The sequence below is a fragment of the Neolamprologus brichardi genome, chromosome 7 (genome assembly GCF_056152115.1).
Source record: "Neolamprologus brichardi isolate AB-2024 chromosome 7, ASM5615211v1, whole genome shotgun sequence".
NCBI classification, from domain to species: Eukaryota; Metazoa; Chordata; class Actinopteri; order Cichliformes; family Cichlidae; genus Neolamprologus; species Neolamprologus brichardi.
This window is the reverse complement of record NC_142110.1, coordinates 64539939-64591437: the sequence shown is the minus strand read 5'-3', so window position 1 is coordinate 64591437 and position 51499 is coordinate 64539939. Positions and strand designations below refer to the sequence as shown.

At 40.3% G+C, this 51499-nt stretch overlaps 2 protein-coding genes and 1 pseudogene across 2 annotated transcripts; 2 read left to right on the top strand and 1 right to left on the bottom strand.

Moving 5' to 3' along the window:
- The first annotated feature begins 736 nt into the window (after positions 1-736).
- chst6 (carbohydrate sulfotransferase 6) lies at positions 737-26336 on the top strand. Its single transcript, XM_035916062.2, has 3 exons — positions 737-813; positions 10960-11156; positions 23131-26336. The coding sequence occupies exon 3, from the start codon at positions 23210-23212 to the stop codon at positions 24404-24406; it is 1197 nt and encodes a 398-aa protein (XP_035771955.2). The 5' UTR covers positions 737-813; positions 10960-11156; positions 23131-23209; the 3' UTR covers positions 24407-26336.
- LOC148102299 (uncharacterized) lies at positions 7303-10507 on the bottom strand (annotated as a pseudogene).
- A 7859-nt stretch (positions 26337-34195) lies between the features above and the next one.
- Positions 34196-35449, top strand: LOC102799197 (carbohydrate sulfotransferase 6-like). The gene has a single exon (XM_006809094.3). It carries the CDS (start codon positions 34196-34198, stop codon positions 35432-35434), a length of 1239 nt encoding a protein of 412 aa, XP_006809157.2. The 3' UTR covers positions 35435-35449.
- The last annotated feature ends 16050 nt before the right edge of the window (positions 35450-51499 follow it).

The window sequence follows — 51499 nt, the reverse complement described above, 5'->3', positions numbered from 1 at the left end:
TGAATAATCATCTCAAGTTCAAGCTTTGATACCATTAGTCTGAGTTTAGAGATATTCCGTAAATGATAAAAACAGTTTCGGACCAGCTGCTTAGAGTGCTGCTCGAGCGACATCGAGCTGTCAAATATGACACCGAGATTTCTAAGGCTTGATTTTACATAAGGGTCTAAGAAGCTGATATGCTGTCTAATTTCTGGGACCATGTGGTCTGGAGCAATAATTAGAGTTTCTTTTTTATTAGAGTTTAGTTGGAGAAAATTGTCATTTAACCATTTGTTGATTTCTGTCAGGCAATTACTTAAATTAGACAATAATGTACTAACAAGTGAAGAGAGTGTGCTGAGAAGATGGAAGGAGTACTCTGAGGAGCTAATGAATGATGAAAATGAGAAAGAGAGGAGGATGGATGGAGGAAAGTGAGTCAGGAAGTGCAGATTTCACATATTGGTGGTTCAGATGGCATGTCTGTGAAATATGAAGATCTTTAGGAGAGATGGCTTCTTTTAAACAGATTGATTAACGTAATTTTGGTCAGAGGATTCCTGAAGAATAGAGAAATCCAATTTCAAGTTCAAGGGTGACGTGCAGAGCTGCAGTAACTACGGAGAGATAGGGGTAGAGTCCCAAGAGAGGAACTGCGGTGCTGCATGAGGAAGTCAAGACTGACAGAGAAGTCTGTAAGGACGGACCTGTAGGAAGAAAACGCACAAGTGTTGAGGCATGCAGTATGTGACAGCTGGATTAAAGGTCGGGGTGGAAGTACATCAGGGATCGGCTGTGAGCATCTTCTTGTTTGGAGTGGTGATGGACAAGGTAAATTTAAAATACCTGGGATCGACCAGCCAAAGCAGCAGACAGTGCACGCAAGCGGCGATGAAGAGTGTTGGGTGATTTGTAACAGAAGAGGTGGTAGTGAGAGCTGGTATGAGGTAGGGTTTGGAGACAGTGGTACTAACACAAAGACAGGAGTGGAGCTGAAGATGTTAAGATGGGAGTGATCAGGAGGGACAAGATTAGAAATGAGCACATCAGAAAGAGCACATGTGCAGGAGAGGAATAGCTGATTGGGCAAATGATGTTAAGTATGGAGCTGCCAGGTCAGAAAAAAAGCAGGAAATTCCAAAGCAGGTTAATGGATGTAATGAAGGCGGATGTGTAAGGGTTGGTATGAGAGAGGAGGATCGCAGCGCTAGATTGAGATAGAGGCAGATGGTCCAGAATGGCGACCCCTAAAGGGAGAAGCTGAAATTAAGAAGTTTTGTTTCTGCCTTAACTTTAATTTAATCTGTAATTTCTGGCTTTGTGCTTCAATATTGCAATCGTGTTATTTTGCTTTTTATAAAGAGTCAACATAAATAAAGTTATTATTGTGATCTTATTAGTAACTGTTTATACAACCCTGTTAAATGCAATCTGTTTCCATGGGCGTATATGCAGCATCTTGTGGAAATCTCACCAATAGATGTTGAAATTATTAAGGATGGGCCAACAGGTCCATTCACAAAACAGGGTCTTAGACCATTGTTTTTTGGGGAATGCAGTGACAAAGTAACAAAGAGCCATATAACCAATAACAGTGCTGGCTCACTTCAAACTGGAAGTCTCCTATTTGAATGAAAGAGCACTCTTTTTAACACCTTATTGCAACTTTTACAACTAATTCCACATCATTGCCCAAAGTCCCTCCTCCGCCTCCATCCAGCTCTTACTGGTCACCAAAAAGCTCTTCTTTCAGCTGCAGAGAGAAGGAAAACAGGATATGAGTCTGGGTCTTACAGGAAACAGGTGCATCCCTTGTTTGCATCTCTTTTTTCAGTGTTTCATTGCATTTCCCCAAGTTCCACTTTATTTTGCTCTAGAGACAGAGCATCAACGTACAGATTTCTAATTCTTCATCCCAATGAAAACAATCCCAAAATAATCTCAAAGTTTTATGAAAACACTTTCAGCTATTAAAGTTTTATTATAATCAAGAAGAGAACATGTGGCAAATTTTGCTTATTTTTCACATTTTTGCTTATTTTTTAAAAATTATTTTTATTTTATTACCATTTTTGTCGGAGCAGCAAAGTAAGAACTTCTGCTTCACTAAATGCCACAAGAAAGGAAGACACTGTGACAGCTGGCATAGCATGAGAGGCCTATGACCGGTTGCCAGTGTGCTGCAGGGCTTGCAAAGAGAGACAGACAACCATTCACTCCTAAGGCCAGTATAAAGCAACCAACTGACCTAACCAACACGCATGTCTCTGGGAGGAAGAATGAGAACCTGGAGAAAATGCATGCATGCACAGGGAGAATGTGCAGAGTCATAAAGGTCCCCAGCCTGGAGTCAAACCTGGAACCCTTTTTGTGCAGTACCATTAAGGTACCAAGAAAGTTATTTTCATTATCAAAAGGAGGAAGGAATTTCAAAATCATTTGAAATGTGCAAATTTGCTATGATTTTCACTTTGTGTCTTGGTGATTTTTGTCATTATTTATGCTGTTAAAGTGGTGGATGTTCATGTTAAACATAACCACCAGACTGCTTTAAACAATCAGTTTCAGACCGTTTTTGTTGAATGGGAGTAATGAGCTGAACATGTACTAAAGTGGTTAAAGTGGCACGGTGGTTAGCACTGTTGCTGCACAGCAAGAAGGTCCTGAGTTCAATTCCAACATCAGGCCGGGGTCTTTCTGTGTGGAGTTTGCATGTTCTCCCTGTGTTTGCGTGGGTTCCCTCCGGGTACTCCGGCTTCCTCCCACCGTCCAAAGACATGCAGCTTGTGGGGATAGGTTAATTGGATAATCCAAATTGCCACTAGGTATGAATGTGAGTGCGAATGGTTGTCTGTCCCTATGTGTTGGCCCTGCGACAGACTGGCGACATGTCCAGGGTGTACCCTGCCTCTCGCCCTATGACAGCTGGGATAGGCTCCCTATCCCAGCTGTCACCCTGAAAAGGATAAGCGGAAGCGAATGGATGGATGGATGGATGTACTAAAGTACCAAATCTGAGGAATCTACCTGGTTGGTTGGCAACAGGCAGGGTTTGAAGATAAGCTCAATTTAGAAAGCAAACAAACAAAAGAACAAAAATGCAGGCATGTTTGTTTTTTTAAAAAATATTGTATTTCTGTTCACACATGTGTGCAGTGTTGGTTTAGCATAACGATTATGATCGACTCAGTGCTTTTATTTGGTTGACTTCCATTTGCAAACATTTCTGTCTTCTCAGGGTTTCTGAAAGGTTATGTAAGCATGAATCTTGTTAATGGATTCTTATTGCAATGGAAATATCGCTGTATTGTATACAGCTAACTCTGTGTTGCAAAAAGGCACACCAGAGACCTGTATTTGCAAGCAGGATATGAACTTAGTGAGGTTAATTTAGGTTAAACTCTGGTTTTCAGTGTTCCAAAGGTACTTCACTCTCTGCCATGGTAACTTTAACCTAGATCTTGCCAATAATATTCTTTTCATATGAACATGCCCTTAGCTCATAGGGTGACTGGAAAATTCTACTAGTAGTTCTACACAAGCCCAGAGGAGGTCGGTTTGTGAGTCTGGAGGTGTGGGACAATCCAGATATTTGCCCGAAAAAGAAAACACAGAATTTTCCATCATTTCATAAAAACGAATAAAAAATCTGGAACATGTTACTCAAGACAATTAAAAAAAAATTAATTCCAGGAATGCATATCAAAATATAGGCTCACCAACAGTAGATTTCTTAAATATCAGCAAATGATGAACAGCATGGAGAAAAGATTGAATCCCTGGCAACTGAACTCAGAAATGCCCGCACAGGTAACAGAATTTTTAAATTGTTGAACCCCTAAATTATTAGCAACTTAAAGAAAGTCTAGTCACCTTCATTCCAAACTCCTTAGGCTATTTATAGAAACAATGATGGACGTGAATAAATAAACAGATAAAAGAAAAACACAAACAAGAGAAGCATATAGACAATTTATGGAGCTCATCTTGGAAAAACAAATATGTTTGGCACAATAATGCAAACCAGACATCACAAACTGCCAGGGTTTAAAAAAACATCCGATTCAGATTAGCTAATGACAAGTCAACTACATTGCTGTAGTAAATATTAACATAGCTCTACATGTTGAATTACTATTAAGTCCAAGTTAAGAGACATATATGTCATGTTAAGTTGTGTGTGGCAGGCAGAGTTGCAAACTTCTATGCAGACTCACAGCAAATTACTGTAAATTACAGTTACAGCAACTTTCATGTAAATGCAAGTGAGGCAGGATATTTTTTTACTGCAAATGTATTTACACGATATTATCACAATCTGGGCAATCAAAACAATATGTGAAACATAACTTGACCCCACCAAGTAGCAATGGTACAGTACACATTAAAAGTGATTCAGAAACTGTAGCTTAAGATAAAACACAGAATCAGTGACGTCTTTACTCGTCCCTGAATAGGACACGCAAAGAATTCACAAAAGCTCAGTGATCCGAACCTGTAAAATCGATGTACCTGCAAATCAAAAGGATGGTGCAACAAGCACAGATGCTGGACGAAACAGATGCTGCTTTACTGTGTCGTGGTCCTGAGTCTGCCGACTCAGTGTTTTGTGTTTCTTTATGCTTTTGTTTATCCTGAGTATGTATTCTGTCATGATTTAGTTAGTTCAGTGTCTTGTCTGGTTCTGTGTCTGAGTTTCCTGTTTTATTCTGAAGGTCCCCGTCTCGTGTGAGTGTGTTCAGTACGTTTCCCCTGTCCCGTCAGCTCTGACTTCTTCCAGGTGTGTTGCCCTCCTGTCTCTCATCCCCTGATTACTGCTGTGTGTATTTAAGCCCTGTGTGTTCTCCTGCCTGTTGCCGGTGTTGTGCCAAAGTAGGTATCCCCGACAGAATTTGTTTCCCCTGTGCTGGGAGCACGCAGCAAGTACTGATGTTTTCATTTTGTGAAAAAGTGAAAAATTAGTATCATTACATTACCATTCAGTTTGAGGGTTACAACATTATATAATTATATATTTATTGCTCACGGGTATCAGATGGGATTATTTTAACAAACCATTAACGTTTTGGCTGATAACTATTTTTATATTTTTATTCTCCTATAACTTTACTATATAAAGAGCTAAATCATCCAAAGTTTCAGGAGTAATGCGTCATAATAAGAAGTGTTTGTGAACGAAAAATCAGCAATGTGGGATACTGTTTGTCCGTGATTTACACAGGGGGAACAAATTGTGGCAGGATCAGCCTGATATTATTTGTATCCCACTATAACTTCGTTGTATAAAGAGCTAACATCTCAAAAATGTCAGGAGTAGTTAGTCATTATAAGAAGTGTTTGTAAACTAAAAATCAACAATGTGGGATACTGTTTGTCCGTGATTTGGACAGTCCAGCATGTGCTGCCGACGCAGGGGAAACAAATTTTGTCGGGGATACCTAATTTGGCACGACACCGGTTCGTCTGTGTTCCCCAGTGTCCTGTTCCTCGTCTGTGTCTCTCCGCCTCTCTCCCCGTTTCTTATGTTCTCAGGTTTGTTATTTAGTTTTCCCAGTTTAGGTTTCTTTAATTCCCTGTCATCCCTCACTGCCTGTTGGCCACTACACCACCCTGTAAATAAACATCACTCTAATCATCAGTCATTGCCTGCATTTTGGGTCCTCCTTTCCTCCAACACCACACGGCTCGCCTCGGCAGCTGTGACATACTGGCTATTAAAATTGCTTTGGTTCTCCTATTATCGACTGATTAAACCAATGACTGTAGAAAATACATTTAGACAGTCATTGGATTGAACTATATCAACGTTTACTTTAAGGCACAATGCTCAACGACACCTTGGTTAAGTCCCTTATCGAAACGAAGGATGGACACTTGAAATTGTAGCCTGCTAGAAAAGTTATGATAAGGGGCCCTTGCAGACAGTGAGACATTGTAATGAAAACTTAAAACCCCCACATTAATGCAATGCGAGCTCAGTAGTAGTATTCAGTAGTCTCCCACTGAAAATGCTACGTCCATATGAACAGAATCAATGTTTGGAGATTCAGTAGAGTTCAGCAGTTTCGTGCTTCTGCAGCCATGATGATAACCAGCACAACTGGGGAGGACACTGAGCCGATGGGCCAGTGCAGAGGAGGAGCCCTCATTTACCTTTGAAAGTAAAGAGAGGCTACCCGTCAGCTTGTGCAGCTAGTTTTAAAGCTTGACTGTACTGAAAATAACAAAACAAATAGGATGGAAATGATCTGAGGATGATGTCAACTTTCCTCACGCGTCCTCGAGTTTATTGATCCAGTGTCTCTCCTGTTTGCAAAGTTATTTTTGAATAGAAAAGTGACTTGAAAGTGTGTATTTGCCAAAAACTGGATAAATGGACATCTGTTTTTGGTCTACATCTTTTGATTTATTCAAGCTATAAGCCCTAAAGTGAGCTCAAACGGGGACATCTGTGCCTTTCCAATGATACCTCATGTCCAAATAGGCAGGACATCACAAAAAACGTTAAACTAGAAGATACTTGTTTGTTGTTTCTCAGGAGGATATGTGAAATATATGTCAAATGTATCCCTCGTGAATGATATCAAATGATCTTGAGCCACAAACAACTTTGTCATAAGGTAGAAGCAGCAACCAGTTTTTTTTGGCACGGACTTTCATATGTTCTTTATTTACTCCGTTAAAATAAATCTCGTTCACATTAAAAATGTCTTTTTAAAGAGTAACCTGGCCAAGAGGACAGCACAAATATAACAATATAAAACATAACAATAGTTCTGTAAACATGTTTTAAGTGGCCAAAAAAGATCGGATTGGTTAAAGTGTAAGTACAATAAACCCAGTTATAAAGGTAGTGGCTGCATTGCAGCTGGTAACGGAGATAAAACACTGGGACTGGACCACAGGGCAGTTAACATCTGTACACTGAAAAAAAAAGTTCTTTCAATTTACTTGATTTTATTGTGTACATCGGTCCCACATAATATGAATAAGTATGATTGACTTAATTTTCCACTTTCCCTCAAGTAATTAATGCTTGTCAAATCAAAGTATTTTATTTACATCAGATTACTTAAACAAATCATGTTTGATGTACTAATATTAATCTATTATCATAATATCAATGTATTGCATAATGTCAATATATTTTAATGTTTAACACCAACTTATTTTTATTTGCCAGTGGTACGCAATGATATTATGTAATGTAAACACATTGCAATTATGTTCCTGCAACACAACTTATGGCTTTAAATCCTACTTAATTTTTTCAATTGAAATATTAACTGATCATTATTGACAAAAAAGGCAAAGACTGAGTGCTACTGAACAATTCACCTTTATTAAACTGTAACAGCAGTGAAAGCAGCAATTCTGCCATGAACAAGTCCAAAATCACATCCATATAAACTTGTTAACACATTTTTAAAGATAGCCTGCAGAAATAACTAAAAGAAAAAGTTAGTTTGAGAATATATTTGCAAATATTTCACAAAAAACTGACCTTAGCAGCAAATAAAAGAAAGTGCTTATAGATGATCCTGTCATCTCTTACATATAACATTTGTATTAATTACACAATTGAAAATGTAAACTAAATTAAGACTACCTGAAAAAAAGCAACACGCTTTTATGAATAAACATATTTACACAAATATAACTTGTGTATTATTTGACAACAGTTTCAGCTTCTGTACAAGTATTTATCTGTACAAGATTTCAACTAAGTTGAGCCTTAAATGACATTGTTACATAACTAATACCAAACACCTACATGAATTTTAATCTTCATTTTAGACATATAAGCAGGACATTAAGGTTGACTTAGAACATATTGCTAAAAATCATCAGTAAAAATTTCTTACCAAAAGGAAAAATCATCCTTCATTGCAGTCACATGAGGGGAAAGCAATAAAAACATAAGCAGTATAACGTTACTGAACACAAAATGAAAAACTGCAAAGAATTGCAGAAGTGCAGTCTTTGACTTCTCAATGAAACAGATGGTTTTTGAAAGCAAGAACTTTAGAGAGCTTAGCTCCATCCAGTTCCATGAAAACCTTCTGGAAAACGTCAAAGTTGTAGCGAAGGTCAGCAGGGTAGGCAAGGTTTAGTGCATACATGAGTCCAAATAGCATTATCACAGCAAATGCTACATTATCCAAATTCTTCGCCACCCTGATGCCTGCGAGGACAACTCTTGTTCATCTGCTGAAGCTTGCTCTTTAAGATGATAAATTCGAACAGTGGTGTCTTCAACAGTCTCACTGATGGCACGTTCTTCCATGCCCTGTAAAAAAGAAGCCATGTTAGTCATTTCATGCCAAGTAAGTAATATGACACACTGGAAAGTCCGAAAAGGAAAAAAAAACAAAAACACAAGTACATACCACATACTCCCGGATAAGCATGCCAGGGTCTTCACACATGTAGATACACACTCCCTTGACAGACGCAGCATCAACATCTTCACACTGAAATGAAATGTATGTAATTAGCATCTTCATTCAGCCCTTGTCCTTCATTTAAGTTTTAATAGTGTACTTTACATGAATGTTTTTAAAGTAAAGGCACACAAATTAATAATAGGTTTACTGGCAATTAATAATAAGTTGACAAAGTGAAGGTTAAAAAAACAAGCAGATGTAAAAATACAATATGAGAGAATTTATCATGGGAAAACATTTGAAATTCAGGCTTTATCACTTACATTATCCATTTATGCCACAATTCTTTTCAGTATTAGTCCAAGCTCTCCTCTTCTGTTGACCAACTTCACCAGGTTGTCCAAGTGGAGAGCCAGCTGAGCCACGAACTTTGTCTGAGGGGGGATGGTGGCAATTCTCTTAAACTCAGCGTTGATCTGAAAACATGAGCACAGAGGAATGAGCTTCAAAGGTTTAATACCTGGAAGAAGGCTGCAATCACTCATGCTGAAGAAATGGGCTGTCAAATAACAACTGTGCCTTAACCATTTTAGGCTAATACCACAAGAACACCGTGTATGAGGCAAACCTTACCTCGTGGAAGTCAAATAGATCAGGCCATCTTGCCATGAAAGCCTCTACCATTGGTGCATCACGAACATCTTCATGTCTTCTGTATGAAAAAGTCTTTTCCATCTTGAGTTTCACCAACTCTGTTACTCTTTTTTATGTCCATGTGGTGGGCTTTGGCATGTCAATAGCTTTAAGAGTCCCTTTGTCTGCTATTTCTGAAACTGAGGTGAGGTTAAGAAACTTGTTCCCAAACAAGGAATCCATAAACTGAAGTCTGAAACTGCCCTGAAGACAACACTGTCTCTTGACTTCAACGATGAGATCCTCAGTTGATTCAGGCGCTCCATTAGAGAGTGAGCCTTTGACAGGTTCCCGTCAGCCAAAACAGTCTTTAGGACCAGAGGACTCTGTAGGCAAAAAATAATTACATATCAGACATTCAAAAAGAATCATTTCAGTTTAGTTTTCATAAAGCTATCCATACCCAATAGTCAAAGTTATAAAGATCAGACATAAAAAAAGAAGAATTTATCTAATGAAATACATGCGACTGAACCTATTACACTTATATGAACACCTTTTATTTCTATATGCCTTTTTAGAGTCACAATGTGGACTAATCCAATCTCATAGTCAACCAATGGATAAGTATCAAGGAGTTCAGAGTGAAACGAGAGCGAATATTCTTGTGGATACTGGGCTGAGCTCAAAAGCTCTGTCGTGCTCTCTGTACCAGCCACCAAGCTCTCTGACAATGTAGAATATGCTGTGGTACAATGCAGATATGGTTTTTCAGTATTCTGGCAATCCACCTGCTGCCCTTTGGGCCAGTACTAATTTTTGTTAGGACGATGTTGGAAAATTCACAATACATCACTTAATAAGACATACTCTGTTGAACAAACTTATCTCCTTGTAGATATCTGCTGTATTATTTGGGCTTGACCGATAGAATAGTCAAGTGACACTTCACCTAAAACAATGACTAAATGGAAAAATGATTTGGCATTTATGGGCACAGGTTCTTAAACCCACGTCTAAGGTGGCAGGATCCTTATTATAACTTGAGTGCGTGTCAGCAGCAAGAATTAAGTTATGGCACTGTGGCGCTCCCAGCTTCTTAAACTCTGACGGTTAGAGCCGGACTAATTAGCCACTGTAGCCATAACTAGCACGAGTAACACAAACACTATTGCGCTCTCTCAGTGACGTTTTAACTTGCTAAGCCATAAAAAACGTCAGTGCTCTCTGTCACATGCATAAATTCCATATCTGACCAACAACAGCTGCAATTTGATACTATTTTTCAGTTTTAGCCACAAAGCTAATACCAACTTTAGCTAGCACTGTAAAAACAACATGTAGATGCATTACAGATTACTTTTCATATAGCATGCACTACAACAATTCTGTGAAAACGTACCCAACTAAAACAAATGTATTTAAATTACTTACCTTCTCAGTATGCCTGACTCAGTGCCAAAGGTTGCATGCGGCTAAACAGTCTTCCAGAATCTGGCGGTCAATTGCGCTCTCCTTAAATTATGTTGTTGTCTTATTGGATAAGACTCTAGGTCTTATTATCCAATCATATTTAGTTGTTGTCTTTGAATATATTGCATCATTTCCGGTTGTGGTCAAACATGATTACAATGGTTTTAGTATTCTAATTTAGTCACTTTAATTCAATGCAAGAAAAATGAGTAGTCTCAGTATTGTTTATAATCAAGTAAATGGTACTTTATTTAATCATGTAAATAAGAGAAACATGAAAGGCTTGTGTAGCATTAACTAAATTCATTTGTGCAAATTCAAAAGCCTGCCAATTCCCATTTTTTCAGTGTAGCCTGCTGCACCACACACAAGAGTAAATGTTAGGAAGGATGTCTGCCATCGATGCGCCGTAAATGTCGCCTTTGTAACTGTTCCGTTACACCCATCCACCCACCTTCCACCACCCTCCTATCTCTGTGACCAGCAGCCCCCGCCCAGCCCTCTGCCAGCCCGTCAGCCCTGCACTGCCACCGGCCACGTCTCAAAACTGCGCCTTGTGCACGGCCACTACAAGAAAGTTCTCCGAGCAGCTGGTGACCGAGGGCGGCGGAGGAGAGGTGAGTTCAGAGGACTGTGGACAGGCTCCGTTGTCAGACAGCGCGACCGACAACAAAATAAAAGGTGAGACTTTTTTCTTTCTCTTTTGTGGAATAAGAGGTAAAAAAAAAAAAAAAAAGACGAATAAACTACAACCCGCTCGCTTCTCTGCGGTTACGACCCTCTTTTCTGCCCATCTTGGCGATTCTTTTACAACCACGTCAATAAATTCGTCTTTAAAACCGAGCAACGCAAAAATGTAACGAAACTCCAAAGATCAGTATCCGTGACCACCCAGGTAGGCGCAGGGGACTCCATTACCCCCCGTTTATCCCCTCAGAGTTAGTTCGGTCTGTGCCGTTACACAGTCTTCTGTAATGTGATTACAAGTGCCAGCTACAAGCCTCTTCGGCCGTTTTTATTCTGTACAATATTTACCAGATTCCATGGGGTTCATTTGAAGACAGTGAATGAATGAAGTAATTAAAAGCTGCCAATATTCATGTCACGTTTGTGCTTCACATACAGACATTAAACGGGCCACACTGAGCAGCAGTCTAAAATGTGAGACTCTATCTGTTGTACAGATGAATATATAGCTAATTTCTTTTTTCAAAAACATCAGGTGTAAAGCTATTAAACTTTAAAGCCTTTCATTTAAAAATTTTCTCTTCCCCCCAATTTTGAAATAGAATTTGACATAATGTTTATAGATATATAAAAGAAAGAATTGGGTACACCTGAGGCTCAGTGTTTGAACTAACTGTAAACTCTGACAGGGTTATAGAGGTAATATGAGGAAGCCTGCTCTGCTCAAGTGCCCGTGTCAATCATCCTTAAATGTGGGCATTCCTCTATAGCGTTTCCAGTTGATAAGGTTACTTCAGCTGATCTGCAAACACACAAATCGCTATTCAATGGAAGAGATAACAATAATAATAGTAAGTGGATTGAGAGCACTTTGTGATAGTGACAGTGGAGAAATCCACAGCAAAAATATAAAGTTACCAAATAATGTCTGAAAAAAAAGATGCATCCCAGCTGACTGGTGCATGGGTGCACTGACCATTACTAATGTGTGCTTTCGTATTAGTGTTAAACTGGTTAAATATTCAAAGGGAGTGGAGATAAAAGACAAAGCAGTATGGATTACACAAAAGGGTGAATCAGTAACGGCCAAAAACAAAGCAAACCAAGGACACTGGCTTTGTTATTACGTTGTTCGTACTCTTAAAGAAACTACAATTTAATTTTTGAGAAACACATCAAGGGACTGTGACATCTGAGGAAATACTGGATGTGTCTATGAGTGTTTCAGGTTATGAGAAGAAGTCATAATGTCAGGTGTTTCTGACGGAGGATAGCTGAGAGACTATGTTTCTATATAAACACATGCTTAAGGAACATTTACAATGTGAGGTTTGCAGAAAATAAATAAATTTTATGAGCTGATTTATTTATTTATATTACAAAATATCATTGAAACGGAGTAGGCAGAAGTATACACTTATTAGTCCCTACCCCCTCAAATTTGACCTCTCATTGATTTTATTTTCTTTTAGCCTTAAATTAAACAAACAACATATGAAGCAAAAGTAAAACAAAGACAAATCAAAACAAACAAACAAATAAACAAGCCCCACCACTGCTCATATAAATAAGGACTGAGTGGCAACGTTTGCAGATTCACAAATGACGAGGCAAACAAACTAAAACACTGTTACGAACAACATCACCGCCCTGGGTTAATCCTGTTTTCTTCATTCTTATATTTGTTAAAAATCAGTTTTTTATATTTCACTTTAAACTGGTTTATGTTGTTACTTTCTTTAGATTTAACTCCTGCTGTTGAGATAGACATTTTTAAAAGTTGTTCTAACCTTTTGTATTTTAAAATTCCATTTCCCTCTTAAGTTATACCCACCTTCTCTTTCTACAAACAATTTACAGATTTCTTTTACAAGCATTTTATTTCTTACTTTATATCTTATTTGCGCTGTTTTAAACTCCACCAAGTCTTGAAATTTAATAGCTTGCATTTTGAATTTATTGGTGGTTGCTGAATATCAGCATTTATAACAGCTGATAAATGTAAATACAAAAAGAAAGAAGAGGTGGGAAAAAACAGGTCTGCTTACAGAAGAAAACGACCAGGTCTTTACTGCACCCTGCTGTCAGAGCAGGGGAAGGAGACTGGTGTAATAGGAGGCAGGTGAAATGAGAGATTATTTTAATATTAACCAAGATTATCAACACTTTATGTTACAGTGAGTTTAGTAAAAGCCTCCCAACATGTGTTAAAGCAAACAGAGCGAGAGAGAAACCAACAAACTGTTGTTGGAGATCTTCAGTTGAGTCACCCCACTTGGCAACAGTTTGATAGCCACTGCAAATATGCAAAGCGGTTGATGCAGTTTGCTTGGAATACCTCCTGACTGCTGAACCTGTGCTGCCAGCTTCCTCCATGCTATATTAGCTGTGCTGCTGGTAACAGGAGCAACGCTTCTGCTATGTAGAGTTATAAATGCAGAGCAACAATGAACTGAACAGGACTGAACCTGTGTCCAGTATCAGATTGTGCATCCATCGAATGTGAACGCAGAGTTTCATAGGTGAAAACCCCCATAAAATATCAAAATATACATTTTTGAAAGTACAGACAGGGACAACGGGCACTTTTCACAGTTTTTAACATTTTAGCTGTTTGCACTTAAGAAGTTTACTCTTTTCCACGATTGGCTGATGGGCCAACATCAGCACAAGAGCACCCACAAACTCTCCTTCTCCTGGGAACAAACTAGGGATCTTTTGCTTGTTTGGCCAATGTGTGAACAACTACGTCAAAACTGAGCAAATGTTTATTTTTACTTTTCAGAAACGAGTACGGTTCAGGTTCACAAAGACTACAGAGTATGTGATAGGCCAGCTTGAAAGGCTCATTGATTTTGTTTATACACATATCGGCTCAAATCTTTTGTCATATTTTTAAGAAGCTTTTTAGAGTTGGATCTGTACACTTACAAGATACAGAGTGGTCTAAAGAGCACTCTGCAGCTCTTATATGCATTCCATTACCAACTACAAACATCAGAAAGTACAATTAAAGAACGGCCACCTTCAGGCAGACTTCATGAACAAAGCGAGTGATTTAGTTTAAGTGGATGGTTGAGCAGGTTTGGCTGACTCTGTGGTTTATTTATCCACTGATCAAGCAGCTGCAAGACACCCCGAAACAACCCCGAGAGCCTGTGTTCTTTCATGCATGCAGAGCTGAGCGGGACGAGCAGCGAGTGTTTTCGAGTAGCCGCTTTCTCAGAACTGATAATCACAAGGAAAGGTTGCAGCTGGTGCAGCTCGCTATGCAGGTGCAATAATGTATGCTTCTTAGCAGACGAATATCTTGATCATTTCGGTGTAGTTCACGGTGCTGCTTGCCAGCGCTGTTCTCCTCACAAAGACAGCAAAGTGTTTCCTGCACTTGGACTCACCACGTCTCAAACAGAAAGAGACGCATCTGTTCCCAGACTCAGTCTCACTGCAAACAAACAGTGCACGAGCAGCTGCACGCAAGGCGTCGCACAATGTCTGCACACAAGACGCTGCAGTCCATGTTTACACAAGGTGCGTGTGTTTAATATCACACGGTCATAAATTATATAAATCCAGATGAAGATTGGGGTATTAAAAGCATTTACCTTTTGTTTACCTCTCCATTGTTCAGTGTGCTGTCTAATCTGTTCAAGACATAAACAGGAGAGAAAGTCTTAACATGTCAGCACCTTCATGAGTGATTAAATCTAAGAGGCGGGGTAATACCTCATGTCAAGTATGTTCTTCATGCAACCTGATCGGGGCCCTGCATTCAGATCAATTTAAAGGCTGCGTGTGCAGGCTAGCCGGGATTAGTTAGTGCTAGGGAACTGTGGCAACGTTTACAGTAATGAACTGTGCTGAACTTTTGCTCAACTGTGAGGTTCACATGGTTTTCAGATATACATTTGAGACTGTCAAAACATGTCAAATGTCTGCTCAAAAGTGTTTTAGCCACTTACTTTAGGCAAGGCAAGTTTATTTGTATACCACAATTCAACAACAAGGTGATTCAAAGTGCTTTACAGAGACATTAGAAACAAAAACAAATAAAAAGCATGATTTAAAATTGATTAAAACAAGCAAACAAACTAACTAATTAACAAACAAACAAACAAAACAGTATATAAAATCAAAACAGATAAAATCAGAACAGTAGATAAAATCAGTAGTTAAAATGTAAGTTTTGAGTGCGGATTTGGTGTTTTATTCAAATGCAGCTGAGAACAGGTGAGTCTTCAACCTGGATTTAAATAAACTGAGTGTTTCAGCTGATCGGAGGCTTTCTGGGAGTTTGTTCCAGATGTATGGAGCATAAAAGCTGAATGCAGCTTCTCCGTGTCTGGTTCTGACTCTGGGAGCTGATAAAAGACCGGATCCAGATGACCTGAGGGATCTGGAAGGTTCATACTGGGTCAGGAGGTCACTGATGTATTTTGGTCCTAAACCATTCAGAGCTTTATAGACCAGCATCAGAGCTTTAAAGTCTATCCTCTGACGGACAGGCAGCCAGTGTAAAGACCTCAGAGCTGGACTGATGTGGTCCACTTTTTTGGTCTTAGTGAGGACTCGAGCAGCAGAGTTCTGAATGAGCTGTAGTTGTCTGACTGATTTTTTAGGTAGACCTGTAAAGATGCTGTTACAGTAATCAAGCCTACTAAAGATGAATGCATGGACTAGTTTTTCCAGGTCCTGTTGAGACATCAGATCTTTTATCCTTGATATATCCTTGATGTGATAGTAAGCTGATTTTGTTATTGTCTTAATGTGTTTTTCTAAGTTTAGGTCTGCATCCATCACTACACCCAAATTTCTCGCCTGGTTTGTGGTTTTTAGGTGTATAGACTGAAGTTCTCTGGTGACCTGTAATCGTTAGCACTTGTACTGAGCATGCATGTCTATTACAAAGAACCAGAAGCAGTCAACCATCAAGCTCAGACTTTTTCCACGCTCATCATTGACTTTGCCCAGATTTGGGTGAACAAAAGTGCATCTTCAGTGACATTTTGCACTCGTTAGCTGATTTGATTTTAGCAAAATTCTCTGCTCTGTGATTCCAAAGTAAATTTTGGACTAATGCTTCCCAGGCTACTGATTCACTTGGCTCCGGTTTCCTTTCAAACTCATCGTCAAGGATCAGTTCACAGATTTTAGAACCAACAAAAAGACATTCATTAACTTTAGGCTTACTTTTCTGCGCAGCACACTTACTTTCTTAAATTTTATAATGAGTCGCTGTTTCTGTCCAGTCATCCTAGTGGTCCAATACTTGGAACATAACTAAAAAAACGACGAAAACAGATTTAAAATCAGTAAATGAAATTTGTCAAAGCACAGGTGAAAGAATCCCAGCAGCAAAATGCCAGTGTCATTTAGCATCTCTTATATGGAATCATATTTATAAACTTCATTTGACTAGTCCCCTGGTCAGCTGATTCGTCTCCCTGCAAACAAAACAGTTCCACTGAAGTCACAGTACAAAAGAATTTGACAATTTTGAGATTAATCTTTTTTTCCCACTGCGCCATCACACCTGATCTGCTCCACCAACACACTTGTAGCTTCATATTAGTTTCTGTGATCCCAAACTTAAGACAGATTGCCATCACTCCTTTAATTGTGGGTTGAGAAATTCATCTCCAGTATAAATGTTCTTTATATTTCTAACAGAAATGATGTTGATCTCGGTCGGCATTCGAGACAGTTCACATTCTGCAGGCTTGTCCCTGTTTATCCACATGTGCAGACTCATGTTAGCATTTCAAATTAAAGGGCAGATTTTTGCATGTGATGGATCCATGTCACCTTATGTCTGAGTGCACAGTGCTTGCTGTTTTCAGCAGTTAAATATCATTTAACAGCATCCTTGTTGGATGATCTGATATCCTCGTGTTGGTGTTGTTTCCAGATCATCATGAAAATGTTGTTCCAGGTTCAACATTGCAAGTGACCAATCACATTATTGTGACGTTATTCTTTTGCGCACCAACCCATTCGTGCATTTATGAAATTCCAGTGTTGCAAGGACAATATCAATTCTGCTTAGCGTTTATTAAAGAGTTAGGGTCAGGGTTAGGGTCTGTTGATCGGCGGACAAAGGCGGTTTCTCGCAGCTTAAGTACAGTTTTTTGTTTTACGCCGGTTTTTCCCGAAGTCGCAAAAGTATGACATCACAACATTCTGATTGGTCACTTGCAATGTTGATCCTGGAACAACCTTTAGTATGATGATCTGGGAACAACACCAACACGAGGATATCAGATCGTGCATCTTTGTTAGTGAGGGTTGAAAGCCTATCGGGATTTTCTTTTTCTTGACGATTCAGCACTTCAGTCTTACAATGCTAAATTGTGCAGCGTCACCTCGGGGAAAGTTTCCACTTTTCCAGCTGAGCAGCCTGTTGAAATTTAAGAAAGTACAAAGTGATCTGAAACTTGACACTACCTGGCATTATTGCCTCTACATCAGATCTGCGCCCACATGCAAGTATGTGGAAGCGCATTACAGTTGTCCTGGTTTAAGCAAGACATTCATCCAGATATTTTAGTATTTAGTGATAGCTCAGTTAGAAAATAATACAATAAAAGCCTGCCTTTCAGTACAAGTGAGTAAATATGGTTTGAAAGATTTCTTTTGCCAGTTGTCACAAGTTGTTAATTTTTAAGATTATTTTTCTGCATTTATCTGAGAGTTTAAGAGGAAGGTAACTCAACAGGTAAGGGGTTCTTATAGGGAAAGGATCAGCAGCTAACAAGACTGTAACTTTCTCAGGTTTCATCCTCTGTTATTAGCTAAATGTCGAGCTTAGCGTGTGTTTTTCGGTGGATGAATAAGTGCTTGTCTGAAAATATTTGAGGATTGAATCTTTGACTGATACTTTCATGCACCAGGGGGGGCTGGAGCCTCCCCCAGCTGTCATAGGGTTGAGAGGTAGGGTTTACCCTGGAATCTGAAAGAGGGCTGACACGGAGAGACACACAGCAATTCATACCTATGGGAAATTTGGAATCACTAATTAATAATTAACTAATTAAATACTAATTCCCACTAACTTTGGACTGTGTGAGGAAGCCAGAGTAACCAGAGAAAACTCACACAAACATTGAGAAAATATGCAAACTCCACACAGAAAGGCCCCAGATAGCAGTGTTGCCAACTCCTCAGTAAGAAAAATCACTATTGGTTGTCCTAAAAGTCGCTAAATGACATTATCGCCTAATTTGCATAATTGGTCATGCTAATGTAATTGTAACCTACGTTGTTGGAGAGAGAAATAACATCGTGGACGAGACATAAAGTGAGTAAAAATTGCATTTAGAATTCATTTAGAACTACAAATTTAATTCCTTTTAGCAATTATTGTTTTTTTTATGTCACAATTCCAACCCTGCTCCTTTACCCGGGCTTGGACCGGGTGTTGTGCCAAAAAGTGATTGCCTGCCAAAAACTGATTTCCGGTATTTGCCAAAAACTGATTGCTCGTATTTAAACTGCTATAACTTGTTGGGCTATAATATGTGAAACATATGTCAAATGCATCCATTATGGATGACATAAAGTCATCTGGAGCCACAAACAACATTCGTGTAACAAGGTAGAAGCCGCAATCAGTTTTTGGCAGTGACTTTTATATAACCTTTATTTATGCAGTTAAAAAAATCTCATTAACATTAAAAATGTCTTTTGTAAGAGTAAGTTGGCCAAGAGGACAGAAGAAATGGCAGCAAATGTTACAATAGTAATATTGTAACATTTGCTGTTACATAAAGACAAAATATTTTAAGTGGGGATAAAGGACCGGATTGGTTATAATGTAAGTACAGTAACACAGAGTTGTAAAGATACTTGAAAAATTGATAATTTTTAAATTCTATATATAACCCCTTTGTAAACCCTGTTCACCGAAGTCTATTTACGAACATACATAAAGATATTACACATAAAAAATACACAGAAACATTGGAAATCAGTTTTTGGCAGACAATCACTTTTTGGCACAACACCGGCAAAAGTAACCCGAAAATGGCACTCTGGTGGAGTTACTCTGTGTGTGTGTGTTTATAAGTAGTTTTAAACCTTGTGATCCACAAAACAGCATAACAGTAAAAGAAGAACTGACTGCGTTACAGTCAGTGCGGGAGCAGCAGCTTCGCTCATGCGCGATTCATTTGCAGTTTGGACGCACAGGTGTGAACATCACCTGCCCTGATAGCAGCGGGGGAGGACTATTTTTAGAAAAAAAAGTCGCTAAGAGAGTCTGAAAACTCGCTAAATATAGCGACAAAGTCGCTAAGTTGGCAACACTGCCAGATAGACGAGTCAAACTCAGGCGCTTCTATCTGTGAGTAGCAGGTGGCTAAATGCCCTGACACCTGATAGTTTCAATAAATGAAATAGATTTTTTAAATATATCACCAAATCCCAGCAACAATCACCTCGAGGCAATTTGTATGTAAGGTAATGACTCTACATTGATACAGAGGGAAATTCCCAACAATCAGACGACCCAGAGAAACAGAGAGAGCAGGAATACAGTGGCGTGATTAATACCTGTGTAAAGTTTCAGTGGTTAATGTGTGATGTTTAGGTCTGATTTTTTCACCATGTTCAAAATCAGCCCATGTGATTCAAAATGTTTAAGAAGAGTGGTTCACATCAGTTACCAACTAACTAGGTAATTATTGCCACACTAGGATTTCACTATCACTGTTTCACTATCTCGAGGGTCTAAAGTTGATTAGCTCGTGCCCCATCTTATGGCATACTACCATGATTTGATTTATTATCAGGGATCTTGCTCTTCTTCCTGCACCAAGTGAAAGAAGAATGCTGCCAGTATTTTCAACTGTCATCAGCTTACAGCATTCCTGTCATAAGCCGCCGGCAAGGTGACATGCCTCACATGTTAGCATGTTGCGTAACATTGGAACATTAGGGGAGAGATCAGAGTTATAACTTTACTAAAACCATCTCATGTGCAATGAAGTAACAATAAAACTGGTCCCTTTATTTTCCATGAAAACACATTTAATGTAAATGAACTTTTTTTTTTTCAATCCTTAAAAATGTACACTGAACAGCTACATAAAGGCCGCTTGCTACAGTGGCATGATGCAGGAAAAATTGCGTGGCGTGATGCATAGAGTTTGCATTGATATTTTGATGTAACATTGCATAAAGAGTTTGTTCAGTGAAGCCGTGCCAGTGTTTGCAGTTTTCTCTCTGCACTAACCCGAGCTCTCTCTGCATTTCAAACCAGCATGAAGTTCTCCTGCAGCAGCGAGGGACACAAAGTCCAACAAATGTCTCAAAATCCACCAATTAAGATGCAATCATGCTTCTAACTTGTTCTCTGGATGACAGCTTTGTTTGTAAATGTCACTGAATTCTCGGCACAGTCTTTGTTTTTAACATGTTTAGTCCAGTGGAAATGCTTCAAAGATTTCAAGATAGAAAAATAGGCAGGAAAAAGCACAAAAGTCTGTCAGGTCTCTCATATATGAAAATTAATCTTGTATATGAAGATTGCCCTGCAAAATTGGTTAAAATTGGTTGGCAGCACGGTGGCACGGTGGTTAGCACTGTTGCCACACAGCAAGAAGGTCCGGGGTCTTTCTGTGTGGAGTTTGCATGTTCTCCCTGTGTTTGCGTGGGTTCCCTCCAGGTACTCCAGCTTCCTCCCACCGTCCAAAGACATGCAGCTACATGCAGCTTGTGGGCATAATCCAAATTGCCACTAGGAGTGAATGTGAGTGCGAATGGTTGTCTGTCCCTGTGTGTTGGCCCTGCGACAGACTGACGACCTGTCCAGGGTGTACCCCGCCTCTCGCCCTATGACAGCTGGGATAGGCTCCAGCACCCCCCGCGACCCTGAAAAGGATAAGCGGAAATGGATGGATGAATAAAAAGCAAGCAGAATGGGAGGTGGTTCTTTGGAGTTCATTTGATTTTGTAATGGAAACTCCGAGTCGCTTAAAATAGACTGTGATGATGCACGTATGCTCGTGCGTATGTGTAGAAAGAATGAGGTAAAAATGCACTGAGGTAATTACAAACACAGAAGTACAACAGGAAACATTTGCAAGAGCGTTTTGCAATCTTATCTGCTTATCTGTTTTATGAGAGTGAAAACATGAATGGGTAAAAATAAACCTGAATAATAATGAATGGATTCAAATACCTTTTCACAGTTTTTGCTGAGATTGTGCCGGAAGGTCCGACTGTGCTGTGTTCAGTACGTGACTTTGTCAGGTACAGTCAGTGCATGATGTGTTCCAAGTGTGAGGAGTGTATCTATCAAATAAACCTATCTTTGGTTTATTAGCTGTCAGTACACTTAATAATATTAGCAACACATTATTTACAAAGTTAGATATAAACATTATATGGGCTATAATAGATATAAGCTAGTGACTTAGTCTGACTGGCTGAGTGTCATTTGAATCATTTTGAATTGTTGAAACTTGCTCAGCTTGTAATTTGACGCGCTGACATTAGCCATAATCTTTGCAGACATCTCTATAAAATGTCTAAGGTGAGAGTTTAGATAAAAACAAAACTGTAATAGAATAAGAACGCAATGAATTTCTAAGTAGTGCTCTTAAAGGATATTGCTCCACTTCTTTGACCTGAGTTCACTCTGCACTAGTTTATTGTTAGGTTCTTCATCCATTTCTTTACTCAGGGCTTATGGGCTTAAAGCTCATTAAATCATCATTTCAATATCTCAGATTATGTTTTGTCAGACACATGATAAAAGTATTTAAAATTTATTTTCGCGGGACGTGAATTTATTAATTCACGTCCCGCGGGGTTCCTTAGGAACGCGAAAGGAGACTTTCGGCGTTCTTATGGTACGCGGCGGGTTATGGCTGAAATCCAGTGCAATGACGCTCCCGCGGTAATCAACGTTCCAGCCCTGTATTCCAGCCCTAAACCTAACCTTTTTCCTCACCTTAAACAAATGATGTGAAATAGCGTGTTTCTAAGCTATTTGAAGGAAAAGAGCGAACGTGTGTAGATTGAGTCCATACGGTTCTCACATTTCCTCATTTTTCCGAGGTCGTCATTTAGGAATGTGGTGGGTAGCCGAAAACGTAATATGTTGACGATTTGTCACCTAGCTTAAAATGTTACGCTTTGGGAGTGAGAACGTGTTGGAAATACACGCCATTCATATGCAAATTTTGAATTAAATATGCTAACACTTTGAGATAATAGATTTCTGATTTTCATGAGTCATAAGCCATAATCATCAAAATTAAAACACTTTAAAATACTTCCACTATACATGTAATTTTTTTAGCATTTAAAGCTGCACAAGGCCTCATTTACTGGAGCAAGTATGACTAGTTTCTAAGTAAAATTAATCTAATTTATTTATTATTTGAGCTTTTCATCAGATAAAAAAACTGATAATAAAAGTCATATTTTCTTAATCAATATTGTGTCACTATTAATGTCCCAATGTGTGGACCACGCTGGGCGATTGTGGCTCAAGAGTTGGGAGTTTGCCTTGTAATCGGAAGGTTGCTGGTTCGAGCCCCGTCTTGGACAGTCTTGGTCGTTGTGTCCTTGGGCAAGACACTTCACCCGTTGCCTACTGGTGGTGGTCAGAGGGCCTGGTGGCGCCAGTGTCCGGCAGCCTCGCCTCTGTCAGTGCGCCCCAGGGTGGCTGTGGCTACAATGTAGCTTGCCATCACCTGTGTGTGTGTGTGTGTGTGTGTGTGTGTGTGAATGAGTGAGTGGATGACTGGATATGTAAAGTGCTTTGGGGTCCTTAGGGACTAGAAAAGCGCTATATAAATACAGGCCATTTACCAAAGTCAGCTAATTTATAAGAGCGTATGGGCTGTCTCTTCTTGACACATGCTTGATAATGATTTGCATTTTGAGTGCTGCATAAACATGATTGTCAAATCTTGAATATGAATTTCTCTCTCTGTGTCTGTCTTGCTTTTTAATGCAGCAAAGATAAACACCTCAACACAGGACCAAAGAGAGGATTCAAACAAAGGTCGACTGTCTGACAGCAGCTCACAGCCACGATGCCGCGCTACAGAGTGAACTGCAGCACCATGATGTTTCTGGTGATTTTACAGGGGGCAGGAGTAGTGCTGTTCTTTAGCTGGTACGCCCAACTCAGCCCCTGTGACCCACAACCCTCCAACGCCAAAGTCCACGTTCTGCTGCTGTCATCGTGGAGATCAGGCTCATCCTTCATGGGCCAGGTGTTCAGTCAGCACCCGTCTGTCTTCTATCTTATGGAGCCCGGTTGGCACGTGTGGACCAAGCTGCAGAAAAACGGTGCAAGGACGCTTCGAATGGCAGTGAGGGATCTCTTACGGAGCGTGTTCCAGTGTGACTTCTCAGTGATGGAGTCCTACCTCCCAGAGAACCACAATGTGTCGTCTTTGTTTATGTGGAGTCACAGTCGAGCTCTGTGCTCACCACCAATCTGTTCCCTTACGCCACGTAATGAGTTCAGCAACCAGACTCTGTGCCTAGAGAAATGTGGTGCTGAGGGACTGCAGAGGGTAGAGCAGGCGTGTGACTCTTACTCTCACGTGGTGTACAAAGATGTGCGGCTCTTTGAACTGGAATCACTTTATCCACTTTTGCAGGACTCGAACTTAGATCTCCGCATCATCCACCTGGTCCGAGACCCACGGGCAGTTGTGCGGTCTAGGGAAGAGTCAGCCAAGGCCTTTGTGAGTGATAACGCAATCGTCTTGGAACAGAAACGCATTAAGGAAGCAGAGGTACAGTATCAGGTCATGCAGGAGATTTGTCGCAGCCATGTGCGTATCAACGAGAGGGCGGTCCTGAAGCCTCCTCCATTTCTAAAAGGCCGCTACAAATTGGTTCGCTACGAGGACATGGCACGCAATCCACTCGAGGAGATCAATGCCATGTATGAGTTTGTAGGTCTGGAGATGACCACACAGCTGGCCACATGGATCTACAAGGTGACCCACGGAAAAGGCAAAGGCTCTATTAAAGAGGCCTTCAAGATCACGTCGAGGAGCGCTACCAACGTCTCCCAGGCTTGGCGCACCATGCTGCCACATAGCAAGGTCAGACGAATCCAGGAAGTGTGTAAAGGGGCCATGTCGTTGCTCGGGTACAGGACGGTGAACAGTGAAAAGGAACAGAAGAGGCTTGACATAGATCTCCTGGTGCCACGGGAACCCTATCAGTTCAGTTGGTTGCCTGATAAAACACAGCACCCTAACAACAATTAGAAGTGGAATGACAAAGACTTGTTAAAACAGGAATAAAAACAGACTTTTTAAAGAATGGACTACTTAAAGGACCGGATAAAGGTACCACCCTGCCCTGGTTCTCCTGGTTTGGGGGCCGAAGTGAGGACACCAATAATCCCAAAACTGAAACCATAAACTCCGGGGTAAACCAAGGTCTAAAGCAAGAAATCAAACTAATCAAAGGTCTGCTGTTGGTGTCAGCTGCTGTCAGGGGATGTATGGAGACACAGTTTTTGAAGTGGCCAGTTGACAGTGGGGGCCAATCAGCAGATGCCATTTTGAAGCCAGCCCAAAACAGCTCACCCAATCAGACAAGGGACATGTATAGTCTCTTAAAGGCACAGACCACACACAAAAACAGTCCACAGACTCACTGACAAAATAATTTATGACAAAACGATGTAACATAACCAAAATCCTGATTTATGATGTGCCACATTAAACACACAGAGCCATGGCCGTTGCATGCCACATTGTTTTAAGCATATGCATCAAACCATTGTCTCCTGAAGGCTTGATTCATGATGATGATGATGCTATTTGATGCTTTCTAGTGGCCACTCTTGCTCTTCAAATCCCTTATGTGCACCTCAAGGACAGCCAAGACATATAGAACAAATAAATACAAATGTTTCTTATGCAAAGTCCTTAATGGTGCAACACGATGCACAAATACTGACCAGCCTCCAAGTATCACCAGCACCTGATGTGTTAACGCACTAACAGCACTTAGAACTGAAGGGCTACTCATTTGGCACCTCACATACTTTTCTCGTGCTGATAGTGTGAGAAAAGTTAAGAAGCTGCAGAGAGCCGTGAGAAAATGCATTAGCACAATGAAACGCACCTACCCTCTCTTAGCGATGTGCATGTTATTAATACAGTACAGCCAGGAAACTCACTAACTGGACTCAAGTTTAATTCATCCCGCAGTAAAAAGTAATGGGCGGGAATCACCAGACACCCTGCAGTATAAAAAAACAGGTATTCACAAAAAAATCATGTTTTTTTGCTCCAAAATGAGTCAAAGCACGCCGAGGCTGTTACTAAAACCTGCCATAAATGTTGCCTTAAGATGGAGTCAGTCTGCTGTTAGTCTGCAAATGAATGTCTGACACATCAAAATATATTGATGTAACTGACAAAAGTCTCACAGCATGGGATAGATTATCTGTTCCTTCTCAGACCAGCTCTCAGCTCAGAACTAACGCCGTTATTTTGCATCCTGGCTCCGTTTAAGTGCCTGAGAATTTAAACATTATTTTTTTGCTCCCACTTGAAACTCCTCAGTGATGAAGGATCTTAACAGCACAGACGCTTCCACAGTGTATTGTAGCCATGAAGGTATACATTCATGAAGGAGTGGAATTAACATGTTTACTTAAACTGGATAAAAGTGCTCAGTGTCGTTATTTACATTTGTTTACGGGATCTGTCTGTTTTATTGATTAATACTTGATTACACTGAAATGTCTTTTAATGAGTAGCAAATGTTAAATCACGTTGATTTGTATCTTTGCAGTAAGAGAAAAAGGATAAATGAACTACTTTTAATCGTGTTTAGGGTGCTTTGTAGTAAAAAATGTACATTAATTTTTTTTAATGCATAAAAAATTGTCAAAGGTTTTTTTTTTAAAGATGGACTTCAGCTATAACTTGGTGTGAGTTTTGTGTTTCATATATGACTTAGTGTTCTGATTGAAACAATATCTTCACTTGTACATTTTTGGAAACTTGCTATGAAGTACACAAGTGTTTTACATCATGGAGTAAAATACATAACAAAATATTGTTTATTTGAGATGATATGTACTCTGATTTAAGGTTTATTTCATCAATGGGAACTTTAAATGGGTTATTCTACTCATTAAAAACACTGGTTAGAATCTCTTTTGCACTGGTTTGGGTCTCTTTTCCATAAGCAAAGATAAAATCTTAACTACACAGACTCAAGATCTCAAAAGGAAACTAGTGCTCTCCAGTTTGAAGGGATGGGCGGTCCAGCAAGCTCAAAGCAGAGCAAAGAGTAGTGGAAAAATTAGAGGCATGTTTTGACGTGAAACTGAACATGCGTTGGAGAATACCACCACTAATCATGTGACCATAGAGCCCTGTACTAGGAAGCATGTTCTCAGCAGAGTAAAGAATAAAAATAGTACCGTTCAATTCAATTCAATTCAATTTTATTTATATAGCGCCAAATCACAACAAAAGTCGCCTCAAGGCGCTTCATAGATACAGAGAAAAACCCAACAATCACATGACTAATAAGCACTTTGGCGACAGTGGGAAGGAAAAACTCCCTTTTAACAGGAAGAAACCTCCGGCAGAACCAGGCTCAGGGAGGGGCGGGGCCATCTGCTGTGACCAGTTGGGGTGGGAGAAGGAAGACAGGATAAAAGACATGCTGTGGAAGAGAGACAGAGATTAATAACAGATATGATTCAATGCAGAGAGGTCTGTTAACACATAGTGAGTGAGAAAGGTGACTGGAAAGGAAAAACTCAATGCATCATGGGAATCCCCCGGCAGCCTACGTCTATTGCAGCATAACTAAGGGAGGATTCAGGGTCACCTGGTCCAGCCCTAACTATATGCTTTAGCAAAAAGGAAAGTTTTAAGCCTAATCTTAAAAGTAGAGATAGTGTCTGTCTCCTGAATCCAAACTGGAAGCTGGTTCCACAGAAGAGGGGCCTGAAAACTGAAGGCTCTCCCTCCCATTCTACTTTTAAATACTCTAGGAACAACAAGTAGGCCTGCAGAGCGAAAGCGAAGTGAATAGGGTGATATGGTACTACAAGGTCATTAAGATAAGATGGGGCCTGATTATTTAAGACCTTGTATGTGAGGAGCAGGATTTTGAATTCAATTCTGGATTTAACAGGAAGCCAATGAAGGGAAGCCAAAACAGGAGAAATATGCTCTCTCTTTCTAGTCCCTGTCAGTACTCTTGCTGCAGCATTTTGGATTAGCTGAAGGCTTTTCAGTGAGTTTTTTGGACATCCTGATAATAATGAATTACAGTCGTCCAGCCTGGAAGTAATAAATGCATGAAGTAGTTTTTCAGCATCACTCTGAGACAGGATATTTCTAACTTTAGAGATGTTGCGCAAATGGAAGAACGCAGTCTTACATATACATAAACAACATAGTCAAAATAAAAGGTCGCAGGCGCACACTGTCAGGGCCTAACATTTACTGTGAGATGCAAAAATGTACATATGGGTTACTCTGTTTCAAAACAGCCAACGTTCAGAACATTTGCTGTTCGACTGTCTCTGTTTTACGTTCATGGTAGAAAATGTGAACTGGCTGTTTAAAATATTAAAAACAATTTCAAGCTGTCCTGGAAAGTTGCATATTTGAGCACAAATAATTAAAATAACTTTCTTATTTATTTAATATTTCACTACAATACAAAATTAAGGATATAGAATACAAAAAAATGGCATTTATTGTAAATAAAATGCCATTTTCATTCACTTTCATGTTGATTCTAGTAACCATGGCAGGTTATCTTTGACAGTCTTTGAGATATTCATGTTCAATCATTGTAGAAGATTTCACTATGCAAAAAAGGCCTGAAAGCGTCTTAAAAGACCCTTGAAAAACATATGGATCTGGGAGTATTTGATATTGCAAGATTGTGCAAGAGAATGTGAGAATGGTAGTTGAATAAATGTACATTTGACCATATTGTTGTTCACATAGGAATCTGGTTTAACACAAGAACAACTGACAGGAGTCAGCAAAACGTCACCTGCCACTGGTGGGTGTCTTTTTGGGTTTTTAACATTTTGCCAGGTGTAACAGGTATATTCTGGCATGGTGACGCATATGACCTGCTGACCTGCTAAAGAAAGTGGAGTTGCATACAGTCTCACAGAGAATGGTAGGAATGGTTTCCTGAAGTGTTCTGAAACACTCTATGGCAGCAGGGTTTAAGTCTGAGGAAGAAGGAGCTCTGCTACCTCGGTAGTGTGGAGTGGAGCGAGTGCAATCGATTGTCCATCATTCAGTGGCGCTCATCGACTCAAACCTCCAGATTCTTGCAAAAAATGGTTCCAGCTTCGTTGATCCTGCTGATGCTCTCCACGAAGTATTGAATGGATTTTGAAATTTGTTTCCATACCCTACCATCAGGGCAACACTTCACACTTTCATTTCACAACTTGATAACACAATGTCCTTACAAAACAGTTTTCATTGTCCTATAGCCTGAAATCTTACATCAAGCATCCTTACCAGGGGCGTCAAACATCTGGCCCCCAATACCATTAAGCTCCTTTTCCATTAGTACCTACTTGGATTGACCCACCACGACTTGACTCGGATCCATTGGTTTTCCATGACAATCGAGTGCCACCTAATGTGTGTGGTCTTCGTCATAGCAACGCTGACGAGGGTCCTGTGACATAATTAGTATGTGACATGAATGCTACAACAAAGGTGGATGTCGAGGCAACGATGTAACTGTTGCTCGGTTTGTGGTTTTTTGTGAGACTGGATGAACAGAGCATTGTTTTTGTAGCCATTTTCCTCGTTGCTGGATTTCAGAAATAGCAGCTTTGATTTTTGTGAATAACCCATTGAGTGATGCCACTGACCAGCCAATTGGTGGCGTGCACTCTGGGTATGATGTCATATTTTAGTACCTGCTTGAATTGCTTGGAACCCCAGCTGAGCAGGTACTATTCTGCTGTTATATATAACTGGTCTGCAAGATAATTTCATATGTCAGCTATAAATGACCCGTCGGTATTTGCATGTAACTGGCATGATATGCCCATGGAAGTAAAGTCCCACATGGATTCTCAGCAGGGCTGAAGATTCGGCTCCCACATACAGTTCAGTATTGAATATTACATAAAATAAACTCCATAAAAAGTGTCTTTGAATGGCAGATATGCAGAAATGTGTGCATTTCGCAAAGAGCCATGGCTTAGTGTCTGAGAGTCTAAATGAGTCTCACGGGCCTGAAAGTGCACTAGAAGCCAATTATAATTATCATTTATAATTCTTAACTTTGATCTGATGCTCACCACAAACAGGCACCAGCAGAAATTTTGGACTTTGGACAGCAAATTTCAGGACAATTATGACATAATCTTTCAGAAAACGAGCTTAAAAATACCAAGTCACTTAAAATATTAATTGACTCTCTGTCAAGTTTCTGTAAACTGATTCTGAGAATCAACTTTACTGCCCTTTGAAATCAGTGGAGGATAACAGCACTGTGGTTGCAGATAAGTATTTCTAATAATCGCCAAACTGCCTACAATTATTATTTTTTATTATTTTAATTATTTGGTCTTTTGCAGAATGATACCTAGACTACCTAGACCTTTGTCATATCAGACAAAGATAAGCAGATGTTGATAAGTCAGCATATTTGCTTGTAAAATAGCTGAAATAATTAAGTGATTATCAAAACATGCATTGTCCACCAATCATCCCTCTTGATAAAATACAGCACATTAAACGTTGTTACAGAAAGTATAACCGGTATAATGGGAAGCTTCAGAAAGTCAGGGGTGTTGAGTGTTTTAGTGTGTGCGGGTTGCAAAAACAATAAAAAAACCTGTCAAATTACAGTGACACACAGCTTGTTCTGATACATGCTCTTGTTTGGTGAAGAACCACAAACTTGGACAGTCTTTCCAGTTGTTTTGCAATTTTGACGTGAGCTCATGCGTTAACAATAGCTGCAAAACCTGATGAATGACTTCTTTGTAGCTGCACACAGGTATGTTGGATATTTCCCAAACTCTAATTAACAGACTTACGCGCTCTAAGAATCAGTGTCATGCTATGACAACTGCTGCAGATGCACTAGATACTGACCTTGGTTCTTACTGCAGTAAGCCTTGATGTGGGTATTTACGTTTTCGTGATCAGACTGTATGACAGAACTGTATGGCTGTTATACACTCACATATATAACACTTTTTTTTCGATGTTTGAATATTTGTTATTTTTGAATACTGTTCATCTGTATATAGTGCTGCATAACTATGGACTTCACTCTTCTTTCTTTCTGACATGTCTGCGCAGAGTAGGAGATGCTCTGTGTATACCATTGTACATGTTTATAGTGACAATAAAAAGCATTCTATTCTATTCTATTCACTCTGCAATAGATCAAGGCTGCTGGGGGATTTCCATGACGCATTGTTTCTTCACTCACCTTTTTCACTCGCTGCGTGTTTTTACGCCTCTCTTTACGCATTTAATCATTGGTTATTCACCTCTGCCTCGCTTTCACCGTGTCTTTGTCCTGTTTTCATCCACTCACCCCCAACGGCAGTAAGTGGCATTTTTGCTTGTCTAGTTCATAAGGTCTGCTGCGGACCTCTGAGAAAATAATAATAATCGCTTATAAGAACTCAGAAATGTCACCGACTTCCTTAAGGGAAATTGCCAGAATTCTCGGAATGGACGTGAACGTATAAGTATATTTGCCTTTGAAAAAACATTACCATAACAAAAAGAGGAAAATCAACAGGGAAAAGCCCGAACATATTGTTTGTTTTTTGTTTTTTTGTTTTGTTTTATCGTGGCTGCTACGTTTGCATGTCCAATGTCTTGTTTTGCGTGTGTGTGTGTGTGTGTGTGTGTTTATGTGTAATGTCTTTACTCATATTGTTAAATAGTCTTCAACGAACAGGATTCACAATGTGGTTATATATAAAATAAAGACATTGCCTGTTCTTTATCTTTATGACTTGTAGGCTATCTTTATGATATTGTACCTACAATGTAATCAATCCAGCCCTTTAGGCCAGTTAAAATATCTTTTTAACTCTTGATAACTCTTGAGCATATATAAAAGTTGCTGTGTTAAAAACTGATGCGGCTTCTACCTTGTGACAGCCAGAATGTTGTTTGTAGCTCAAGATGAATTGATATCATTCGAACATCCTGCCCCACCTGACCTGTTATGCCGGAAGGTGACGACAGCATCGGCTGTGCCAGTCCTCTGCCAGACTCTGTGCATGCAAGACTACGCCCAAAAACTCAGCTTTTTACACGCCCGGGTACTAAAGAAAATAATTATCCGAGCAGCAGCATTTGACAGAGGAAGCGGAGGAGGAGAGGAGAGCTCCCCTGGGATACTCAAAGGACTGTGGACACGCTCTGTTCTGCGATGCTACAGTAGATTCTACAGCCCAGAATACTGGATAATCTTTAATTCCAACTGGGTAGCAGACCTTTGTGGTAAAACCGCGCGCGCACACACACACACACACACACACACACACACACAGTGTTGGGAAGGTTACTTTTAAAATGTATTCCATTACAGAATACAGAATACATGCCCCGAAATGTATTCTGTAACGTATTCCGTTACGTTACTCAATGAGAGTAACGTATTCTGAATACTTTGGATTACTTAATATATTATCATGCTGTTTACAACTACATGAATGTACTATTGCTGTGATTTATTACTGTTACTGAAGGTCCACGGCTCCGAACCGTAGTAAAGGGACCTCTGGCTAATACGGTGGGTTCTGTGTCGGGCTCGTAGCCGAAAACTAGCTTTACTTTGTTGTCTGGGTCAAGTTTGCTTGCTAGAGACAGAGAGAGGCGTTGAACGGCTGCTCCAAAGGAACTTATTGTTTTTGGAGGAAAACACAAACACGGTGTACAGTAGTGATGGGATTTCCGGCTCTGTTTAGAGATCCGGCTCTTTTGGCTCGGCTCACTAAAAAGAGCCGGCTCTTTCGGCTCCGAACTGGCTCTTCAGGCTGTTTTGTTGCTTTAATTATTTAATCATTAACAATAATATAAAATTATGCAGAAAAGGAATTACTAATGTTAAAAAAAGTGGTTTGATTTATATATGTTTATATATGGCCTCAGGGACAAAGCACGTACAAACTCTAAAGCATATACAAACTCCAAAAAGCACGTACAAACTCCAAAACACATTTCTAGCATTTACTGAACTTCCAAAACAGAGCTACCCAGATCACTTAAATTACACATGTGTATATTGTTTGTGTATTTATAGACAAGCACTCATATTTATTCAAATAATTAAAAAAAAAAAAAGTTCATTTACCTGTTACTACCACACACCAAATCCGGTCGTTGGTACTTGCTGGCTTGTGTAGCCACTAGGTAACAAAAGCTCAACACTGCGCCCTAGAAACCTGGAGCACTTCTGTTGTCTTTTGTACGTGATTCTGAGTTTTTACGTGTTTTGGAGTTTGTACGTGTTTTGGAGTTGTACGTACTTTGTCTTTAAGGGCCACCATAAATATACTTTATTTATTCACTCCACATAAAATGTAATAAACAAATCATATAATACAAAAAACAACTATTTACATTTTAAATTTTTAACTATTTAAATTTTCAGCTTTTTCCTTTTAAACAAATTTAACTTGAAACAACTCAAAACACTGCAAACCACAACACAATTAAATATAAATTAAAATATTAAAACAAAATAAGATGCACATTCTCTGTCATATGGGCCTGCATGATTTCTGAATCCTTTATCATCTGCAACTGAAAATAGTGGATGATTACTATACCTTTCTAATGTGACGTTGTTGTCCCTCGCTCTCTTTCTCTCTGGCTCTGTTCCTGTGCTACTGCGAGTGTAACTAACGCCCCTCCCCCCTCTGCCTAGCGCAAAGTGCGGAGTTTAGCGGAAAAAAGGGCGAGAGAGAGGGTGAGAGAAAGAAAAAAAACCCCTCACGGCCCCAATAAGGAGCCGGCTCGTGTCGTTCACTTCAAAGAGTCGGCTCTAAGAGCCATTTCGTTCGCGAACGACCCATCACTAGTGTACAGTCGAGTCTTAATAGTTTACTTACAACTGGGCTAGTCAGGCTCTCTTCTTGGCTGCAGTGGTTATTATTATATTTACATGCTTCCAGCTCCCGTTTTTGCTCGATGACAGCTCATACTTTTCCTTTTTCTCCCTCCCTCGCTCACAGACACATAACGGGTATGGCAGTCCATTCTCCCTGCAGCACGGACTACACTGCCTATGAGGCTACATTCTTTAGAACTATACCTGTAGCATTCTGCCTATTAGCTTAGCACAACAACAACAACAAAAAGGCCTCTCTCACCCAGGAAACACGCAGAGAGAGAGCGTCACCCTGTAACCATGGCAACCGTAACGCTGCCGCCTGGAACAACAGAACGTAGCTGTCAAACAAAACCCAAACAGTCCTGACCCGCCACAATATGAAACAGGGAAGTACCGCCCTGTAATCCATTTATTTCAACAAAGTAACTGTATTCTAAATAAACCTTTTTAAACGGTAACTGTAACGGAATACAGTTACTCATATTTTGTATTTTAAATACGTAACGGCGGTACATGTATTCCGTTACTCCCCAACACTGCACACACACACACACACACACACACACAGACAAACAAGGGAAACAGAAGCAGAGAAGGAGTATGCAAGATTTTTGAAGCTAAAATTCTGTGCTGACCTAAGATGAAATGACCCTTACAAAAAGTATCACTGGTTTGCCGTTTCGGTTTAGTTTCTCCACCATATACAAAATTGTATCATGTGATTTAAAATGTTTAAGAAGGTGGTTCACAACCAGTGGCATGCCAGGTTTTCCAGCAAAGACAGGATTTGCAAACAAATTGGTATTTTATAAAAAAAAATAATTTATATTATTTGTGTATTTTTTATGCAGCAAAAGAGACACAGCTTAAGACAAGATTGAAGAGAGAAGAATTCACACAAAGCACCACTGACTTGACAGCAGCTCACAGCCATAATGTTGCACTTCAGAGTGAACTGCAACACCACGAAGTTCCTAGTGATCCTATATGGGGCAGCATTGTTGCTGGTCAGCGGCTGGTACATGCACCTCAGCCTCTATGACCCGCAACCCTCCAATGACAAAGTCCACGTTCTATTGTTGTCATCATGGAGATCAGGCTCATCCTTCATGGGCCAGGTATTCAGTCAGCACCCATCTGTCTTCTATCTTATGGAGCCTGGCTGGCATGTGTGGACCCAGCTGAGGCAAAATGGTGCACGGGCACTTCGAATGGCCTTGAGGGATCTCTTACGGAGCCTTTTCCAGTGTGACTTCTCAGTGATGGAGTCCTACCTTCCGGAGAACCAGAATGAGTTGTTTATGTGGAGTCAGAGTCGAGCTCTGTGCTCACCCCCGGCCTGTCCTCTCATGCTACGTAATCAGCTCAGCAACAAGACACACTGCCAGCAGAATTGTAAACCTCGGGACCTGAAGATTGTAGAGCAGGTGTGTGGCTTTTACTCTCATGTGGTGTACAAGGAAGTGCGCATCTTTGAGCTAGAATCCCTCTACCCACTATTGCTGGACCCAAACTTAAATCTCCGCATCATCCACCTGGTCCGAGACCCACGGGCAGTGATGCGGTCTAAGGAAGAGGTAGCTGGATACTTAGTGAGTGATAACGCGATCGTCTTGGAGCAGAAATCCATCAATGAATCAGAGGTACAGTATCAGGTCATGCAGGAGATCTGTCGAAGCCACTTGCGTATCACTAAGAGGGCGGTCCTGAAGCCTCCTCCGTTTCTAAAAGGCCGCTACAAACTGGTTCGCTACGAGGATGTGACGCGCAACCCAGTCAAGGAGATCAAATCCTTGTATCAGTTTGTAGGTCTGGAGATGACCACACAGCTGGCCACATGGATCTACCAGGTGACCCACGGAAAAGGCAAAGGCTCCACTGAAGAGGCTTTTGACATCACATCGCGAAGCGCCACTGACATCTCTCGGGCTTGGCGCACCATGCTGCCACACAACTCGGTCAAACGAGTACAGGAAGTGTGTGAAGAGGCCATGTCTTATCTCGGGTACAGGATGGTAAACAGTGAAATAGAGCAGAAGAGTCTCTACGTAGATCTGCTGGTACCACAAGAACAGCTCAGCTGGTCACCTGATAAAACACAGCATGTGGACAACAGTTACAACAAGAATGAGAAAGACTTTCTGACAGATGGACTGCACAAAAAGCTACATTAGGGTATGACTGTTAAAAACAGAGAACACTGTCATAATGTCCATTTTTAAAGCGCGGACACTGTGGTAAGACTGAAATGTGAAAAGGCAGCACAGTATTCTGTTAATGTACATTTAGTGTTTGCATGCCACGATCACATGACTTTTCCTGAAGTGTCTCTATAAGTAGACAAAACTTATAGTTATTTATTTATTCATTGCTGCAAAAAGAGGTTGTAAAGTACACCAACACTGTCTCCAAAACCTGCCATAAATGTTGCTCATCTGATATCAGTCTGAAAAAAAATGAGTCAAGTTGACAGTTATACATCTTTTAATACAGCAACCAACTATGAGAAATTAATGAAAATCAAATATCTCTTGCTGTCTGCACGGACAGAATAACATCACATATAAACATCATAGAACATTTAATCTGTGATGATAAATTTAGCTTTTTCTGGTAGAAAATGTGATTTCTTTAAGCTTTTAATCATCTCCATCCCCAAATCTGGACATATTTTCAGAAAATGAACAAACTCAGTTAAATAATAATAATAATAATGGATTGCATTTATATAGGGCTTTTCGGGGCCCTCAAAGCGCTTTACAATACCACTATTCATTCACTCTCACATTCACACACTGGTGGAGGCAGCTACAGTTGTAGCCACAGCTGCCCTGGGGCAGACTTACAGAGGCGAGGCTGCCATATCGCGCCATCGGCCCCTCTGGCCAACACCAGTAGGCGGTAGGTGAAGTGTCTTGCCCAAGGACACAACGACCGAGACTGCCCGAGCCGGGGCTCGAACCGGCAACCTTCCGATTACAAGACGAACTCCCAACTCTTAAGCCACGATCGCCCCCAAAAGAACTCCACTTGAGGACTTTGCAAAATTAACACGACACATGGAGCCAAAAGGGAGAATAATAACAAGTTACACTAAATTTATCTCCATAAAAAAAAATAAAAATCATATTTATGTTATAATGGGCATTGGTGCAGCTTCTCAGGTCATCTGTGTTACGGTTCTGGGTCAGTGTTGACCCAGCATTTTGAGTTTCTTATATTTTGGTTTATTTTTGCATTATGGATTGTTTTCTGATGTTCTGGTGCTTCGTTTATTATTATTATTATCATTATAGATGTGTTTCTGTTATTCTTGGTAAGGGATCAGTTCTTAGGTTTAGTTCTCAGTGTCGGGTCTGCATCTTTGTTTAGTGGTTTCTTGTTTCCTGTTTTATTGTGAAAGTCTTTGTCTTATGTTAGTGTGTGCAGCTTAGCTCCCCCTGTCTCGTTAGCCCTGATCTCTCCCAGCTGTGTCTCCCTCCTGTTACCCATTCCCTGATTACCACCCTGTGTATATTAGCCCTGTGTTGTCCTTAACCCAGTGTCGCGTCGTACCATCAGATTATGCCTGTGTGTGTTTCTGTTCTCCGGTTTCAGTGTTCACTTCATGTTTTGTTTTTGTACCAGCAATAAAGCTGAGGTTTTTGAGTTTCAAGTTAGTGTCTGAGTCCTGCGTTTGGATCCTCCTCTCCGCCTGCCCGCACACAGAGCCCTGACAATCTGCTGTCTGAAACTATTTGCTTTCATGGGAACTTCTTATGATTCTCTGTTGCTTGCAAACAGAAGGCTTGAACAGCGGTGGGTGGGGCTTCTGTAGAAATGGTCGAATGAAACTTTACTGTTTTTTTGTTTTGTTTAATTTATCTACTTTTATTTTGTAAATAACAGTGGTGCCCATAAACCTTTAATGGCGTCACATATATTTTCAATTACTTCGACAGAATGTGTGTAATATACTTGATTCATCTGGTTAATTAGCAGCTTTCATCTGTAGGGGAAATGGCGGAGGCCAGCATCCAAACACTCGGGAGGAAAGGGATTTCTCCTTTTCCCAAAATAACACATCAAACCTTCTAGATGTGACTGACTAATGTCTCCCAGCATGGGTTACATTATCTTCCCCTTCTCAGGCCATCTCTAAGCTGTTAATGCTGTTATTTAAGAGCAGAGAATTTAAACATCGTTTTGCTGCCACTTGAAACTCCTCAATGACGAAGTCAGATCTCAACAGCACAGACGCTTCCGCTGTGCATCGCAGCCATGAATATGTTCAGATGTTTATTTAAACTCCATAAACGTGCTCAGCATCTTTATTTATGTTTGTTAATGAGTTAATTTTATTCATTAATATTTGATTACATTAAAATGACTTGAATGAGTAGCAAATGTTAAATCATGTTGATTTATCTCTTCAGAGTAAGAGAAAGGGGGTAAATTAACTACTATTAATTGTGTTTAGGGTGATATCTGGGAAAATGTTGATAGTGATTTTTTTGAGCCAAACACTTACATTAAAGATGGACTTCTGAATTAAACAATATCTTCACTTGTACACTTTTGGAAATTTGCTATATTTTGCAATATTTTACATGATAAGCACTCAAATTTGAGGTATATTCAATCAATGGAAACTTTAAATGGCTCATTCTACTCATTAAAACACTGGTTTTGAATCTCTTTTGCACTGCTTTGGGTCTCTTTTATATCAGCAGAGTTGAGGTTTTAAATACGCACACATAAGATCACAGCAAGGAACAAGTGCTCTCCATTTCAGAGAGACTTAAATGGACAGGCAGTTCAGGAAGCTCACAGTACACTGAAAAAAAGGCCATGCTGGATTTACTTGATTCATTTACTTGGACATTGGTTGCACACAAATGTTTTGCTTTGGCAGAAACTTAAACAACTGAGTTAAATCAAACCAACTTTTTCATATTCAATAAACCTGTGCATTTTGTGTTCATAAAACACGATTGAAACATGTTTAGATGAAGTAAGTTGAGCTCTTGGAATATTTTAATCCTTCACAATTTTGTCATTTTATTTCAACACTATTCAATAACTTTTACCCCAATACTACTTGGTCACTTAAACACTACATGTTGTCTTCATATTACATACGGTTCAACAAAGTGTAGATCCTGGTTACCATAAAAATTGAATGGGTCTACAACAACTACCATCCTCCTATCTTTATCCTGGTTGCAGGGGGGCTGGGAAATAACCCTGAAGTGATAGGTTACGAGGCAGGGTACACCCTGGATAGCTCACCAGTCTATCACACAGAAACAAACAACCATTTGCACTTACATTCACGGGTAATTTAGAATCACTGCATGACTTTTAATTGTGGGAGGAAACCAGAAAACCCAGAGAGAAACCACTGCAAACTAACCAGAACGTAGATTTGAACCCAGGACCTTCTTTCTGTGAAGCAACAGCACTAACCACCATGCCAACAAGCTATGATTTCCTGTCTTTGATGTAGAATTTCTTTGTTTTTGTCCTTCACAGGTTAATCCACAATAATTAGCAATAGCATGCACTTGGTGTGTGTGTAGTTGTCTGCCTCTTTTAACGCCAGTGATTTTCCTGCAGTTTGAAATCTCGTGCGATCTTGTAAATTTTATGAGTTCAGCAACTAACCACTCTTATTAGATTGTATCATGTCATCTCAACAAGAACAAATTAAGTTGTTGAATTTCGTACAGATCCTTCATGATTTAATTACGTTCATAGAAACACAAAATGATTGTGTTCAAATTACAAGTTAGACTTTTTTAATGTAACAACCACCCAATTTACTTTTTCGGTATACCAGAAAAAGTAGAGGTGGCTGCTCGACTTGACTGATGTGGATGCCTACCTGTTCTAATTAAATGGGTTGAAGAAATTACATAATAGTCATGCTGTGAGTGAGACAATGCAACAAAGCATCGACGACAAAGGGCTACGCACTATATTGCGCGAAGTGGAAGACATTTTGATTGACCGTCCCATTACATTAATTGATGATCGCAACAATTATCCCACTTACGCCAAATCATTCTTTTACTGAAAGGAAAACCAGTTCTCCCACCAGGAGTTTTCAAAAGGATTGAACAATATCTAAGAAGATGGAAACAAATTCAATAATTGTCCCATCTCTTCTGGAAAAGATGGACTTGAGAATATTTGCCATTGTTGCAAGAAAGGCAAGAATGGAACAAAGAAAGAAAAAGCCTTTCATCTGGAGTTGATGTTGCGTAGTTCAATCCAAAGCACCACGTTGTTCCCACATTCTTTGGAAAGTGCTTGAGGTGTATCCTGACAAAGGAGGACTCGTTAGATCTGGGGGTCTAAAAAACTAAGACAAGGATCATTGAAAGGCTCTTGACCAAAATTCGCCACCTTTTTGAAGCCAATACAAATTACGATGATTAATTTGCAAAAGGTTTCGTTCTTTCTTCGTTAAGTATTTGTTGCCTTTGTAATTATTGAAGTAATGGCTCTTTTTTTTGTGAAATGTGAAATTGTTATGTGCTCTGCCAAAGAACAATTAGGGGCCAGTGTGTTAGAGTCATTTCTTGTTTTTGGTGTTATTGCAACTTGTCAGCACAAGAGGGAGTAGTAACGCTACTTGCCACTTTATCATGACAGACTTGGCTGTAGACAGGTTTGCTGCTTTTGGCGTCACTTGTCATGTTTCCTCATATGTATCACACACTACAGCAAAATATGGCTCATCTATTAATCCTTACCGTGACAAAAGAAAAACAAATTTAATGGAGTTACAGAAATATGAATGCTTGTCTTAGAAAGCCAGTACTTGTCATATACTGTAAAATCTATGTATATCTGTAGTAAGTTGTCCAAAGTGGGTGTTTCTAACATATGTAGGATACAGTTACATGCACAAGTGTTTAGACAGTGACATAATTATTGTAATTTTACTTCTGTACGCCATCACTATGGATTTTAAATTAAAGAATCCACTTGTGATTGAAACACAGACTTTCAGATAAAGGTGTTTAACAAAAGTATTGCATTAACTGATTCTGAATTTCAGCAACTTTTAACCTACATTCTCAGAGTTTCAAAAGTAATGATACAAAGTATCAATCAAAACAAAACAAAGAAGGTTTGGATTGAATAAATATGTTTCTATTATCAGGGGTGGCTGAAGCGCTGTAGCTCAGGACATAGCGCATGTTATCTACTGATTAGAACGTTGGCGGTTTGTTTGCTGGCTGCCCTTGGGCAAGATGCTTCCCATACTGAAGAGTGAAACAACTGAACACAAGGCAGTAAATGTCAGTCAGTTCAGCGACTCACTGTGAGAGAATGAGGTTTACTGTAGAGTAATGTGTGCTTTTAGAAAGACTTGAAACACGTCTGTCATTCCATATCTGAGCTTTTTGTTTCTATTTCACTTTGTAAGATGAATCAGTCAGAAACTGTTCGTGACTACTGGCAGCAATAAATAATGACATGCACTCCTGTGTATTTTAGTCTATTGTTAGAAACCTTGTTGACTTCACATTTTAAGGGGGTGATAAGCTTTTATAATCAAAGGATAATTTACATTGTAGTACCATCCACTGGCTGAGTCACTAATAAGTATAATCATCTTGTCATCCTTCCTCATCTTTGTTAGCTCGATATTCAGTGAAACTAAGGAAGAACCTGGAATAGTTGTTTAGTTTTGGAATACAATAAAACTACTTTTTTTAATACTCATTGGACTGTAAATGCAACAGAAATAATCTTTCCTAACACACAGCAAAAAAAGTAAACAAACAAACTTGGAAATACCATGTAAGGGACTTCCTTTCTGTCTTTTCTCTTACCCATTTTTTCTGTTTGAGGAGTTTACTGATGTTCCCCTAATATAGCATATGCATAATTTATAGTGTGTTTTATTCACACCAGTTTAAGATTTGAGTAAAAAATGTTGTAAGATTTAGAGCTTTAATTTTACTCAGGGTCTAGGGCTAAGGTTTTACGGTTCACGTTGGAATTAGAGGGGTAAGAAGAGAAAAATAGAAACACAGAAAGAAAGGAAGAAGAAACACAAGGGTAAAAAAAAAAATTATGAAGCGGGGCAAATTCATGCAACACCACAGTCGCTGGATGATCTGCTAAGGATATGCTTTAATGCAGGAACACATAACAAGCTTATGTTTCAGCTCATTGTAGGGTGCCTTCCTCTCTTTTGTGCTCACGTTTATTAACATTATTGCCAACCTAGGACAGACTTGTCAGGGAGGGGGGGGCCCTGTGCAGAAGAACAACACAAGACATTATTTACCATGAGGGAGAACACACCTGAATGAAATGATTAGTTCATTACCAGCCCCCTGGAGAACTTCAAGACATGTTGAGGTGGTAATTTAGCTATTTGAATCAGCTGTGTTGGATCAAGGACACATCTAAAACCTGCAGGACACCGGCATTCGAGGCCTGGAGTTGCCCACCCCTGCATTAGATCAACCCTTAGAAAGAAGATGAGTTTGAATTCAGCAATACTGATCTTTTTATTTAAACTTTTAGCAGAACTTTAAATCTAAGTATTTAAAGTAATATTCAAAAAGTAATTTAAAATGCAATTTTATGAAGATTTCAAAAACTCTATGGTTCTGAAAAAAAAGTGCAATATCAGCACAAAATAATGTTTATAGTCAACAAAAAAAAAAAAAACAGTTTGCAGAATGGACCTTTCATACTTAAAGCTCAACATAAATAAACATCCAGAGTGGAAAGCAGTGCAAATAAATGCAAACAAGGCTTCATGACACTCATCTTTTATCAATATGGATGTCAGTGTAAGCTGTTTCTATCACATTTTTTAATCCTGTGTAATTTCTATACGAAACTTAACACAACGTTTCCCATAAAGTGTTAAAAAGTGTTCTTCATATTTTTTCTCAAACCACGGAACTGTTTCGCCTGCAACACAGTTTTTTCAAAGTAAAACTTGAGTCTAATCATTGTATGGTCATCTTGATGCATGCTCTATCATCCAGGTAAGTAAATCTCCAAAAGTTGATTCTGTTCATCTGGACGTAGCGTTTTCAGAGGGAGAAACGTTTTTCCTACTGTGGCTCCAGATGCCTTCAATGTGAAGCAACTCCAGTCCGCCGACAGGTCTCGCACGCAACAGCTGCTGCTCCGACGTGCTAAGGTCATTAGCTGGGTTACGCCATGTCAGACGTTCTGTGAGGCGCTTTTGTGATATTTAATTGATTTTTTATTTCTTGTCGATATCTGATCCAGTAATTTAGGTCAGGATCGGACCGATACTGGATACTGTATATAGGATCAGTCTATCTTTCACCCAGACTGCACGAAAGGCCCCCCAATCACTAGATCATACCAGAAAGAAGACAGGTCTGAATTTGCTCATTGTGTTTCTGAAAGACGTTTTTGACTTTTGTTACAGAGTATAGCATGGTGGAAAAGGATGGAGAGAATCCCCCACTAAGCTTTTGGGTTGGCATAACTTTAGATTTTGTTTTGTATTAATTGCATGCTTTGGTGTTTGTGTTTGATGTGAGGTATGTGCCACACCCATGTGGGAGTGGAGATTCTACTCTAGTCCAGCTGCCAGCTATTTGGAGTTGAGTACAGGGAACAGCTGATTGGGGAGGATTGGAGCCCTTCTCTATAAAGGGGAGAGGAAACAGGAAGTAGGCGTTGTCGTTGTTTTTTTAGTAGGACACTGGTGTAGCAGGGAAGCCTCGAAGATCCAGGATGAAGTGTGCACATTTTAACGGAAAAGATTTTTAACCTGGCCTGGTTTTGCTTTTAAAATAATCCGAGGATGTTGGAGGGAGGACTCATTTTTATTGGGATGTGAGTGGATGTGCTGGGAGGCAGGAAAACAAACACTGGACTGGAGACTCTCTGTGCCCCTGACAAGGAAACTGGACCAGTTTTGGGGAAGTTCCAGCTCCCAGGATGTGATGTGGAGACCCAGCCTCGAACGAAGTCAGGCCTGAAAAGGCTAACAACCCTGACCGCGGTGGCTTTGGGCCTTGGATTCCTGGCCAGAGTTGTGTCTTCAGCCAGTAGTTTTACCCGGAGAAAGAACAAATAAATCTTGTGTAACCCATTGCAGTGTGCGTGTGGTGGTTCGTTACTGGTCAATATTAGAGCTACTACTTTCTTGTACGGAGGCCATTTTGGGCCTTACGTAACACTTTTATAAAATTATTGAAATGCACAACAGAAACAATCCCATTTTTAACAAAAGTACTGCATTAACTGCTTCATGATCAGATGTTTTGAGGCCTCAGACATAATGATCATGTCTGGAGGGAACTTTAGCTGTTTACCCAGGTCAGCCTGTAGCTGCCAATCAGAGGCTGTGTCGAGGAGGCCAAATGTAATTGTACAGACTAGGATTCAAGAATACGCTGAACCAGCACACTGAAGACAGCATAGATGGTTTGCACTAGATCTTTATATGTATTTTTTGTAAGTATGACTGAGAGAGTATGACAGAGATATGCTAATTGTTGGATGAATAATGACCCACACAGTCGATGTTCCCCATGATTTTAGATAACAAATGGTTGTCTGTCTCTGTGTTAGCCCTCCGACAGACCTGCACTCCGCTTTTCACCCTGTGACAGGCTTCAGCCTCCCACCCGTGACCTTGAATTGGATAAGCGGAAGAAGATGGATGGATGCCATGTTTTTTGTACTACAAATCAAACATTAAATAACAGTCATCTCGTGATTTTCTTCAATATAGATACACCATAAATAATAGTAATAATAACACGCACAAAATTAAAAAGTAGCGCTTTTTGAAGGAAAATTCCACAAGAGACTTGTGTCTAAATAATGTGCCAAATTACTGTAATCATAAACCACCTACACAGAAAAATAGTACAGCCACCACAGCACAGCAAACTAACCTGTTTATTCAGCACTGAACCGGTTTTCCTGCAACCTCGGAATATCACAAGCAACTATAAAGCTCAGTTTGTTTTGCAGGGTGTTTAACAAAAGGGAAAAAAACACAACTGCATATCATACAGATCAAATATCTGATTTACAAAATGAGCAACTGATGTGTAATATTTAACTTTACAGTTTATTTAATGCTCTTGAGCAGTCCTTACCTTTAAATACAACCTGTCTTGTTCCTCTCCTGTTACATGGAGTAGAAGGTAGCCGAGAGATATTCGTGCAGAAATGTGGGAAGTAAAAAGTTGGTACAAGTAAAGTATAGATACCTGGAAATTCTGCTTAAGTACAGTAATGGAGTATTTGCCCTTTGTTACTTCCCACCTCTGGCTTTGGCCTCTCTATGGGCGGTATTCCGGCACGGACAATGAGAAATACATGTTGATTTGTTTTTCTTGAGCTCGTTGGTCTGTATGTATGAATTTGCTGGAAAGTGTTCCAAAGGCTTTTTAAAAGTGTATTTTATTTTTACGAGCTCATCAAAAGCTTATTGACAAAGAATGTTTCATTTGAGTGGAGGGAAAACATTTGACTGAAGGACATTTTCCTTCAAAAAATATTGTGGATTGTTTTATAAAGTTTAAGAAAATATGAATTCTTTTCATCAAACTCTTAAATTTGGATATCATTTCCATAAATTCACTAATTCAGATATTTCCCACCTGTAGTGACGCATCAAAACTTCTAGATGTGATCGACTAAAGTCTCCCAACATGGGTTAGTTTACCTGCCCTTTCTTAGACCAGCACTAAGCTCTTAATTGCGTTGCATCCTGGCTCCATTTAAGTGTCTGAGGCTCTTAAACTGCTGCTGCTGGTTCTGTTCTGTCACTGCTAGAGGCCCGTGCGCCTGCTGGTTCAGCTCTGTGTTTTCCTGAGGCCCGTGTGCCTGCTGGTTCACTCCTGTGTGTGCCAGGGGCCCCGGTGCCCACTGGTTCTGAGACTGTTTTCGCTGGGGGGCCTGAGGAGCCCGTCCAGCCTCCTGCCTCGTCGGCTGGGGGGCCCGAGGAGCCCATCCAGCCTCCTGCTTCATCAGCTGGGGGGCCCGAGGAGCCCGTCCAGCCTCCTGCCTCGTCGGCTGGGGGGCCCGAGGAGCCCGTCCAGCCTCCTGCTTCATCGGCTGGGGGGCCTGAGGAGCCCGTCCAGCCACCAGCTGCTCCACCATCAGCTTCACCCACGCCGTCGCCTGGTCCAGCCTCCGCATCCGCTTCATCCTCGTCTGGTCCAGACTCGTCATCCTCGTCTGGTCCAGCCTCTGCTTCATCCTCGTCTGGTCCAGCCTCAGAGTCTTCATCCTCGTCTGGTCCAGACTCGTCATCCTCGTCTGGTCCAGCCTCAGAGTCTTCATCCTCGTCAGCCTCCGTGCCTTCGCCTTCAGTGTCGCCTACAGCAGCCTCTGCTTCGGCCTCAGCTTCGCCTGGTTCGGCCTCTCCCTCGGCTTCTGCCTCGCCTGGTGCTGCGGGGGCCATGCCGCCTTCAGGTCCCCAACTGCCGCCTCAACATCACCGGCCATCTTCTAGGCCGCTGGCTGGTCATCATCGCCATCGTGGACGCCCTCCTGAACAGTGTTGCTGCCGCCGCTGCCTTTTGAGCAGTCGGCCTCCGGACCTGTTTCGCCTGCGTCACTGCCGTTGCCCTCCGCGTGGCCGACGCCCTGAACTGTTTCACTCTGGACTCCTGGGCTGGCAACCTCTGGGCCGACCACCAGAGCTATGTGAGCTTTCGCGATATCAGGCCCCGGGCCGGCCACCTGAACTATGTTTCGGACTCTGCTCCCCTGTGAGCATTTTGGACATTTTTGTTTGGATTCCTGGGGGTCTCTTGTTTTGTTCTGTTCTGGACCCTCCGTCCTGGACCTCCCGCCGCCCACCTGGGCTTGGTGGTCCGTTTGTGTTTTGGGGCTGTCGGGAGCCAGCCCTTGAGAGGGGGGTACTGTCATGGTCCTGGGTCGTTGACCCAGTGTTTTGAGTTTATTGTTATTATTTTCCAGTTTCTGCTGTTTTGCATTTGTTCTTATGGTTTGAGTTGTGTGTTTAGTGTTTCTATCATCCCTACCTGTGTCCTTCCTCTGTGTTCTGTTCGTGTCCCCGAGTTGGTATTGTGAAACAGTCTGTGAGCTTTCTGTTTTACTTTGTAGGTTTGTGTCTCGTTATGCCCATTAGTTCCAGCTGTGTCCCCTCCTGTGTGCATTTCCTGATTACCTGGTGTGTGTATTTATACTGCGTGTCTGCCTGTGCTCCTGGTCTCGTCGTCCGCATTTCTCTGCATCATTTCGGTATGTCTCCGTGTCTCTCTGTTCCTCGCTTTGTGTCCTCTGTTTGTGTTAGTTTCACCAGTTTAGGTTTATGTTTAGTTCTGCCCTCACCTTGGGTCTTTCACCTTAAACAAAATCTCCACCTGCATCTCCACTGCCATCTGCATCTTGGGTCCTCTTTCATTCCACCACACGACTGCTGCCCAGCCGTGACAGTTCCATCTGAGCTGCTACTGTCAACTGCATTAAACTGATTTTACATTGCCTTGTTATTCTAATCTTTATCTGCGTTTTGGACTCCAAACATTCACACCTGCTGTTAGTAACCAGAGTTCACAAGAGTGTAAGGCGTGTAGTTCAATAAAGTGATCGATGTGTTCACTAGCTGATTTCAATAAACCGGTAACTTATCAAATCTATATTTTATAGGAAGTACATTACTGATAAAAGTGGTAATAAACACTGTAACCAATAAAAAATTAAATTTCCTGTTATAAAAAAAATACTGCTGTGAGCTTGGTTTTCTAACACCAGGTGTGAACATCTACAGTCTTTAAGCGCTGGTAAAGATTTAAAAATAAAAGCATTAAATAACATAACATTAAACACTAAATTAGTTTGATGGTGTTGACTGCAGCAGCTCAATGTTAATCAGCTGATGGTGATGGAAGCAGATTAGCGTTTTTCATCATGGTTGTTGGTGATGTGTTGGTCGAAACAAGACGGCTCTTAGAGCCGACTCTTTGCTCCTTATCTGGTCGTTAAGTCTGACGTAGTGATGCGCGAATCATGAACGAATCGTTCAATACTGGAGAATCACTTTACTGACTCATGAATCATGATTCACAAGTCCAACTGACTCATCCCTGTTGCTGTTAGCAGCAATGTATCTAGCTTATAATTAAAATTGTGGAGAAAAACACAACATCCAGTATCGTAACAAAAAAATTTCTGCTCTGAACTGGAAGAAAAAACCCTGAGTAGAAGCTCACATCAAGAAAATAGCTCCTCGGTTCACAGTAGCATCGCTCTGCTAACATGCTAACAGCACATTTGAGCTACTCACCCCCTCCCTCCTGTGCTGAATCATAGAGCGAACGAATCACTCACTCACTCACTCACCCTGTCACTACCCGATCCGTACCGGAAACCCGATCGGTACCCCGCATGCGCGAAAGGTGTCTACTTCCGGTCGAAGCATTTTACGATAGTTACAGATCAGAGTATCTGTTAAGATGTTAAGAATAATAAGTATCTCTTAAAATGTTTCCGATAATGAAACATTTAATATAATGTAGACAAAAACAAAAAAATAAAAAGATAGTGACAGATTTGGACTCCCGATCCTTACTGCGCATGTGCAAAGTCAGACTGTACTAATTAGAGATGGCACGATACCACTTTTTTATGTCCGATACCGATACCGATATCATAAATTTGGATATCTGCAGATACCGATATGAATCCGATTTAGTGTGTTTTTTAATCAATAAAACGTTTTTTAATATCTTGCTGCATTTTGTATAAGTTTATGCTCAAGTTTAAATAAATAACAACACTAAAGCTATTCTGTTATACCTGTATGTAAAAAATACACTGCGCCCAAAATATTTCATAGTTCAGTAATACCAATCTAATAAACTTAAACCTACTCCATCCTTCCTATTCTGGTATTTTAAAGAGTACTTAGCAGAAATATTAAGCAACCTAACTAATAGGGTTGCAAACTCCCAGCAAAAAAAAAATAGGGAACTACCCCCACCCCCACCTCATGATGCTTAATCGATGTAATCAATTTTAATTTGATGCAGGGAGGAAAATGCACAGAAATAAATTATTTTTCAAGAATAATTAAATAGATTCAACATCTTTCTTCAACAGAATTGCAGACTGCACAGATGGTATCTTCCCAAAGGAAAAAGTAGTATAGTAGTCTATTAGACTTAACAGTTACTATATACAGTAATGGACTTGTATATATATTTTACATCAGATTAAAACTTTGGGTGTAAGAGTCAGATAATTATTTATTAAAAGCTCGACATTTTAAATGAGAATAAGAAAGAAAAGTATGTCTTTGTGCCCCCTTTTCCCTGTTCATGCCGTATCGGCCCCCCTGGCTAAACTTTGCTAGATCCGCCCCTGCACAGTTACCAATTGTCAGCTATGTAGAAAAAGATCCTGGTGTAGAAAGTAATATTAAATAAATTCTAACAACAGCTTATCAAGCTTAAACGTGCTGCTATTGTTCAACCGCTGGTTTCCTCTTTCTGGTGCAAAGTGGGCCAAAAACAAAGAAGAGAGACGGACTCGCGACAGAAAAGCCGATCAGCTGATCATTGATCAGTTTCACGTTTGAAGTAGGAGCAGGAGGGGGAGGGGGAGAGAGGCAGTCGCTCCATATATCGGTTGTTAAGCTTAACGCGGGAATGCTTTACAGACATTCAGAGATGAACTTACACACTTGCTTTACTTCTCTCTGGGAAAACTTCCTCGGAGATGAAATACTGGTTTGGTAGCAGCCGCTCTAACACGTGAGGCACACTGCTGCGAGGTGCTACGGTTATGAGCCGAGTTACGCCGTGTAGCAAGTTTTGTGAGGTGCTTTTTTTATATTTAATGGATCGGATTACATTTTTTATTTCTCGCCGATATCCGATCCAGGAATTTGGGTCAGTATCGGACCGATACCGATACGTAATATCGGATCGGTCCATCTCTAGTACTAATCGGGTCTACCCGATCCGTACCGCACATGTGCAGGGGTTTTCTTCTTCTTCTGTATGTTTAATGGCAGTTTACTCCCCAGTGCACCAGAATACCGCCACCTGCTGACTGAGCGAATGAACCCTATTGTAAACTGAATTAGCATCATTACAAACGTGTGTTAAATTTGATTTAGTGATAATTGAGTGTGTTTATGCTTGTCTGTGTGGAGAGGATTGTTGGAATAGTGATGATGATGTCCGCTATCACTGTCAATTGCCAGTAAACACTTCATCTGGCTGCTGAATCTTCACGTGACATATTACAAAGTCTGTATTATTAACTCTGTCATTAGCAGTGTTGGGTAAGTTACTTTAAATTAGTAACTTAGTTACATTACTAATTACTTCTATCAAAAGTAACTCAGTTACTTCAAGTTACTCATTACTTTCAGAGTAATTAGTTACTAGGGAAAGTAACTTTGGTTTTACTCAGAATTCTCTTGTTCATGTGTTGCTTCCATAACTTTGCCAGTCTTCTAGCTTACTTGCCACAAGTGCACTGTGCCACCTACCAATAGAAAGGAAAAAATAATGTGCATATTTCCACGAGAGAAATCCCACGCCTGATTCTATCCTAGCCTGCTTTTTACATCCAACACAAAAACTGCAGTCGTGGTGTTTTCGAATGTACTCAGAACTCGGAAATTCTGCCTTCTGAATAGGAAGATGTAGGTAACACCAGACTGCAGATGAGCTGCATACAGGGCTGGACTGGGACAAAAAATCGTCCCGGGCATTTGGACTAGAGACCGGCCCACCATTATAGGAAAAATCATAAAGCCTTTGAATGAAAATAAACACTGTTGTGACAGTGATGTACACTGTTCTGATGGTATATATGTATCAATCTATCAATCGTTTGTTGTAAGACTCAGATAATTATTTTTTTAAAAGTGAGACATTTTAAATGAGAATAAGAAAAGTATTTCCTTGTGCCCCCCTTTCCCTTTTAATGCCCTACATGGAACCCTGGCAACACCTTGCTAGACCCGCCCCTGCACAGTTACCAGCTGTCATCTCCTGGTTTCATCTTCATGTTTCCCTCTCACCACATTTTCAAACCGATATCATGACCAGCAGGTTTACAGCTGTGGCTCCAGCAAACATCAGCTGATACTTAATTAATATTAAATAAATTCTAACAACAGCTGATCAAGCTTAAAAGTGCTGCTGTTGTTTACCGCGACATCCGCTGGTTTCCTCTTTTTGGTGCAAAGTGGGCGATAAATAAACAAGAGAGAAAAGCCGATCAGCTGATCATTGATCAGTTTCATGATTGAAGTAGAAACAGGAGAGGAAGGGTGAGAGGATGAGAGAAGAAGAGGCAGCTGTGCAGCGTAAACACAGAATAACTCCAGCTTTGTGTCTTTTTCATTGTAGCTGAAGTACAGGACAAACTGTGTGTCTTTTCACCTCAATACGAAACGTGTAATATTTTCTCTGAATACGAGACGATTCCGTTTTTTACGGGACGGTTGGCAACTCTAATAATTAACCTTATGAACAAAATAAAGTTCAACATCAGTAACATAGCACCCACCCAGCTGTATAGAAACTCCGTCATGCTAGCTAGCACGCAGTACGAAAAAGTCAGCATAACGAAAATAAACTCCACCTAAACCTGGTTTATATCTGACCCAGATCTTACCTGAAGTTCAGTTCACCTGACACTCTCGGACCAGCGGCCGCTTCGGGTCTCTCCTCTTGCCTCCCTTTTCCCTCATCCACCTGCTGGTTTCCACCACTTGCTAATGTTACTGAATCTGTGGAAGCTCCGCGATAGCCACCACACGAAGTAACGAATAACGAGCCTATCTAAATCCCAGTAACGAGTAACGCGTTCCTGGTTTTGGCATAATAACTAGTTACCGTGCTCGTTACCACAATAATAACGTAGTTACTGTAACGCGTTACTTAATAACGCGTTAGTCCCAACACTGGTCATTAGGCACCATTCTTCTTATTTTACGGCGCTGTTGTTCAATCGGGGAATGCTCTCTGTTGAGGAGAAAAGCAAAAATTTGTTGCGGATACGGATTATCCATTGTTTAAATGTCCTGGTAGTCCAGCTAAACTTTGATTTTATATGGAAACGCAAAACCCACTATATTAGGCAAGGTAATTTAGTCAAACATTTTGAAGATGGAGGTTTGCAAGCTATTGAATTTGACAGCTTAAATCGCACCCTAAAAATTAATTGGCTTTGGTCATTTTTAAGAAGTCAAAATAGCCTTTGGTTTCACATTCCAAGCAAAATATTCT

What these genes read in the sequence shown, in the direction of transcription:
- chst6 (XM_035916062.2), top strand. Translation starts at nt 23,210, where the DNA reads ATGCCGCGCTACAGAGTGAACTGCAGCACCATGATGTTTCTGGTGATT.
- LOC102799197 (XM_006809094.3), top strand. Translation starts at nt 34,196, where the DNA reads ATGTTGCACTTCAGAGTGAACTGCAACACCACGAAGTTCCTAGTGATC.